General features: G+C 33.7%; 1 protein-coding gene and 1 pseudogene across 1 annotated transcript; both read left to right on the top strand.

Annotated features, from left to right (window-relative positions):
* The first annotated feature begins 36308 nt into the window (after positions 1-36308).
* On the top strand, positions 36309-40194 carry LOC100247995 (probable disease resistance protein At5g66900). The gene is made up of 5 exons (XM_002276711.5): positions 36309-37101; positions 37737-38173; positions 38265-38620; positions 38784-38995; positions 39084-40194. The coding sequence occupies exons 1-5, from the start codon at positions 36498-36500 to the stop codon at positions 39902-39904; spliced, it is 2430 nt and encodes an 809-aa protein (XP_002276747.1). The 5' UTR covers positions 36309-36497; the 3' UTR covers positions 39905-40194.
* Positions 40195-60355: 20161 nt separating this feature from the next.
* LOC100251461 (probable disease resistance protein At5g66900) lies at positions 60356-65734 on the top strand (annotated as a pseudogene).
* The last annotated feature ends 6355 nt before the right edge of the window (positions 65735-72089 follow it).

Below are 72089 nucleotides of genomic sequence, written 5' to 3'. Positions count from 1 at the left end.
GATCAACTCAAATCAAACATGGAGTGAAGTCACATCAACAATGAATGTAATGATGGAAATGATAAGGACCCAAAGCTCCTAGGAGAAGGTCACTCATCTCATTCTAAAAAAGATATGACAAAGTGAATACAAAGAAAAGAGGATCTCATAAAGCTCACATACGAACTCTCACCAACAATCATACTCAAGTGCTAAAGTAACAAACTCTCTTTAACAAGACGACCTTCTCAAACTAAGGATCTCTGAATCAGTGTCCATAGGATAGATAGTAGAAATGATGTGACTATCCTCCATGTAATGAACTAAGGAGGATCACCACTCAGGGTGGAGAGAATATGAAGCAAAACAAGTAGTAGATAGAATAAAGGAGAAGAGATGAAGAACATAACCAATGAGATATGATGGAATGCAATAGTGTGATGGTAGGAAAAATAATGAGAGAAAGATGTGCCCGTAGGCCTAAGGCTCACAAAACTCCTAAATGAAGCATGCATACACCAAAGGGCCCCTATCCCGGTGTAGAAATGTTAGCAAGGAAATAAGAAAGAAAGACTCTGATGCACATGCGAAGCTCAATGGGCTAGCAACGGTCTATACGTCAAAAGTGAATAACAAGGTATATGGCTAACCGAAATGATGACCACCCATCCTACGACCATGGTCTCAAACATAATACTTTTTCAGCTGATCTACATTAATTGGCTTCGAGAATCGGATTCCATCTAGATCCATCAACCATGCAGCACCTTCTGGGGTCAGCTCCCTGATGAAATAAGGTCCGCTCCAACTAGGTCTGAATTTCCTTCTAGGATCTCTAATCAACCCTTAATGACCCTTAAGTTCATTCCAAGATGTTGAACTGTCAGATACCCTCAACTGCCTGATACGCTGCTTAATACGATCCATGCATGCGTGAGTATCCTCAAGGATTGTGGTTTGTACTACTGCAGGTGGGAAAACCTCAGAATGACCATGTAATAGATAGGGTGGGGTCTGTGGCACTGTCGGACCAAGTAGTGGTGGTGGAGGTGGCAATGAATCATGAGGCGTCTCATCCTGAACTACGGGTTGTCTACTCTGTTAACTGTTTATCTCCTGTCTGAGACTAGCTAAGGCCTCCTTAATAGAAGCCACGACGGTTGTGAATTGGTCAATTGTGGCGGTCGTGAACTGGTCAATAGTGACAGTCTGCTGATCCATGCCTGATCTCTCACAAAATTGAACTAATATCCTCTCTATTCTGACCCAAAATGGTTAATGCACACTGAGAATGAAGAACTAATCATGAAGAGCATGAAACACGAGATATGGTATGCATAGGGAAAACATGGAAGAAATGCTAATCTGAATTGGAAGAAACAAGGCCAACATAAAGCGACAGGATGGTCCAATTGTAACTCAAACTCATATTGATATCTAAGCACTCTCAACTGGAAACCAAATGAGGAAGTACTGGATCTGAACTGTAACTAAAGAGGCTCTGAAGGCCCTCAGATGCACCCACGTGTAGGAAAGGAAATCCTAATTGAAGAATCTAAGGCTCAACCTACAAGGTCAAGGTGACTCTAAAAAGAAGAGGAGTGAACTTTAAAGGATCCTTAGCAGAAGTGATCATAACCTCCAGTGATACGCAACCCTCTATATGCCTCCGAAGAGACGAGGTGTTTCCATCCAAGGTGGTCATCACCTCCACACAGGCACTACCTTGCATCCCAGGGGGTTTTCCTATAGTGAAAGCTCTCGCAACTCTCAGCACTCAATTGTCAACTAAAGTGCACAGTGAGTGGTGTGGGTGCATCCGAAAAACCTATGAAGCTAAAGTAGAAAAAGAAACACATTGGTCACACAAATATCCATGAAACCTAGCTCTGGGTTATACAGGTCTTCAAAGATCGGACTCCAATCAGCATCAATGTGTTGGTCTCCTCCAGAATGCTCCCAAACATCGATATAGCTCGTCGCTAGACCCTACTCCTAACTACTAGCTTAATCAAAGAAACAAGTACACACAAGGCCTCACACTTGCCAATATGAGAATTGAAAGGAAAGAAATGACCGAAACCAGAGGGTTAGAGGTAAAGAGGATAAATGTGCGACCCACACAAACAAACAACATACAAACACACAGGAGAAGAGCGGTCAAGAAGAGTGCAAGTATATCATCCATGTCCACACACAAGTTAAACGAGAATATGACAATCAAAATGAATAGCAACAAGGATAGCATGCTCAAATATGATCAAGATAATATAAAAGCAAGATAATCAACACTAAGACAAATAAGAGATACAACAAAGTGAACATACATGTCAAAGTGAGCAAGATAATCATGGCTAGAGCAAAATCAATATGCTAAGACAAGCAAGCGGATCAATCAATATCATCACCATGTCAATGCCCCAAATGGATATAGCGATCAAGCATGGAAAATCATCGCATCAAAATCCTCAATGTGTTATGATCACTTAAGCATAGAGAAGCACAAAGGGAAGGTATCCATCAATCGACTAATCAAACGCCACATTTGCCTCATCTTAAGTTCAAGTTTGATCCTTTAAACTTTCCCAGCAAAGTTTCCATTTTGTGGACCCCGTATTTCGCTTGATGCGTTCCCATTCGATGGTGAAACTTGTTTTTTTTGGTTTGGTGAAAATTTGATTTTTAGAAAAAGACTTGGAGTCGCCACTTATTTTTATTTTATTTTTGAAGGAAAAAACAAAATAAGAAAGAAAAACCCTAAGTGTGACTCCTGAAGGAAAAAACAGGTCTATGAAAAATCGAGTCTGGGTTTAGGGATCAGGTTGCTTATTGGGAAGGTATGGTAAAGACCGTAACACCCCTCTAAGCCCTTAAAAATGGGTTTCTACTAAATAATGTGAAGTAATTGTGACAATTAACTAGGAGATCAATGGATATCAAAATGATCATGGATCAAAAACAAGTTATAATGACGAATAAATAAACAAAATGACAGTGAGAGCGTACCTTAGCAATAGATAATAAAACACTATCATGAAACAAGGTTAGCTCAAGTATAAAATTATCACATGCATATCAAAGAGCAAGATCAAACGATATTCATTAAGCATAGCAATTGACAATCAGAAGAGAAAACTCATATGTAGGGCCCCCACCAAAGCCCAATTGATTTTGCATTAATTAATCCCACAAATTCCATTGTTTTGGAATCATGAAAATCATTATTGCTTATTTAAAATCAAGAGAAACAACAAATTATTTGAAAATCGAAGAAAATTTGTACAAGTGCATAGCAAAATGAGAATGGTAGTAGGCTTATTAAAATCAGGATTTTTGGCAACCTAAAGCTCTAATAAAGGATGAAAGTTCTAGAATTAAAAAAATATTTGAAAACTAGAGTGGAATTAAAACTATTTGAAAGAAAACTAGAGTTTTGAAATTTATTTGAAAATTGAAGTTTCGAACATTATTTGAAAATTGGAGTCTTGAAAATTAAATTAAAGAATTGAAATTTTGGAAATTAAATTTGGAAGAAATTGAAATTTTGAAAATTATTTGAAAATTGAAGTTTTGAAAATTAACTTTAAGAAATGGAGTTTTGGAAATTAAATTTGAAAGAAATTGGAATTTTGAAAATTATTTGAAAATTGGAGTTTTGAAAATTAACTTTAAGAAATGGAGTTTTGGAAATTAAATTTGAAAATTTGAAATTTTGAAAATTATTTGAGAATTGAAGTTTTGAAAATTAAATTTAAGAATGAGAATTTTGGAAATTAAATTTGAAAGAAATTAGCATTTTGAAAATAATTTGAGAATTGGAGTTTTTAAAATTAAATTTAAGAATTGGAATTTCGGGAATTAAATTTGAAAGAAATTGGAAATTTGAAAATTATTTGAGAATTGTAGTTTTGAAAATTAAATTTAAGAATTGGAATTCTGGAAATTAAATTTGAAAGAAATTGGAATTTTGAAAATTATTTGAGAATTGGGGTTTTGAAAATTAAATTTAAGAATTAGAACTTTGGAAATTAAATTTGGAAGGAATTGGAATTTTGAAAATTATTTGAGAATTGGAGTTTTGAAAATTAAATTTGAGAGAAATTGGAAATTTGAAAATTATTTTAGAATTAGAGTTTTGAAAATTAAATTTAAGAATTGGAGTTTCGAAAATTATTTGAAAATGAAAATTTGAAAATTAAATTTAAGAATTGGAATTTTGAAAGTGATTTGAAAACAGAAGTTTTGAAAATTAAATTTTAAAATTTGAATTTCAGAAAATTATTTAAGAATAGAATTTTTAAAAAGATCATTTTTTTAACATAAAAAAAAATGAATTAGGAGGGTGACACATGGCTCGGGGAGTCGTATTTAGAAGGTGGTCATGCATGGCCAGCCACTTCAACGTATATTTTATATGCAATATCAAATTTAAATTAAGCTTGCGGGACCCTCATCTCGAATTTCATTTCTTCACGTGTTCATCCTTATTCTCAACTCTATTTGTTATCTCAAATACAACAGCAGCAAACCCATTTTCCATCAACCCACTTGCCATCACACACTATTTCTTGATCTTCAACATCGACCAAACCTTTCCCCTTCTTAGCAACTTGCTGCTTAACATACCCCACATCCTTGGACCTCTCAACATGGAAAGTATACTCTTCTCCATATGCAGTTCTAACATTGATGATTTGTAGATTAGAGAGCTTGAGAACAATATGAAAAACATTCCCATTTGAAACCCCATAGTCCTGGACAAAAGAATTGCTTCTTGCCAATTCTCTGTTTCCACAAACCAATTTCTGTTTCTTCACAACAAACCCTCTACAATTTTGGACCCTAAGTTTCACAACCTCAATTGAAATAAACCCCATTACACGCATTGGAATCATTGAACCCGAAAACGCTAGACAAATCAGAATTGATTTGCTTGAAAACAATCCGGGTTGGGAATGAAAATGGTTGTGAGAAAATATTGCCTTACTGTTAATTGGGCAAGTACAAGAGCCGCAGATAACATTGTTTTCACTAAAAAAATTAAAGAATTTGAAACTTTAAACCAATATTAAAACCTTAAACCTAAGAAATTCATCAATGAGTATCGACCCATGATTATATTGAAACGAAATTCCGATTGGTACACACCCATCGTTTTGAAACTAAAAATTAATAAAAATGGTACAAGAAGAAGAGCAAAAAAAACCAAGTAACGTTCAAGCCAAGAGATTCATGTATGAACCAACTGCTCATAAACAAATCATAGAAATGAATTAATAAACACAAAATCCATGAAGAAATTATTCTAAAAATTAAAAACAATAGGATTATTGAAATTAGGGCTTCAGAATCAAATGAAAAAATAATAATAATAAAGAAGAAAATAGGGTCCTTACCAAAGAGGAAGAACCAAAGAAAATGGTGGGGCGGATCAAAACTTAAATTGAGAGGCAAAAATAACAAAAAGTTAGATGAATTGGTGAGGAGTTGAGGAGGCTGAGGAGGTAGCTATTTTAGGAGAGCTGAGAATTTGGAAAGGAGAATGGAGAAAGACACGTGTTGGGGTGGATGGAAAGAAATGAGTGAATCTTCTTCTTCACTTCTCTCATGGCGGACAAGTCCCCTTATCCATGTCAAGTTGAAGTTGCCTTTTTAGCTTTAACTCAAGAACATCGTCAACCTGAAAGTGCTCCTCCAAGCTTTGTTTTCGTTTTCTCCAGAATCCTTTTCCCTTTCCAGCCTTTTTTCCTCTCCTATTTCTCATCCTCACTTGCTAAAAAAACTCTCTCACACGTCCCTCTCCCATCAATCCTTCAGGGCCCCTCTTTTTCTTTCTTTTTTTCCAGTTTCTCTTATTCTTAAAAAAAAACTTCCCCTCTTCTGTTTTTCTAGTTTCTTTATTTCTTTTGTCCTGTCTTTTTCTTGCCCTCCAAGCTCCCATCCATCCCACTGTTTCTTCCTTCCCCCGTAAGCTGCTACCCACTCCATTGCTCCTTGTTCAGGGAAGATGTCACCACTTTCAACCACCACTATGGTAAGTCACGTCTTTACCACACGTCCATGCAGCTTGCTCCTGGAAACCGTCCCCCACTTCAAATGAAAAGTTCAACTCTCCAACTCCTCCCGCGTGGTAAAAAATAAAAAGAAAAAAAAACCTTTGGTTTAAAAAAGAGTCTACATCGTTTTTTTAAATAGTTTTATTAAAAATATTTCAACAATTTATTAAAAACATTTATAAACAATTTATTAAATAAGATAACAAAAGAACAATATGATATAGATAATACAAATAAATTAATGATCAATAATAATAATAATACAAAAAAGGAAAGAACTGCCCACGACATATATAGACAACATCAACAACATTAATACACTGACAGAAAATCTAATGCAAATTAGCATATGAATAGAGAACTTGAAAGGAATATTTATGGATAAAATATTTACAGAAGTCAAAACTCGAATAAGAAAATATAAACGGAATGTTTATAGAAAAAAAAAAGGAATGGTCAACTACCAGGATATATACAATTAACAAATATACAACAAGTTGAAATTATGAAAAAAAAAATCTCCAAAAAAATGAAAATGAAACTAAAATAAAAAGGTGAGGAATGAGAACTCTACCCAAATGCAATTAATGCTTTCCATGGCTTTCAGTGAAGCTTCAATAGTACTCCAATGATACAAAACAATACACTCTCACCAAAAAAAAAAAAAAAAAAATAGAAACAAATTAAAGATAAGTGAGAGCCATCTCACACCCCTTTTTGCCTAGGGCTTTATACCTTTTATAAGCCTCTTGAGCATCCATTTTTCTTCAATGAAATTTAGCCTTCCACGTGTCATATATCCATGCTTAGCCAAAAAAATTGCCAACAATAAACCCATGCATAAAAAATAAGACAAACCCAAATCATAAACATGTAAGCCCAGAGTCCAAAGAGTAAATCAAGTCCAACCCAAATAAGTGAACCTCCAATTTGATAGGCCCAAATAATGCAATTCAAAATTTCAAAATCCAATAAACCTAAATCATTATCCAAAATGCAAAGGCCAAGTAATGTGAAATGAAGCCCAATAATAAATATATATGTAAACCTAGTAAATAAGAGTTGAATACCAAGGCCCAAAAGGCTTGAATGATACAATCCCAAAAACAAACACTATGCAAATCAACACAAAGAAGCTTACCCATGCCTCTAGAAATGAAGAAAAGTCTCCATGGGAGGTGGTGGTGATGGATTGTTAGAGAAGCGATGCTACGATAAAGGTGTGTGGTCAATAAAGGAGGCGTAGTTGTATCAATAGGGAGAGTTACAGAGAAGATGCCCTTTATATGATTGGTGAAGGTGGGTATGAGTTGCTCCTATAGATGGCGGTAGTATGGACAGAGAGGTAGTGGTGGCGGTGCGTGGCACGAAAATGGTTATGCTAGCATGGTGGATGTCTACTAAAGATAAAGGGTGAGAGAAGAAGTTGATGGTGTGGACCCATGGATATTCATGTGGATTAGAAAAAGAGATTGGTGAAGGAAATTAATGGATGTAGAAGAGAAATTGGAGGTCCATGAAGCAAGAGTAGATGTTGTTGTCATCATTACCAAAGTAGATGAATTAGGTGGTGGAAGTCCTCCTTGCTGTAGAATGGTGGATTCGCTGGAGACGCTATGGGTAGTGGTGTAATTGAACTAATAGAGAAGAAAAGTGAGAGAAGAGGGAAGATGGAAGAGTGAGATAGATGTTTAGATGTGAGAGAGAGACAAGTTATGATTGTAGTGGGTAAGAAGAAAGAGAGTATGTGAAGGGTGGAATGAAAGAGATGAGTTAATAGTTATGATGGCATGAATGAAAAGGTGGAGATGGTCATGAGAGAGAGATAAAGTGAGGAATGTGCCCCTCTTTGTTAGCATGAGTGTAATAAATATGAATGTTGGAGTGAAATGAAAGTGTAGATAATGAACGAAATGAAGTAAACTATGCTAAAGAGCAAGAAAGATCACGCAAATTTTCCTAGTAGAACACAAACTCATTTAAATCAAAAGAAAGGGAAACTAAAAACTTCTAAAAAGAAGTAACAAAAGGTCGGACAAGGAAATAAGACTCTTAAGGTGCCTCTAAAGTTACACTGTAGATCTGAGACTCCTTAAAAAAGGTCTCTAAAAGTAGTTCAAAGATTGATGCCAAAGTTGAGTAGCAGTTGGACCACCAAGGAGCACATGAACAACACATAAAAATGGAAATCTACATGTGCACTATACAAGGGCACAAGGCAAAGAGCACTAAGTAATACAATTGAAACACGACTATAAGCTTAAAAGACAGTGTCGTATGAAATGAGGGAAGAGAAACTTTAGAATAGTATGATAAAAATGTGAGTACAAATGCAATGAATAACTCTAAGTTACAAATGAATGAATGAACAACTTAGGGTTGTGAACATAACGAAATGAACAATTTAGGGCTATGATGTGATGAAAAGCTCGGGGTTATGGATGTAATGAATAACTAACGACTATGGTTTCTGAAAGCCAAAATTAGTTGAAAAAGAGATCAAAATTTGTGACTTTGGGTCAAACCACTCAAAGGTGACCAAAATGATGAAAAACTTACGTTTATGATAATTAGAGACGGTGGTTAATTTTGTTTTTTAATTTTATTCAATCAAAAACCCATATCCATATGTGGATTTGACCTTTAGATTCTATTAGGATTAAAACCCTAAAAGCAAGACATGATGTAACAAAGTTAAACTTAATTGTCCCATTACTATCATTTCAGTATATAGACATTGATTTGAGCATGCAACACATGTCTTTTACATTGTACATGACTTGTGTGCATTAGGATTTGTACAGAAGATATAGTGATAGGTTCCTTATAAGTAGATAAGTTATCCATAGTCGGTTCATGGATTTGGGCAATCTAATAAAGACTGTACTGCATCACCTCATAATTGGAGAGATGACTTGTCTTGGCCGTTGAGATAGGTTTCTTATGGTGAGTGCATTAGTGTATGTGATGCATACTAGGCAGGACCTACGATGAATCATGACGTAAGGCTATCAATTGTCATGATTCACCAAGCTACTATACTACATAGGCTCTTAATCTTAAGAGAATATTGAGCCTGTGGCAAAATCAACAAGAGGCTTTGGCCTATGGGTGAGGCCCTAAAGTGGTTATATATCCCTAAGGATTAAGTGACTATTGATGGAGACTGGTGGCAATATGTATTTTCAATAGAGGTACCGTGATATCTCATGGGATTGAGACAGTGTGTTCCCTTGGGTGATCCAAAGGACATGTGATTATGAAATTTGTGACCACAAAACTTCTGTAGTGGAATTTGAAATATGCTTCTTGGAGTTAGAGTATGTTAGTTGATCACATAATAAGTGAGATCTATAATTCAAGGATTTGGGATGTAATTTTGATAAGTGATAACACTACCTTGTTAGATAACTAACACCAATTCATGGGGAGGTTGCATGTAGTGGATAGTAGGTCATGGACCCAAGCACTTGGTGGCTCATGTAATATACATAGGGTATTAGAGTGTAGTTGACTCTCTGTAGTGAGATGTTGAATCAATTTCAGAATTTGTTTATGAGAGAGCCAATACTCCTATGGGTCCAAGTGGTCCCTACTCTGAGCTCATATTCCTTTATGGTATGGTTTATAAGGATTGAATGAGTTTTTAGTTCACTTTATAAAGGTGTTTTGGTAATTATACAAGGTTGTATAAGGATAAGTGAGTGGTATCTCTAGATTGAGATAATTGATTAATTAAGGCCTTATATGGTTAATTAATTAATGAACAATATTTTTGGGCTAGATTAAGTGACCCAAGCCTATGGTGGGCTTAAGTCACTTAAGCCCAATAGCAAGCCTATAAATACCCCTTTAGGGGTTAGCGTTTCCATGTTTTGCCATTTTCTCCTTATAGTTTAGAGAGAGAACCCTAACCTCTACCCTTAAGATCTCCACCATCTTAGTGCCTAGACACAAGGAAGAGTCATCGGGTGGAAGATCATGGTGTTTGCAAGATCCATTACGACTTTGAAATTATGTACATCGATTGGAATTGATTCGGGAACATTCAGATCAAAGATATGTGGCTTTATTTTCTAGATCTATGATTTCTATGGTATCAATATTATTTTTTTGAGTACCTGGTTTTCCACTGTGATAGATTTAAAGAGCTTAGGATAGATTTTCATGCACCCTATGGGATCTAGGACATAAGAATAGGGTGATCTAGGGTTCCAACAACTGGCATTAGAGCCCTAAGGTAGGCTTTAGCATGTTAAATTTGTTCTAGGGTGTGCTAACTTTGTTTTGTAGGGTTGTTTTGTTCATCCCATGACCTTACGGGATGAATGAATGAAATGTTTTTATTCATGCAATGAAATGTATCAATATATTTGGATTGATTAATTGTTATTGATTCAATTGAATGAATGAATATGAATAGATATCATCTATGCCTTTTAATTCTCTAGATGGGTTGTATCCAACCTAACACTTTAGAACTACTTGATTTTGGTAACTACATAAACTACCACGTATCCCTTTCTAAAGCTTAAAAAACATTATGCTAATTGCGTAGTTTGCGAAATTGGAATAAATCAAAGGGTAGGCCTAAAATTGGAAAAACTATAGCTTGAAAATTCTGACGTTGTTGCCATTTTCCCTAAACTTGTGGTCCTTAAGGTTTTCCAAGAATTCCAACTTGAAATTGGGGGTTGATTTGGTTGTTCTATGGAGTGAAGAAATTTTTGTTACCATGTGGGAAGAAATTCTCGTTTTGTGGGTTGTAGTAAGGTTGAGGTGGAGATTTTAAGGGAGAGTTTTGAGAGTTTTGTTGGTTTGTCTTGAAGGGTTTCTTTTTAGCAAATGCAACAAGATTAGCTTAAGCCATATTCACATTCAATTGTTCAACAATATTTTGCCTCTGTAGTATAAGATTAAAGCTTAAAAGAAGGCTATGAACCTCCTCTATGATTGGTTGATCAAATCTAGCATTGAAAGATGTTTCAAAGGGATTGTACTCAGCTCCCAAACCTTGAAATAGGTAAATCAATTGATCTCTATCTGAGACAGGTTCACCAATGGAAGCCAACTTATTTGCAATATTCTTAAGCTTAAGAACATATATGAGACCATCTTTCTTGATTGATTGAATTTCAGTGCAAAGCTCCAGGACACGAGAATGAGATGCTACAACATAGGTTCTCTCGAGAGTGTTTCAGATCTTCAAGGTTGTGGTGAGTTCGGTGATTCTATTGAGCATCCTTTTTGTGACTGAGGAATATAACCAACTTATAAGAAGTCAGTTGAGATGGTGCCACATCAGAAATTGGGGATTGACAATTTGTTGTTTTGGATCTATGAAGAGAGGAGGAGGAACATTGGTTTCATCTATGAAATCTTCAAACCCATTGGTGATTATAAAATTCAAAAGTTGATTTTTCCAGAGCAAGTGGTTGTCTTTGTCTAGCTTAATATTGAGAGGTTGATTGAGAGTTGGAAAGGTTTGTTGGAAACATGAAAGAGGAAACTAATTTTGAATCTGGAGGTGGATTTGATAAAGAAATGGTGGAGGATTAGAAACATGAATTGAGTGTTCTAGTTGTTGGTTAGGGTTTTGAGAGTTTTCTTGAGTAAAAGTAAGGGTTGAAGGAGAAGAATCCATCTGGATTGAAAGGGCTCTGATACCAAATCAAAATAGAAAGGTAAAGAAAAAAAAAATTAGAAAATGATGAACAAAGGAAATGTTGGAATGGCTCGTTTATAATAAACTATGTAAGGCTGCCTATTTAATATATACAGTGGAAAAGTTGTACACATGTTAATCTCTTGATAAAAAGATGTAGCTTTACAAACAAAAATTAAAAGAAAAAAAATTCTAATAAACAAATAGAAAGATGCAATAATAGAGAAGAAAACCAATTTATCATGTTGGCTTAATAGGGTGAGAGTGAAAAAGAAAGAGAAAGAGAGAGAGAGAGAAAAAAAAAAGACCGATTATGGTTGCATTAGGTAAGAAAAAAAGAGAGTGTGTGGGAGACAATATTTTTAGAACCAAACCGAACATTGAACCAGAAAAGTTACCAATTTATGATTCACTAATCGAATCGATAGTTGAATCGGTGACGTCATAAATATATATTTGATATATTATTAAAATCATTAAAAATTTTAAATAAAAATAATAAATTCTGCCTAAATTTAAACTCAAATAAGAAAATTTAAAAATTAATTTAAAATAAAAATAAATAACACAAAATATATAATTTAAAGATTCTAAACAAAATGTAGAAAATAAAAATGATTCAATGGATTCAATGAATATTAAAAATATGCAACAATGCAATAAAAAAAATTAAATATTAAATATTTAAAATAAAAATTTTAAATGCAACAGTGGAACTTGAAACTTTGCAACTCATTATGGAAGAGGATTGTCAGCCAAGTCGGTGTCTTAGTTAGCTCTGGCATGCTCCAAGTGGAGAGTAGCAAGGGGCAATGGCTGTTGGAGGTTGGAAGTGTGGGGTGGGGCTGTTGGAGGTTGGAGGTGTGGGGTGGGGCTATTGGAGGTTTGAGGGGTAGAAGTCTAAGGTTGTTGGGGGAATAAAAGGCTTTATAGTAAGCCAAAATGACATCGTTTTGATTTTTTTTAAAAAAATTGTTGAATCGTTTTATTCATGGGGAATCGGTCAATTCAGTCGGTTCATTAGTCCAATTGTGGGTTTCGATGATTTGGGGCTAGTCTAAAGCTTAGATAGTTCAAAGCACCAAATTGAACCAAAACGGTGACCGACCGGCGATCAAACTAGTCAACGGACAGACCGGTCAGATTGATCAAACCGACTTGTCCAATTCGGTTTTTAAAACCATGGTGGGAGGTAGAATGAAGGAGATGAGTTGACAACAATGCTATCGTGAATGGAGAGGTAGAGGTGGTAGTAAGAGAGTAAGGAAATGAAGATGGAGAGAGAAAGAGAGGGGACATGGGGATAGTGGTCACTAGGTTTTTTTAATTATTATTTAATTTCTAGGGGGTTTACAGATTCTTGTATGAACCATTTAATCTATATGAATTATTAATCTTACATATTAAAAAATTCTAAAAATTTAAAGTACTTTTTTTTTTAATATAATTAAAAATTAAATAATAAAGGTGTTGTTTGGTTTTTAAAAACAAAAAATAATAGTAACTTTGTCATAAAATTTAACAACTCTTTGATACTTTTTAAAGACAATAACTCGTAAAAACTATTTAAACAAATTAAAATATTAAAAAAATTGTGGCTTCAAATTTTTATTTTTATTTTTTACAAAAATGAAAAGTAATTTTTAAAAACTTAAAATAAATTTATATCTTTTATATAAAAGTTAACACTATTTAAAATTTTTTTTTTAAAAAAAAGGTGCAAAATGTGTCCAAATGGATATAATTTATTATAAAGAATAAAAATATTTTTATAATTAAATCATTAAACAAAATAATAAATAAATATGAAATAAAAATTTCAATTTATTTTATATTATAAACATATTATAACTAAAATTAAATAATTCAATTAATTAAGATTTAAAAAGATTAAAACTTGAAAGTTAAAGTTAAAGTAAATAAAATTGGATTGTGTAAATTTTTAGTATTTCTTATCCCAAACGTGGCACCATTGCTATGGAATGCCACTGGAAAAGCCAAGGTAAGAATGGGCTATGCTTTTCTATTCAATTATCTTAATGTTGTGAAAATAAAATTAAAATGCTTATATTTTCCCATTATCTTAAGAATGGGAAAATAAAATTTGCTAGAACTTTTCTCAACAAGGAAACTTTTCTTAGCAAGCAAACACAAAAAACTTTGAATAGATTGAACAAAGAATGTGAAACAAATTAAAATGCTTATATTTAACTTCTTTTTTTATTTTATGCACAATTAAATAAAAAACATAAATTTGTTCTCTTTCTTTTATAACTTTTTCAAATTTCTATCTTCCAAACTTCCTCAAAATCAAATATAATTTTAGCAAATTTTAGTTTTCAGCGAGTTATCACACTATGTTGGTTTCTTATGTTCGATGATACCACTCCTCATTTCCCCATTGAACATTTCCACTAAAGATCATAAAACTTTTGTTAGGGATGACAAAATGTAATACCATTTGTTAATTCAATTTCAACTTAATATATTTTTCATGTGTTTTGATTGAATAGATCCGTGTTTGTCAAATCCGTGTCCACTTGCGTCACGTATTTAATAAATAAATAATTTTTGGATCAACTTGCAAAACATGAATGTGACTTATTTAATCATTTTTGTTCATTAATAGTTTGATTCATTTAATTAAATAGTATAACCATAATATATTTAATTTATAATTTGATTAATTTAAAATCTTATTTTAAATGAATTGGTTAATTGAGTCATCTGATTATTAAATTAAATTTGATTATTAATTAAATTATATGATATATTCTCTATTTATTGATCAGATGATATTTGGATTCATATTTTTAATTTGATTATATTTATGTGTAATTTGGTTTATATAAAATTGAGAGAAAAAAAGCGAGTAGAATAACAAGATAAAAGCATAGAAAAAAGTACAATAAGTGAAATTCAATCCTAATTTCCAATTGGTTTTTTTTGGCTTATCTTTTCAGAAATGTTCAATGTGGAGTCTATCGACTCACGTCTGAAGGTTAGAAGTTGCTGTCGTACGTGGGATGAAAAATGGAATTTGAAAATTGCGAAATTCAATTTTATCATATGTGGAATTCGTGGGAGATCATTAAATCATGGCTGGAAAAACTTGGTGCAAGCCAAGTTATTCATGCAATAAAACTATATTTTGTATTATTGGGCCATTCCAATGGATATGTGGAGAGAAAAAAAATTATGAATAAAATAAAATAAATGAAACGTGGAGAGAAAAAAATTTATAAATAAAACAAAATAAAAGATATACTCTAAAATTGACAAATTTATATATTTATTTAAATTTATTTTTTTCCTTTTTTTAATGCATATTAAATAATTTCTCTTTTTATACTTTCAAGAAATAATTTAAATGGAAGAAGAAGAATATAATGAAAAAAAAAAAATGAAGAAAGCTTTATTAGAAAAAGTTGATGAAAATTTTTATAAAAATATTAATAAAAAGAGATCATTTTTAATTTTTTTTTTCCTTATGTTAGGTTTTTTGGTTATAGAAAAATGTAAGGAAAATAAAACTAGAAAGCTTTTATTTTTCTAGCTACTTTTAAGTTTTAATTCAATATTTATTTATTTTGTCCATAAAAAAAATTAATTGAAGTACTTTGACTTGTATTAAAAATAAATATTAAAATTATTTTCATCTTATAATAATTTTGTTTCACTAGAATAAAAAAAAATATTTCATAATTAAAAAAATTATTTATCTTTAACTCATACATAATCATAAATTTATTTACTTTTAATAATACTTAACTTGAATTTGATTTCATATTAATATAAAGTAAATTTATAAAATAAAAAATAAAACTTTATTTTTTAAAAACAATACAAATTCTTTCATCCAAACAAGTTTTTTTTTTTTTTTTTTTTTTTTTAAAAACTATTTTGTAAAACATCTTATGACCTGTTTGGGAACTATTTTTAAGAAAAATATAGAAAACACGTTGGACAATAAAAAAGTATTTTCTATTTTTATGAATAAAAAATAAGGTATTTCATATGACATCTTTTAATTGTTTTATATTATTTTCACTTATTTTTAAAAAACTATTTAAAAAAATAATTATACAAATATTTACAATATAAAAATCATTTTTAAAACATGTTTCGTCATCAATGCTTGTGGGGGATGACGTAAACATGCTTGTGTGTCTTCATTTCGTCATCAATGCTTGTGGGGGATGACGTGATCATGCTTGTGTGTCTTCATTTCGTCATCGCATGCGTGTGCGTGGCCCACAACAGGCTTATGTATCTTCATTTCGACCTTTGTCCTGTCCAGTGGATCCCTTTCCTTTTTGACTCCAAACACCGATCACCGCCTAGTGTATGCGGGAAAAGAATCCCAGAACGCGCAAGCATGCTGGACTTTTTATCCCACTGGTAACTTCAGTTAGATCAGAAAGTGAAAGGGACCCATAGAATTAGCAGAAACGCCCATAGCAGATGAGTGAAATTTTATCAAAAATTTATATTAACAGGCATATATAGGCACAGGCTTCCAATGTGCGATGTATCTAGGTAGGACATTGGGGAAGCCCAAGGCCATGGAGAACCAAAATCCCCCTCAACTTATCCACATGAGGTAAGTAGATCGAGATTGTAATATAAGAACTATTTGCTTGTGTAGTCTGGCCCTCTTTGTGTACTATATATTGAATATGTATGCTGCATGTGCCTATGTATATATGCGTGTGTATGCTGCAATCTAATGTTTATTTTGTTTCTGCAGTAGTGAGCAAGTAGGTGTACGAAGAGCGTAAATAATTTTTATTTTTATTTTTGGGAATTATTTTTTAATTTATTTTATTTTATTCTATTAGTCTTATATTTTTGGGAAGAGTCCTATTGAGAATTATTTATTTTATTTTATTGTATTCTATTAGTGTTATATTTTTGGATAGAGTCTTATTGAGATTATGCTAGTGGAGTCCCATTCCTTTTATAAGTAGAATCTCCTTCCACTTTGAGTCATATTATAATTACAAGTAGATTCTTATTAGGACTGTGTTAATGACCTATAAAAGCATGTCACCCCTCTATCTCTAAATATGAATACCAATTTTTTAGAGAGTTTTTCAGAGAGTCTTTTCATACATCTATCTAGAGGAGTTTATTCAAAACCCGAGTTGTACACATCTAGCTTACAAAGTGCACCCAAGGCGAGATCTGGTTGTTGAATCCTGGAGGTAGACCACTAATACCCTAGTGCATCGAGTTCGTCTACGAGGAGGGTGGATCTATTTCAAGGACAGTGTTTGTTACACCTCAGTCGATAAGCTTTTCCTTCTTATTCATTTTGTTCTTTGTTTGTGTCTTTTGGGCCAGTCTTTTGTTTCCATACCCTTAAATCCAACAATCTTGAAATAGATCCAAATAAAAGCTTCTCTCGTTCACACCCATCCTGACACATCTAAAATTGATCCCTTCAATGGGACATTCTTTAAGAGATGGCAGGAAAGAGTTTTCTTTGCAATTGATTTGGTGAACTTGGGACACATTTTGACTGACCCAAAACTAAAAGATGGTTCTCATCTGTTACCAACCTGGAAAACTGGTAAAACTCCTTATGAGTTGTGGAAGGGTTATGCACCTAATATAGCATACCTGAAAGTGTGGGGGTGTTTAGCTAAAGTTCTTCTCCCTGAACCTAAAAAATGAAAACTAGGTCCTAAAACCTTTGATGCAATGTTGGTAAGTTCAGGAGCACCCTTGAACTTGTGGGGGGAAGCTATCCTATTCACATGTCATATTCAAAATAGAATATCTTACAAGAAATTCCTAGGTTCTAAGTTTGAGATGAATTACCTAGGAGAGGCAAAGGTGATTCTAGAAATTAAAATAACTAGAACACCTAATGAGCTTAAACTTTCTCAAGAACACTATGTTGAAAAAATCCTAAGGAAGTTTGAACACTTTGATTGTAAACCAATGTCAACTCCTTATGATTCCAACTCACAACTGAAGAAAAATAGAGAACATAGTGTTGCTAAAATAGAGTATGCTCATATCATAGGGAGCCTAATGTACTTAATGAACTGTACCAGACCTGACATTACTTATGCAGTAGGTAGATTGAGTTAGTACACCTAAAGTCCTAATAAGGACCATTGGACTATTGTTCGTAGAGTCCTTAAGTATTTGAGAGGCACTATTAACTATGATTTGTGCTTTAGTGGATTTCCAAGTGTCCTTAAAGGATTTAGTGATGCAAATTGGATATCAGATTCGGGTAAGATGAAATCCACTAGTGGATATGTTTTCATCCTTGGTGGAAGTGTAGTTTCTTGGAAGTCTGCCAAGCAAACTTGCATTACTCGGTCTACTATGGAGACTGAGTTTATTACCTTAGAAAAGGCAAGTTTTGAGGTTGAGTGGCTTAGAAACCTCTTAGCAGATATCCCTACATGGACGAGACTAGCCTTGTTTGTGTCTATGCATTGTGATAGCCAAGCTACAATTGCTAAGGCTAAGGCTAAGAGTAAAATATTTAATGGAAAGAACAGGCATATACGCTTAAGGCATAATATTGTGCGACGACTACTTGAAATAAGGATTATATCCTTAAAATTTGTGAGGTCAAAGTTGAATTTGACCTATCCTTTGACCAAATCACTAAATAAGAAACTAGTGGAAGAAACATCGAGGGGGATGAGGCTTATCCCTATTACAGAAGTCAAGAGTGATGGTAACCCAACCTATTAGAATGGAAATTCCATGAAGTAGGTTCATATGGGTAATAACAAATCACTTGTTGACTTGAGGTGCTCTATCAACTCTATATGAGAGTCTATCCCTATGGTGTAGATAAAGCGTGTTCTGCATTGACTAAGGTTGAGTGTTTACTTTTAATGAATATCATATTCCTTATGGATGGTATGTTTAAATACAGAACATACTTGATGGATTCACCTATATGAGAGTGGAGGTGGGGTCGCTTCCTATGAGAAATTAGGTAGGTTCTCTAGAGCTCTCATGAATATCCAGGTAGGACGCATGACCTATTTGTGCCAACCCATTTTGTACAACTCTTAGTGAAGTTGAGAAAACCAATGTGGATAAAAGTCTCTTAAGTTACATCAAGAAACACTGGTTCATAGCCTTTAGGCACCAGTACTAATGCATTGGATTCTTTTTTCCTCCAAAAAAAAAAAAAAAAATTATGTTTACACTCTATGAGGGATTGTAGGAAGAGTGTAAATAATTTTTATTTTTATTTTTGGGAATTATTTTTTAATTCAATTTATTTTATTCTATTAGTCTTATATTTTTGGGAAGAGTCTTATTGAGATTTTTATTTTATTTTATTCTATTAGTGTTATATTTTTGGGAAGAGTCCTTTTAGGATTATGCTAATGGAGTCTCATTCCTTTTATAAATAAAATCTCCTTCCACTTTGAGTCATATTCTAATTACAAGTAGATTCCCATTAGAACTGTGTTAGTGGCCTATAAAAGTAGGTCACCCCTCTCTCTATATATGAATACCAATTTTTAAAGGGTTTTTTCAGAGAGTCTTTTCATACATCTATTTGTAGGAATTTATTCAAAAATTGAGCTATACACATCTCGCTTACAAAGTGCACCCAATGTGAGATTTGGTTTGAATCTTGGAGGTAGACCACTCGCACCCTAGTGCACCGAGTTCGTCTTCGAGGAGGGTGGATCTATTTCAAGGACAATGTTCGTCACTCCTCAGTCAATAAGTTTTTCTTTTTATTCATTATGTTCTTTGTTTGTGTCTTTTAGGCTAGTATTTTGTTTCCATACCCTTAAATCCAACAGTAGGCAATTGGATCAAACTTAGTAAGGTTTGGACATCTTTCATTTTGCCCTAAATAGGCTTGTTTGCCTTCAAATATAAACTCGAGGAGAATTCTCTATTCAAAGCAGATCATGTAGGTGTCTGTGGCTTGTTGGGGTTGTCTCTGATTGTCTACATTATAACCTTGGTGGTCTTGTCTCTGACGAAAACCCCAATATCTACCACAAGCCCTCTTCCGTTATTGATATGTCATGTTTGTTGGAGTTGTGGAGCTCTAACTTGTGGCATCCTCCTCTCCCTACTTTTCCTGTATGGTTGGGTTATTTTCTGCTTCTATGCATTATTTTTATGGGTGGCACCATGTAAACCATTAAGGAATCTCGGATGGCTCCCCCGCCTCCAAACACTCAACAACATTTGGATTCAGTTGATTTTATAGTGGAAGAGATGCCCGTGCTTCATCTAGCAGCATCGACTTTTGATATGCAGGAGTATTCCAATTCTACTTCCAGTCCCTCCTCTTCTGACAAAGATTTTGAAAACCTACAAATTTGGAAGTATGTTTGATGCATATTTTAACATATCTTATTTAAACATGCATGCATGTTTTTCTGTTTGTCTACTTGTAAAAAGGAATTCGGAATGTTAACAATAAGATCTACTTGGTGGTATAATAGGTAAACGATGATTATGAAGTAAATTGGTACAACCGGATCGAGTCATATTTCCATATTCGAGTCAAGTATTTTGATTAATTAATCGTGAAAAAATAGGATTCCCATAAATAATTTGGTTGTAGATGATTCGGAGAAGACACAAACTTAGAGATGAAATACTACTTATCTCGATAGCTATGTTTGGTTTTCGGAAAATTTATGGTAAAATCTAAGGGAAAGAAAATAGTAAGAAAGAGAAAGTAAAGTTAAAAAAAGAAAATAGATATAGAATTAACAAATAATTTTTATATGTTACTTTAAATTTATTTTACTTATTTTTTATTTTCATGGTAAAGATTAAATAATTAAAAAATATATATAATTTAAATTTTTTTAATTATATTTAATATTTTAATATTTTATCCAATAAAACCTAATATAAGAAAATATTTTTTTTTTAACATTTTTCTTTTATTTATTTTTAAATATTTCCAATAAATCACACATAACCTTTTTGTTGGAAGACACATCACTTAGAGGCAAGATTTCATTGAGGTCTGTAGGCAAAATGAGAATAGATGGTGGTATGGGTCAATATGAATGCAAAGGAGCCATGATCCTGGGAAAGAGAAGTTATCATAGACAAGTGAATGTCTTACCTCGAAGTAAAATGCTTACCTTCTAGATCTTTTGGACCAGTAATGGGCACAAACCAATCATTTTTTCAACTCATGTATCTAATGGAAATGGGAGCCACACATGGTTCAAAGTCGTGGTATCGGTCACTGACTCGAAGGATCCTAAGGTGTATCGGTCTCGGTGTATCGGTTTGGTATCGGATGATACATAAAATAAGCTAATTAGAAAATTAAAAAATTTAAAAAATATTATGTAAATCATCAGAAAAATATATACTATTAAATAAGCTCAAAAATTTAATAAAATAAAATTGTCTCACATTTAACATTATTTAAATAGTTATAAAAGTATCTGCTCAAAGTTATTTATGATAATGCAATAAAAGAAAATTATTTTATTTCAAATATAATAACAATTTTACTAACAACATACAATACAATAATGAATTCCATGTTGAATGACGAGGGAGTTCAAAATCATCATCATCAATCCTACGACGAGTATACAAATTGGGGTGACAATTCCTGTAGTGAGGATGTGGTTGAAAGAGTTGTTAATAACTCGAATATGTTGGTTGAGATGATTGGCTTGATGATCCATAATCAGGAAAATATGGTTTCAAAGGTTGTTTGGGATCAACACCATATTGATAGTATCCAAAACCTCGATAAGCAATGCTACTGCTACTAGAAGATTGATCATATCTATATGAATCATTAGCTCGTGTTCCAATATTTGAATATCCCTCTGGATGCATCATTGGAAATCAATCAACATCATTTCTACTAAAAGTATTGGAAGAGCTATCACGGTCTCTAAAGTTGTGATATGATCTATCATCTACCCCTCTGAAATACAACCTTGATCCTATAACCAAATTTTGTAAGTGCTCATCAATACGGTGATAATTTGATCTATGATAATCATGCCCATTAGAATAATCATCATCGTTGGGAAATGTGGTTAGTCTTTCCAAATGTTTTTATTGTTCCCATATTCCTGGTCGATATGACTTGTATCTTGTGTGGCATAGTAATTTTCACCTCCTTGTGCCCATGACATGCCAGGATCTACTTGACTAAAATAACCACCCCCAGTGCTATCATCTCCTCCAGTACCCTCACCAGTGCCACCAACTCCTCTACTGCCCCCACTAGTGCCACCACCTCACCTATTATCCCCATTATCACCATCATCACTACTAGAACTTGAAGAAATTGTTCTAGGAGCCTTACCTTTACGATAGGAATCAACATCTCTTTCTTGTTTAACATTACTTGTACGCCTATTAACTCTACGATTTGTGGCATCATCATCTTCATGAACTATTTATCTACTTTCTTCATTAGTGGGAAGACCTTTTTCCAGCCAATCCAAATTATCAGATGATGAAATAGGCTCCTCTCCTTCTTGTATTCAGTTATCTAATATCTAATAATCATTAAAGACATGATTCAGATCAATTGGATTGTATAAATCTTCATTGTTTCGCTCTTACATCAAATTCTTAACTCGAAGTCACATATTATAGTGCACATAAACTAACTTATGCAACTTTTTCATTGCCAAACGGTTGCACAACTTTGTGTGAATCAATGACTGTGTGCTCCAATTTCTTTCACAACCCGATGAAGAACAAGTTTGGCTTAAAATTTTAATAGGAATCTTTTGTAGATGTGGACCTTCGTCGCCATAGTTGTTCCACCATTCAGCTATAATAAAGAAAATGCACACTTATTAATCACTATGATATATTTAACAAAAAATGATGATAATTTCTTATTTGTAATAGACATAAATGAATTGAGTACTTGGAATAGATTGATTTGTTGCTTTCTTTGTAAGTGCACTTCCAAATTCTTTTTGGCCGTTAACACATAATTTCACCTACATCATTAACTTTTTTTTTTGTTAATGCACATTACATATACAAAATGTATTATATAAAGGTCACAAACTATTATTATACCTCGTTAATAGCTTTTGTTTGACTATCCAAATTTGGCTCTAATCTCTTGATAACCTCCTTTAATCCAATTTTAATTTCCAGATGGTTAGAGAAATACTTTGAATATTGGAACATTGAATTTAAAAAATATGCTGCCATAAGTTAAATAATGATCAGTTTATAATAATTTGTACTTGAAAAAATAATAAAAAATATATAAATAATTTTTTTATTACTTACAGCATGCAAATGTCTGTGCTTCTATCAATGACTTCCCAATACTTTTCCCATTACTTGATCGATGCCTTGATAGCCAATTTAGCTCTATCCATTGCTTCATAAATGATTGATAGTGTGGGATTTTTATCTTGATCAACCAATTTCAATACTTTGACGAGAGGTTCCATGATGGTTTGAACTTCCCCCGCCTTCTTCCAAAATCGATCAGTTAAGATAAGGTTGGATACCTTATCTCTTAAAATTTTTCTGCTCCTATCTTTATTGAATTCACGCCACTCATTTTTTGTGCACATTCTCTTCAAATCAACCTCATAACATACAAGAATCTCAAGTGAAATGAATTTAGTGGCAAAACAGGTTGTTTCTGGCCTTAATAGATCTCTATCCTTATTGAACACTTTAATCAAATTCACTACTTTCAAGCTATTATAAATAAATTTTGTGATCATCTTAGCTTAATCTAATGTCTCCTTAATCTGCTTCATGCTTGCAATATCTTCAAGCATTAAATCAATACAGTGGGCTACACAAGGAGACCAAAACAAATGCTTCCGCTTCTCCATCAACAACATACCGACTGCTTTAAAACTTGCCTCATTATTAGTGACTACTTGAACAATATTTTCCTCCCCAACCTCCTCTACAACTTTATCCATAAGGGAAAAGATGTAGTTTGTTGTCTTAGGTATGTTGGTAGTGTCAACTGAAGAATGGTATGTGATTGGAGCCAAAATATGTGCTCTAATGGCACATATTCGATATGATTTATGCACCAAAGGACATTCAAATCACCCAACTTGACCTAAATCAATGCTAAGGCCCTAGCCATGAGTTTAATTTGTACTTTGGAGACTTATCTCAGGTTCAAGGGAAGAAAATGGTGCAAATTGAATGACTTTAGATTTTGAAATATCAAGAAAGGGCTAAATGAGGAAATAAGTGAGTCAAGACTCATGGAACGTAAGAAAAGGCAAGACAAGGATATCATGAGTTTGAAAGATGAGAAATGACCATTATGGAGTAATAAAGAAGGCAAGAAAGCATGGGAAATGAGGCATGAAGCAAGATTCAGCTGCATGGAAATTTAGAACTCAAAAATCTGATGACATTATATACTCTGACTTTGAGGAAAAATTTAGAGCACTTTCTGGAGCCTATTATATACATAATTTATATCGTTTCGAAGATCGGGAAGTCAGAAGTCTAACGCTTTAAACGGTGTGCAAATCAGAGCTGAAACGAAGAAGTTATGGCTATTTGAAGACAACTGCACCAAGCTGGAGGGTCATTTCAAAATGATTTCGAAATTCAACTCATGAATTCGAAATGACACCAATTTCGAATTCACTCACTGCCAGTTTGATGTTCCGCCTCCTCTACCTTGGGAATTGCATCTAGAGCACTCCATCCGCCCTAGGTGGACCCCACACGACTAGAAATCACCATTTTATTATTTTTTAATCATTTTAGGAAATTATTTTGTAATAAGTGGCCAATGAGAGTGTGTCACATGTTAGGTAATTGAGGATATTATATAAACTCTCTCAATTCTAGGTTTTAGGGATCTTGGATTTTTTTTCTGGAGAGTTTGACATTGAAGGTGGAAGAAGACAAGAACTTTGGTTTGTTTTCTTTTTCTTCTTTATTGAATATATTGTTTTTAGTTTCTTTTGATTCAAATTATGGATTTTTACCCTATTATGGATTGTGAATGTAACATCACCCCCATGAGAGGCTAAGAGCCAACTTGGGGCTTGAAGCATGAAAACCTAAGGGCTAGGAAACCTATAGGGACAATGGGTAAATTATTATAACAATGAGATTAATTATTGGTTGGGTGACAATTTATCATTTTTTTTATCCTATCCTTGTGAGTTCGTTTAGGGAATGATACGGTAGGTTATTACTTGATACTAGTGATTCTTGGTAATTCTTGATCATTAGTTATCCTCGTCTTACCTACCATTATTTGCCCCTAAACAAAGCTATAAGAGTAGGAAATGTTAAAAAGCCAAATCTTAAATTGATAATCAATCTTATTCATTTGATGGTTTTAGGAATCTGTTTTAAAAAGGAAAAATAGGTTTCAGATGCAATTTTGAGTTATAGAACTCAACTTGATCGCGAGTGGCCAAGGATCCCAAAACCTTAAGATCATATTACTTAAAATACCCTTGTTTTCTCTAATTTCTATACCCTAGGTTGGATTGTGGAAAACCCCAAACTTGAATTAGTTGAATTTAAAATCAATATTCATTTTTTTCTTATTAATTTAATTTCTTTTACTTAGTTTCACATTATTCACATATTGTTTTTCATTTAAGGATTTAAACAAAAACAATTCATTTATTCTAGTATTGACAATTTTCATAAGCCAGTCCTTGAGAACAATACCCGGAATATTACAAAAGTCGTAGTGACTCTTTCTCTAGTTTTTCTTGACCAGAGTTACTACGTAAAAAGGCTAAGTATTTTGGTACAATAGAGAATTTCGATCAGTATGTCATACTTCTATTACAATAAATCATGAAATTGATGATAGGCTTGCTAGTCCTAGAACTCCAACCATCACACATGATTGTGCACCCATATATAGGTCATTTAGCCTTCAATGTTGTTATATGCAAGGATGAAAATATCGGTAATCACGGATATATCGGTACTTCGATTTTACGGATATATCGGATATATCGGAGATATATTGGGATATATCGGAGATATATCGGCAGATATTTTTGAAAAAAATATTGGTGCTTAAAATTGTTAAAAACTCATGAAAATGTAAAGAAAACCTCATAATAATATAATTAGAAGTATAATAGACATTTTAAAGTTATTTTATTGAAAATTTTGATATATACATAACATGATTTATCATATTTGATAATAATATTGTATGCATCGATAAAAATATGAATTTTATAAATGTACATTTATTATTAAATTACATATAATATTATGATATTTGATTACAATATGTCTAATTTTAAAATATATATTAATATTAAAATATGATCCATTTAATTCAATTGTATTAAACAATATAAAATAAATTATAATATATATATATATATATAATTTTTTAATATTTAATTAATTATTAATGATATTAAAAACATTATGAAGAAAATTATATAATTTTTATATTTTTGGTAATTAATTAAAAGAAAAATTTTCTTTTAATTATAAAATAATTATAATTAATTTGCTCTTTAAAATATTCATTTAACATTTTCTTTATATAAGGATTTTAAGTATATATATGTTTAATGCACTTTATATCATAAGGGTGAGTTAGCCCAGATGGCAAGAAGGCTGAACCCCAAACCTTTTGGTTTGGGGTTCAAATCCCCTCGGAAGCAAATTGTTTGGGGAGGTGCACTATAGAGGGGACACTGTAGCACATTTGACTTTCACTGTAGCGCGTTGACTCCGTTGACCCCGCGTTGACCTGGCGATATATCGAGGAAAATCGCCGATTTCTCGCCAAAATCGCCGATTTCTCGAGATTTATCCCGAAAAATCGTCTGGCCGATATTTCTGTAAGAAAAATCGTGTCGATACCCTTCGACACACGATATTTCGGCGATATATCGCCGAAATATCGCGACATTTTCCTCCTTGGTTATATGTAACTCAAGCTCTTGCACCTCCTCTTCCAAATATGTATTTCCAATTTGATATGTCGTGGGACCCTTGATGCCTAGACCTACTTCCGTTATGGTAGCAATCATTGATTGATAGTAAGGCCCACTGTCAGCTGCATTAAAGAGTATTGCATTAAAGAGAAAGTCACAATGAAAGTGCTATAGAATGAGGAATGAATAAATAGATAAATAAATATCCTAAGATGTCTAGAATGCCTAACCAATGAAAGATATTCTAAGTTGTCTAAAGTGCCTAACCAATGAAAGTATGTACCCGAGTATTATTTTCCATGGTTCATCTAAGGCTAGTGGATTTTCAAAATTCAAAGTATAATTTTATATTCCATCCACCAATGTCATGTTTTACAAACCCTGACTCAAATTTTCTAATAAATGAATGGTTTTTGAATATCCTGGGCTTTTAGGAAAATATAAAAATTACAAAATATAGAATTATTAATCATAATAAACCATGGAAAACATATAACGAATCCAAAAGAACATGTATGAAGTGAATAATTGCAATCCTATAGATATTTGCATGCATTTCAACTCAAGAACCCAAATTTGAGAATAATATCCAAAAAAAATTCAAACTACGGGTTAGGGCTTACCTTTGGATGTAATTATTCATCGTTGGAGGCTCCAAATTAATGGAAAATGACCTTAGAGGTTCTTAGAAGATCAAAGGCCTTGTAAAGAAAGAAGTCTGGAGAGAAATGGATGATGGGGGATCGGTTTTAACGGTTGTAGAGGATGAATTCGAAATTCACCAAGTGAGTTTAAAATGGACCTAGTGAATTCGAAATGGGCATGGTAATTTCAAATTCATTAAATTGAGTTCCAAATGGCAACTTATGATTCAAAATTTAGAGAATTTTCGAATTAAGTCATTGTGAAAGCTTGCTCTATGTGTTTCTTTATTAAATTGAGTTCGAAATTGCCACTCATGAATTCGAAATTCAAGGAATTTTTTAATTCAGCCACTGTGAAAGCTCTCATTATGTGTTTCTACCCCAATTTTGATGATTTTTAAATCTAGAAGCCCAAATACCCAACTTATTCTCTAATGCCTTTGATTTAACCAAAAGATATCATAGATTTAAAAATTGCATTGTGATGCATCAAAGTTGCAATGTTTAAAATTTGAATGATTAGACTTATTGAAAAATAAGATAATGCATATCATAGAGGCAGACATGTGATAGTTCTCATCAAACTGAAAGTCTAATTCTTGGTACCTTAGGCGTATCAACTCATTGTAAAGACACATAAGCATATCTTCTCTCATTCTCCTAAAGTACTTGAGTATATGCATAACATCCACCTAAAGCTCTAATATTGGATTGGACTAATATCTACTCATCATCCTTATAACAAAAAAAAAAAAAAAAAAAAATTTGGTCTAAAACATAGCATCACATAAATAAGGTAACCGTTGCAAAGGCATAAGGTGTTGTATTCATGTGATCTTTCTCTTCATATGTCTTATGTCACGAATCTTGAGAAAGGGGCCCTATAGTCCCTTAGTGGTCCATTGTCACTCATTTTGTACTATTTTTGAGCCACCTTTGGAGATTCATCATCAAAGGTTTTTTTTTGGATCCCAATTGGGACCTTAGTCGCACCTTAGCTTATATTACTTAGCTATATTCTTAGGATTAGATCACTTAGATACATTTTTAGGGTTAGATCACTTAGAAGCATTCTTAGATTTAGGTCACTTAGATGCATTTTTAGGTTTAGGTCATTTAGATGCATTTATGTTAATAGTCCTCTATATTTAGGTCGCACAATCTTTTGACCAAGAGCTCATGATCAAATTTGGATCAATCTACCAAGATCAATGTCACTTTTTTTTTTCACCTACAATTAGCCATTTTTAATTAATCTAGTCTTTTCAAGCCTATGCTATTTTGTTTCATCGAGAGCACATGAACGAATTATAGATCGATCCACCAAGATCTATGTATCTAGGCTTTTAGGGGAAAATTCCCATTTTGTATCCAACTATGTGTATTCATTCATGTAAGTGTATGAGGTGTAATTCCATCATTTTGTATATATATTTAAAAAAAAACAAAAACAAAAACAAAAACAAAAACAAAATAAAACAAAAAATTGAAAAACTTAAAATCCCAAAAAATAAAAATTTTCCCATTATAACCCTAGTTTCTCCTTGTTCTAGAGAAGAGAGCGTCTCTTTTTCTTTGTCGTCAGCTTGTGCTTTCGCCCTTGCTGCTAGCATTTTTTTCGCTGGGGTTTTCCTCTAGTTAAGTTCATTTTGGTGTTCTTTTCTAGCAAGCAATTTTTTTTTCGATTTCAACTGGAATTGTTTTATGAGGGTTCTAGTTCCAATGTTCATCCGATAATCCTTTTCGACAGTCTTTTCAACGAGGGTTCCTGTATGGGTATTGGAAATCTCAACCCCACTATGTTTTTCTACCTCCGTGTCTTCAGTGCGACTTTTTCGCTAAATTTCTTGGTTTAACTGTCTTCTCCGACAAAGATTCTCAACTTTGATAACACTTGCTACTTTGTCTATAGGTTTTTCACCTTTTGTTTTTTTTTTTTTTTTGTCGTTTCTATGTGATATTTTCTCATAGTATTGATGCTTTTGGTGGGATTTTTCATCTTTGATTTTGTTTTGGTTTTGGTTATTTTGGTTTTTGTATCTTTTACTTACAATTATGCCTCTAAAACATCATGGGACTAAAGTCCCTATTAGATGGTCAAGCTCTAGATTTCGAAATGGAGGTTGAGATGAGATTATGCCTGTTAATCCTCCTATTTAACCCCCCAATATCCTAGGGCTCCTACAAAAGCAACCATTAATGGCATTCTATTTAGTGCTCTCTTGGTTAAGATTTGTAGAGACTCATACACCAAGGTTTATCAACATAGGTCTCTTATTCTTGATAGACAACTTCATTTGGACTCATTTAAAGACATACCAATTTCAACATTATTTGCAGAACTTGATTGGATTCCTTTAGCAGGCTTCATTGGGATTTTTTGAGCTCCTATTGTCCTTAACATAACCTAGATGAGTCCTACCTCAAATCAAGTCTTTTTAGAATAGTTGTTAAGATCACTCCAAAGGTGGTAGCCAAAGTGTTAGGCATTCCGTTGGTTGATGCACCCTGTATGAGTGAATTGGAAGCCACTTTGGGGTTGTTGGATACAGTTTCAATTGATTTATGGGGAGATGTTTGAGGTAGTTAGGCTCAATAGTTCACATTTGAACATAACCTGGATGAGTCCTACCTCAAATCAAGTCTTTTCAGAATAGTTGTTAAGATCACTCCAAATGTGGTAGCCAAAGTGTTAATTAGGTCTTTCGTTGGTTGATGTACCCTCTATGAGTGAATTGGAAGTCACTTTGGGGTTGTTGGATACAGTTTCAGTTGATTTATGCGGAAATTTTTTAAGTTAGTTAGGCTCAATAGTTCACATTGTAGCATATCTCACTTTTCATGAGCATTGGCGACGTTTCTGACATATCAGTTTATTCATCCTCTCATCGAGTAGATATTTGTAGGAGGGGGTGCGTCCTCTTGTCCCAAATCCTTCATTAGGAACCCATCAACCTAGCCATTTGCATCATAAATGAAATGATACTTAGAAGAGATCCTTCTGTGTCTAAGAAATAGGTTATTCCTTATGGCATTTTGATCACAAAAATTTGCCAAATGGTTGGGGTGGAATTTCCTAAAAATTCATCTTTTCTCAAACTGATATGTTCCATTAATACCTCATTTTGGAGTCGAAGCAAGGGACAAATTGAGGGTGCCATCTATCCTAGGAAGAGAGTGTGTTGTCCTAGAGATAAAGACACAATTGGTGAAAGTATTCAACTTTAGTTGTAGGATTAGTTATCCCAGCTCAATTAAGTGCTAGGTTTGATGCATTGTATGGGAAAATTGTTGCATAGTCTATCTTGTTTTATGAGCAGCTTTCCCAACTTCAGACACATGGAAAAAAGTTTTTCTCTCATTAATGGACAAATGCTCTGCAAGATGGATTAGCTACAAGCTCTTAAAGATTTTGTCGATCAACATCTTCCCTAATCCTTTGTTCTTTATGACTTGCTAAACTGTTCATGTTTTGTTTTGGATTTTAGACATCTTTATGACTTGCTTACAGGTGATATTTTCTACTTTTTGTCTTCTTTTGGGATAAAAAGGAGGAGATGGTTTTGGACATCTTGGATTTTTTTATTTTTTTATTTTGAGATCTTGGATATTGATTTTTCGTTGGATATATTGGATGTTGGACACTAGACATTTGATATGATGATCATGATAAGTTTATTTTTGTATATCTTTAGATACTTGACATGATATTGAATGCATACTTGTTTTCCTTGGACATATTTGATCATTATGAATGGATATAGTTGTTAGGATTAAGCCCTTAAAAGCATGACATGATGTAATAAATTTGAAATTTATTATTTATTTAATGATACTCTAGTTTTAATTTTATTTATCCTTATTCCATGCATTACACTTTATGAGCATTCTTGTCTACATCTTTTTCTTTGTATGTGAATTGGGTGTATTAAGAGTTGCATGGAAGATCCAAGTCATGGGTTCCTTGTAAATAGATGACTTGTTCATAGTCGATTCATGGGTTTAGGCAACCCACTAGATGTTGTAGTGCACGACCTCCTAATAGGAAGGATGACTGGTCTTGGCTATTAGGATGAGTTTCTCATGGTGAGTGCACTAGTGTATATAGTTACACATTAGACAAAACCTACGGTGAGTCATGACCTAAGGCTATCAAGTAGTTATGAACTCACCAAGTTGTTTCATTGTGTTGTCTTTCAACCTTGAGAGAATATTGAGTTTGTGCTAAAGTTAGTAGTGGATTTGACTTATGGATGAGATCGTTAGTTGGTCATGTATTTCCTGTGGATTAGGTCACTGTTGATGGAAGTTGGTAGAAATAGGTATTCTTAATAGAGACACCATGATATTTCATGGGAAGGAGACAATTAGTTCTGTTGGGTGATCCTAAGGAGGTGTGTTCATGGAAACTATGACCATAGTAATTCCTTAAGTGAAACTTAAGGAAACATAAGCTCTTTGAGAGCTAAGACATGTTAATTGAATACACAATTGGAGAATCTGTAACTCAAGGATAGTAGAGGTAGTCTTAAAAGGTTGCTAGTTTTCAACTTGTTAGACTATAAATACCAGTTCATGAGAAGACTGAATACAATGGATAGTAGGTCACGGACCCAAGCACGTAGTGTCTCGTTGTTATTTACATAGGATTCTAAAGATCAGTTGATTCTTTGTAGTGGGATGTTGAATCAACTTTAAAATTAGATTAAGAGGAAGCCAATACTCCTATGGGTCCCATTAGCCCCTGCTCTAAGCTCATATACCTTGTTGGCATATATTATTATGGTCGAATTGACTCTAGGTTCGCTTTTGTGCATAAGGGTGTTTTGGTAAATATGTTAGGTTGCATAAGGGTAAGTGAACAAGGTCTTTAGATTGGGTTAATTAATTAATTAGTTGGCTTTATTGGGTTTATTAATCAATTAGGACCCATTTTGGGCTGGATTAAATGACCCAAGCCCATGTGGGCTCAAATCACTTAGGCGCAGTTAGGAATCCTATAAATACCCCATTGGGAATAGGGTTTCCATCATTTTTGTCTTCCACCATCTAGAGAAAAAGAGAGCCATAACCTCCACCCTCCTTTCTTCCCCACTAGAAGTGTGCCAAGAACAAGGTTGAGTCGTTGGGTGGAAGATTGTGGGTTTATGAGACTTCCAACAACTTCAAGGTTGTCTTCAACATTTGGAATTTAAGGTTTGGGAACATCCAAACCTAAAGGTTAGTACTTTAACCCTAAAAGATTTTTTTTTTTTTTTTAAATTTGGTATTGCTTCAATTGCTTAGATCTAAGATGCTAACAATAGTTCTATGTCTAAATGTGGGTATTCTTGTGAGAATTCATTTGAAATTTCTGGAGATATTTGGAAATATTGTGTACATTTAATTGTTTCTTACAAGTGCTAATAATGGTTTTCTAGAGATTTAATTGTAGGTTTTGTAGTACCTAAGGTGTGGTTTTGAGTAAGTGAGTGGCTTTGTATGAGAGTTGGGTAAGGCTTACTTGCTTGTGCTCATTCGTGTTGTATAGGGTTTTGTCCCAGAATTTTCAAAGAGGGAGATTGTGAGTGTTGTAACTAGGTTGACAATTCCAGACAAAATACTTAAGTGTCTACTAGCTATGGTTCTCTAAATCCATTATCAGACTACTTACCAAATGAAGATCAAGACATTGGATTTGCTAAAAGACCAAGGTAAGTAGTTGAGTTTGTGTTGAATGAATTTGAATAAACCTTATTTTCAAAATGTTGATTGTCTTGAATCATTTTAAAAGAGTTAGGGAAGCATGGGAAAAATAGTTTTTGTTAAAAGTGTTTCTGACCATTGGATTAAGGGTTTCATCCCCCTTTAAAAATAAAATTTCCTACTTATGAAAAACAAAGAGCAACTATCGTGCCTTGGGCTTTTGGTTCTCTTTCCTTTTTGAGGTTGTTTTCTTTCCAAGAAAATTTCATACAAGTCTTCAAGCCAATCTTTTAATGAATTTTTTGAAAAGAAAAATAGGTTGAGTTCATTGAACATTCATCTCTCAATCATTTGGATTTGGGTGAGAACCCATTTTCTTCTTGATGGAGTTTCAAGGAGAATGTCGAGATCAAGCTTGCGAAGGACTCCAAACATGTTCCTAAAGATGAGGGCGTGATGGTGAGGTGAGAAGGTGCTTATCAAGTAGTCTGTGAGGGATTAGAGATCTTGAGTTATACCATCCTTGTACACCATGATTGATTCTCATAGTAGAATTTTTTATTGGTTGTAGGCCCATGGTTTTTGACCTCCTTGGAGGTTTTCCACATTAATTTTAGTGTTGTCTCATTGTCTCTCATGCCCCTCTTCATTTCATTTTCAGTTTCTAGCTATCTTTGATAATTTGAGTATATAATACTTGGTTGAATGTTGAGATGAAATAGATATGAGTTGCCTTTGGGTATTGAATGCTTTTGTGAATATTGTTCATTGGTATATTTGAGATATTATACTATTGGTTTTAATTAGAAATTGATTTAAGGAATTGTGTTAGAGAGTGTTGGAACATGTGCTTGTGGCTAACATTTTAATCTTGTTGGGGAGTGTTGTTGCATTTATAGTTGAATGTGATGCTTACTTTGTATTTGAAAGTGTTTGTAAATAAAAGGAAAAATTGTAAAAAAAACTTTAAGGTTAGATAACTTGTGTTAGGAGACCTTTTAAATTGGTCAATAACACCTATTCACCTCCCTCCATGTTGGTGCTCTTTTTTTTTTTCACATTTTCTCACCTTTATTTAAAAAAAAATGAAAAGAAAAATCTTTTAACATTTTTACTCATCTTTTCTTTAATATTTTTATTCAACATTTTCCACAATGTCCAAACATAAGAAAATGATTTAAATATTAAAAATTATAAGTAAAAATGATTTCCTTACTATATTTTCCTTGTATAAAAAATTAAAAAATATTTTTCTTAGATCTAATTTAGAAACATTTTTATTTTTTTATTTTTAAAAATAGAGAATAGTAATAAATTTTATATAAAAAATAAAAACTCCTACATAAAAAGGATTCGTTTACTTTATGTACTTAAAAATTAATTTAAAATTTGAGGCATTGAAAATTTTCAAATCTCCAATTTTTTAAAACAGTTTTTAAAAGCTATTACTTTTTAATAAAAGTTCTTAAGAGTTTTTATATTTTATACAAAAATAACTAAAAGCCTATTTAGCAACGTGATTTAAAATAGTGTTTGTTTTTTATAGCAAAAAAAGAAAAAAAAATGTTTTTAAATATTTATGGGCCCATTCTAAGTTGCTCTTTAAAAACAATTTAAAAAAAAGAGTGAAATGGAGAACAATAGTTTATTTTTTTCTTAATTATGCCTATTTTATAAATCTCCTGTATCTTAATTCACCTTATTTACTATTTTTTCTATGCACACAACTATACTTTCTAAATTTTCTCATTAAGTAAATAGATTCTAAATCAAGTGAAGCTTAGTGTTTTAAATTCTTTAATAAATATTTCATTTTTAAAAATAATTTGAAATAAAAAATCTGACCACTTAATTGCAAACGAAATAAAAATTAGTCTAAAGTAATCTATAAATCAAATATTAAATATGTACATGTAAAGTATGGAGTCAATTAAGACTCATAGATAAATGTTTTACTGTTCAAACAAAAATATGCAATTCTAACTCAGGTGTTGTTTGTTTGTTTTAATTAATTCTAAATAGAAATTAAAACTAAATATTGTTTAATAATATTAAGTATTAAGTTTTTTTTAATATTATATTTCTATTAAGTACTAAGAAGTAATTAAAAAAAACCAATTAGTTTCTTTTAGTATTAAAAAAAAGTAAAATATTTTTGTATTTTCTATTCAATAAAAAAATTTAAGAAATAAGTAATAAGTTAACAAAAAGTGAAAAAACAAATGAACTCAAATTTGAAAGCAAGTTGTTTTTAGTAAAAAGTCCAAAAATAAAATAAAATAAAAAGTGTGCAATGGGGTGGTTTTACTTAACCCAAGCTTGACTTAGTTCAAGCAATGGCCAAAGACTAGCTGTTAATATCCTTCCTAGCCTTCTTATTTAGACTTTGATGTTATGAACTAACTCTTGTCTTATATATATATATATATTCACATGTATAAGACCCAAGAAATTATATTACATCCAAATTAATAAGAAATTAACAAAATTGCTATCTAAACTTAATACATCAACAATTTGTACTTATCTATCAAACAATGAATTTTAAATTAATTATTTATCTTTTAGTGTGAATTACTTATGATAAATCATTTTTCATTCTCATTGTATAGATCATATATTTTTAATTAAAGTATATGTAAATTAATAAATAATTTAATTATTTCTAGATAAGGAAAGAATATTGAAAAAAAATTATGGAAAAGACCATGAGATGTTAACTTCATAACTAAATATACTTTTAATTTGATATTTATATTATTTTACCGTTACTAGAATACTAATAATTAATGTTAAATTTTATTGCATCGCACAAGTATTGCATGTAGTGGATAGCTTAGTATGGAATATTTGGGCGTATTTAATTTAGCTAATGCTTCTCACATGATTTTTTTTTTTTTTTTTATCTACTTTTTGAAGAAACAATTAACATTAAGTTAACATCTTTAGAAATAACTGTCTAATTTAATGGCTATTATAAATATAATTTGAGTAAGTTTAAGAGTGTGTTTGATAGTAATTTTATAAAATATTTTTTATATTTTTAACACTTAAATGATAAAAATTTTTAAGTTTAAAAAAAATATTAGAAGCATTTTCTAAAATTACTCTCAAACTTGCTCACTATGAATTAGGTGTAATCGTGTTGACATCATCGTGTCAATTAAAGAGTTGTATGTTTATTAAACCGAATAAACGTATCGTCTTTGTAATAACTGCATCGTCCAGGAATCTTTGGCATGAATAAATATTGTTTAAATACTGGAATTGGATTGACTTTCAGTCTCCGACTACGAATGTAGGTAGAAGCTTCCTCTGCCGGAGTCGCATTCCTTGGTCTTTAAGTCTTTGACGACGACGAATGTAAGTAGAAGCTTCCTCTGCGTCTTAAAACCGGTGCCTTTAGTTACAGCTGAGAATAAATAACTGACCATCTCCAGATCTGTTTGCGTGCCCAGCAAACCCAGGAAAAGGAAAGAAAATTTTGATTTTGAATCTTTCTGGTTGAGGGTGTCTTGTTTTTAGGAGAGCTAAAACTCCATTTCTGCTGAGTCGAATTCTCGATATGGAATTTCTTGGAGAAGCCGTTCTGGAAAAAGTCATTGGAGAATTGATAAAACCCATTTTCGATGTAGGAAAGAAGGCAGCTTCGTTCGATGAGATCTTAAAACAAGTCAGATCCATTCTGAAACTCATAGAGCCGATCGTTCATGAGATCAGAAAGAGGGATCATCCAAAGCAGGAGAGCGAGAAGCAGCTAATACAACTGTATGAAGAAGGCGATAAGCTTATTCAAAAATACTATAGGGCCCATTGGTCGATCAATAAATGGAAATACAAAGGTAAGATTACTGCCTTTTACCAGTCGCTTATTTTCCTCTTCAAGTTCCGTATGCCTCTGGAACAATTTAATACCATCAGGGAGATTTTGGCCCTTCTTCAATCTCAATTGAAATATGGAACTGGTGAGGTGTCTGGTCAAATTGGATATTTGGGTTCGGGAGATTGCTATGCCCCTGAACCCCCTGATTTTACGGTGGGACTGGATGTGCCCCTGAGACAAGTGAAAGAGCTGCTGGTCAAAGAATCTGTGGTTGTGGTGTCGGCTCCTGGAGGATGTGGGAAGACCACACTCGTTCAAAAACTTTGCCAAGACGCGGATGTTAAAGGTATCCAATTGTGTCTTTTTTTCTGTGTCCCTAATTTGGGGGAGGATCCTCCTCCAGTAGGAAATGGTACTTTTTTCCTTACCCGTCCAACCATAGTCTCATTTTTTGGATTTTTGATACTTATCACAGCTTAAAAAAATAATTGGTAAAATATCTTGTTTTCCATCTAGTTTAAGAAAATTTAATTTAAAAAAATTATTTTCTAGTAACCAAAATTATATCTTGAAGAGACAATTTTAATTTAGAAAACTATCTTGAAGATCGATTTATTTGAAATAAATTTGAGGTTTTTTCTAACTAAAATCTCTCTTCATGGAGAGAGTCGAGACGTTTTGCCAAGAAAACAATTTTATTAATTTTCTTTTGTCTTTCTCATTTTCTCCATTTTCTTTCCCTCAAACTTCTTTGGGAACCAAAACGTAAGGTTAATGAGCTATCCATAAGGTGGTATAAACAAACCAAGTTGGGGTACTGATATGAAATTATCAAGCAAAATTCATTTTTAGGCCGAGGATGTCTCATGAAAAATTACATAGAACTGATTACTTTGTTTAATTTTGCTACTTCTGTATGCCATATCGCGAATCTCCAAATAATCTTCGATTGGCTCCATTCTTACATGTTGTTTTGAACAGGAAAATTTAAGGACAACATCTTCTTTGTCACCGTATCTAAGGCGCCCAACATCAAACTCATGGTACGGGAACTATTTGAACATAATCATCGCCCGGTGCCAGAGTTTCAAACTGATCAACATGCGATCAAAGAGTTGAAACGACTGCTGACAGAACAAGCAGAAAAAGCTCCTGTACTGTTGGTCCTCGATGATGTTTGGGGTAGCCCTGATATTAGGGTTGAACCTGAATTCCCTCTTCAGGAGTTTAAAAAGTTTGAAATACCGGAATTCAGGATTCTGGTTACATCAAGATACAAATTTCCAGGCTTTGGCTCTGCCTACAAACTGAACTTGTTGCATGGTGAAGAAGCCATGAAACTTTTTCGGCACTTAGCATTCCCCACAGATGGGGATTTCACGCTGGATGAAGATTTTGATGAAGATCTTGTGAAGGAGGTGATTTCTCAATCATTTGAGTGAAGGTTATAAAACTACTTCTTTTACTTTCAAGGTATAACTGATTTATTTGGTGGAGTTGGATTTGCAGATTGTGAAAAGATGCGGTGGATTCCCTCTGGCCCTCCAAGTTGTAGCCCGATCACTCTGTGGGCTACCTGTAGAGATCTGGAAAAGCAGACTGCTGGAATGGTCGGAAGGTCAATCCATTTTGGAATCTGGGGCAGGTCTTCTTGATTGCCTCCAAAGTAGCTTAGCTTCCTTGAAGGATAAGCTGAAGGAGTGCTTTATGGACCTGGGCTCATTTCCTGAGGATAAAAAAATACCTGTCACGGCTCTTATAGATATGTGGGCAGAATTGTACAAACCCGATAAAAATGGCGTGCATGCTATTTCCAGACTTATTGAACTCTCCTTACAGAGTCTGCTTAATCTGGTAGTCACAAGGTATGGGGGTGACTACCTTTTTCTCATTTGTCTTCTTATATATTGGTTTGTTCACTATTCACTGCAATTTTTACTATTCATATCCTACACTGATTCTATAATATTTAGTCACAAATTCTGTCACAACCTTTCCCTGAGCAATCAATTTCTGCCCGTTCCTCAGGAAAGGCGCAACAGAGGTTGAAGGCTGCTATGACGACGCCTTTGTCTTGCAACATGATCTTCTGAGAGAACTGGCCATTCGTCAGAGCAGCCAGGAGCCCATGGAAGAGAGGAAAAGACTAATCTTGGATTTCAGTGGAAACGAGCTCCCTGATTGGTGGACAGAAGAAAAACAACCCTGCATCAGGGCTCGCCTTCTGTCTATCTCCACAGGTTTGCTCTCTTAGAATGCACCTACCAATTTGCTATATATTCTTTTTTTTCTCCCCATCCCCTCACATGTTGTAGGGTACTTGTGTAGACGAAATGTTCTCCTCAAGCTGGTGCGACATGCAAGTGCCTGAAGTGGAGGTCCTGATACTCAACTTTCAGACAAGGGAAAACAACTACACACTACCAGAGTTCATGAAGCGAATGGATAAGTTGAAGGTCTTGGTATTAACAAATTATGGTTTCTCCATTCCTGAGCTGACTAATTTTTCAGTCCTCGGTTCTTTATCCAGTCTAAAGAGAATCAGGTTAGAGCGGGTTTCAATCCCAGCCCTCTGCAACACCATGGTAGAGTTAAAGAATTTGGAGAAAATAACCTTGGTTATGTGTAAGATCAATCAGGCTTTTAACAGTAGTGCCATCCAGATGCCTGTTATGTTGCCTAATCTTAAGGAAATAAATATTGATTCCTGCAATGACTTGGTGGGGTTACCTGAGTGGCTCTGTGATTTAGTACAGCTAAGGAAGCTCAGCATCTCCAACTGCCATAAGCCATCTACACTGCCAGAAGGGATGGGGAGGCTGGGAAATCTGGAGGTGCTGAGGCTTCATGCTTGCACAAAACTATTGGGCTTGCCAGACTCAATCGGAGGCCTCCACAAGTTGACTGTTCTTGATATTACTGGTTGTCTTCGGATGACGAAACTGCCAAAACAAATGGGTAAGTTGTGTAGCTTGAGAAAGCTCTACATGAGAAGGTGCTCAGGTTTGAGAGAGCTGCCACCATCAATCATGGATCTGAAGCAGTTGGAGAAAGTAATCTGTGACACAGAGACAGCCGAGCTGTGGGAAGAGCACCATTTCACCAATTTGAAGATTGACGACACAGTTGACTTAGATTGGCTTCGTTGAAATTCTGGTTCCTGAGCAAACTTCTCTTCACAGGAATGCTGAAATGCCTCTGATATTGCCAATTTGTTTTCCGGTTAAAAAAGCCATGTGCCCTTCAAGACAGTGAAGCAGTTTTTTATTTATTTTCTTTTTCTGGTACAAAGTGGTGTGGACAAATAAGGGAAGCAATGTTGTACATCAGGTCTCTTTGAGTGCACATTTGTGTAACTACTTTGTAGAAACCAAAAGAGATTCTGTTTGATCTTTTTGAGCATTTAATGGTTCAACTCCTTTGGGAATATTTTCACAAATAGTTTTTGATAACAACTCTTAAAAATAATTAATAGGTTTAAAAAAAAAAAAAATTTTTAGTGAAAGTGATGTATATAATATAAATATTAAAAAATGTTTTATATATTTCTAATTATTTGCTTAGAATATATATATATTTTAAATATTAAAAACACATCAAATTTGTTTTACATTTGGGGTTATTATACCTTGGAGATTAACAAATAATGCCCAGTAATATTAGTAGAAGAATAAACTAATAATTTTTAGTAGCAATTTAATACTTAAAAGTAAAAATTAAATAATAAAACCTAAATATCAAAAATTAAATTTGTCAAGTGGAGTGGGTGGAAAAGGGTCAACCAGTTATTAACGGTCAACGTCAGCGTTTGTTGGACAAACAATTGTTAGCTTCTCAAGTATACCAAAGTCAATGGAGAGGAAATCAAAATCTTCCTAAATTTTCCATGAAGAAAACGCGTCTGCAGATTAGCCACCGACCAAAACACGATAGGAAGGAAGAGGGGGAAAGTAAATCGTTGACTTGGAATCTCATGTGTTGTTGACTCAAATCTTAGTGACTTTGGGTTAGGAATAATCATGTCATAATTATGTCCATTCATGTAACTCTTTTGTAATTTGAAGGTTAAACTTATTTCATTATTTGTATTTTTATTAAATATTAAATATTAATAAGGTGAGGTTCATGTTGAGATTATATTTTGATTGTTTTAAAAAATTATTTTTAACTATTTAAATTAAAGTTAAATATTTAAGTTTTTTCTATTCATCCAAAAGATTTTCAAAATAAGAAATAAGTGAAAAATAAATTATCTAAAATTTGACAGTAAATTGCATTCAATATTAAATTTTTTTAAAAAAAATCAAACATCACTTTAGTTGTATTAAAATAATTTTGTGGATCTATATTTTTTTTACATATATTCTCCCACTCAATGAAAAACTAATTTTTGAAAAATTGGAGTCTCACTTCTTTTAGTTATTTAATTTATTAGAAAAATAATTTCTGCAATTTTAATTTATATATATATATATAAAGATTTTCATCCCATTCTTATTAAAGAAAACATTTATTTTATAAACTCTATTTATAAAATTATTTCCAATTCCAATCTATTTATGGAAAGGGAGTCTTATTTAATTTCATTAAAAGCATATTTTCAAAATGAGTTTAACTTTATTTTAAGAATAGGTTCTTCAATTTTATTAAAAAGAGTTTTAAACTTTATTCAATAATTTTCAAAGAAAATCAAATTTATTAGAAGAGGTTATTATTATTTTTAGAGAAAAATTTAAAGAAAAAAAAATGCAGAAGGGATTTTATTACCTCTTCAATTAAAAGGGTTTTTGTAATTTTATCTTCAAAGATTTTTTTTTCTTTTTTTTCTTTTTTTTTACAAAAATCAAGATTTTGCAATTTTTTTTTATTTAAAATACTCCAAAATTTTTAATATTTTTTCTTAAAAAAGGCATTTTTGGTTGGTTTATTAAAAATTATAATTAGGACAGGTAAAAATAAAATAAAATTAGGACTATTATTTAGAAATAAATATACTTTTATTTTAAAACATTTTGGACTCTTTTTTAAAAATATTTTCCAGATTGTTTTTTTAAATAAAATAAAAATAAAATTATGGACTTCTTTCATTTTTATTAAAATTTTTTTTTTTGGATTTTTTAAATATTTTTTTTAAACATGATTTTCAGACTGTTTTATTTAATAAAAATGATTTCTAAACCTTTTATTTATTGAAAAAAAATCCAAACTGATTATTTAATAATAAAAAAAGATTTATGAATCCTCTTATTTTTCAAAACTGATTTTAGGATGGTTTACTTAATAATAATAAAAAAAAGGTTTCTAGTTCCTCTTATTTAATAAAAAAAATCTAGACTCTTTATTTAATAGAAAAACATTTTAAAATTGTTTTTTTTTTATTTTAAAAAGGGTTCTAGGACCATTTATTTAAAAATCAATTTATAGATTTTTTATTAAAAAAATCGTTTATGGACCTTGCATTTCGCTCAATGCGTTCCCACTCGATGACAAAACTCGTTTTTTTATTGGTTTGGTGAAAATGTGATTTTTAGAAAAAGACTTGGAGTCGCCACTTATTTTTGTTTTATTTTTAAAGGGAAAAACAAAATAAAAAAGAAAAACCTTAAGTGATATCTGAAAGAAAAACATGTTTGTGAAAAACTAAGTCTATGTTCGGGGGTCAGATTGCCTATTTGAAAGGTACGGTAAAGACCATAGCATCCCTCTTAGCCCCTAAAAACGGGTTTTTACTAAATAAGGTGAAACAAACGTGACAATTAACTAGGAGATCAATGGATACCAAAATGATCATGGATCAAAAGCAAACCATAATAACGAATAAATAAACAAAATGAGAGTGAGAGTGTACCTTAGCAGCAGGTAATAAAGCGCTATCATGAAAAAAGGTTAGTTCAAGTATAAAATTATCACATGCATATCAAAGAGAAAGATCAAGCGATATTCATTAAGTATACCAGTTGACAATCAGAAGAGAAAACTCATATGTAGGGCCCCCACCAAAACCCAATTGATTTTGCATAAACTAATCCCATAAATTCCATTGTTTTAGAATCTTGAAAATCATTCTTGCTTATTTAAAATCAAGAGAAACAACAAATTATTTGAAAATCGAAGAAAATTTGTACAAGTGCATACCAAAATGAGAATGGCAACAAGCTTATTAAAATAAGGATTTTTGGTGACCTAAAACCCTAATAAAGGATGAAAAGTTGTAGAATTAAAAAAATATTTGAAAACTGGAGTGGAATTAAAACTATTTGAAAGTAAACTAGAGTTTTGAAATTTATTTGGAAATTGAAGTCTCAAAAATTATTTGAAAATTGGAATATTGAAAATTAAATTTAAGAATGGGAATTTTAGAAATTAAATTTGAAAGAAATTGGAATTTTGAAAATTATTTGAGAATTAGAGTTTTGAAAATAGTTTTGAGAATTGAAGTTTTGAAAATTAACTTTAAGAAATAGAGTTTGGAAATTAAATTTGAAAGAAATTGAAATTTTGAAAATTATTTGAGAATTGGAGTTTTGAAAATAGTTTTGAGAATTGGAGTTTTGAAAATTAAATTTAAGAATGGGAATTTTGGATATTAAATTTGAAAGAAATTAGCATTTTGAAAATTATTTGAGACTTGGAGTTTTTAAAATTAAATTTAAGAATTGGAATTTTGGGAATTAAATTTGAAAGAAATTGGAATTTTGAAAATTATTTGAGAATTGGAGTTTTGAAAATTATTTGAGAATTGGAGTTTTGAAAATTAAATTTAAGAATTGGAATTTTGGAAATTAAATTTGAAAGAAATTTGAATTTTGAAAATTATTTGAGAATTGGAGTTTTGAAAATTAAATTTAAGAATTAAAATTTTGGAAATTAAATTTGGAAGGAATTGGAATTTTGAAAATTATTTGAGAATTGGAGTTTTGAAAATTAAATTTAGGAATTGGAGTTTTGGAAATTAAATTTGAGAGAAATTGGAGTTTTGAAAATTAATTGAGAATTGGAGTTTTGAAAATTAGTTTTAAGAATTGGAATTTTGGAAATTAAATTTGAAAGAAATTGGAATTTTGAAAATTATTTGAGAATTAGAGTTTTGAAAATTAAATTTAAGAATTGAAGTTTCGGAAAATTATTTGAAAATGAAAATTTGAAAATTAAATTTAAGAATTGGAATTTTGAAAAATTATTTGAAAACAGAAGTTTTGAAAATTAAAATTTAAAATTTGAATTTCGAAAAATTATTTGAGAATGGAATTTTTAAAAGATCAAATTTTTTTAAAAGATCAATTTTTATTTTAACATAAAAAAAATGAATTAGGAGGGTGACACGTGGCCTGAGGAGTCGTATTTGGAAGGTGGCCATGCTTGGCCAGCCACTTCAACGTATATTTTACATGCAATATCAAATTTAAATTAAGCTTACGGGACCCTCATCCCAAATTTCATTTCTCCACGTGTTCATCCTTATTCTCAACTCTATTTGTTATCTCAAATACAACAACAACAAATCCATTTTCCATCAACCCACTTGCCATCACACACAATTTCTTGATCTTCAACATTGACCAAACCTTTCCCCTTCTTAGCAACCTGCTGCTTAACATACCCCACATCCTTGGACCTCTCAACATGGAAAGTAAACTCTTCTCCATATGCAGTCCTAACATTGATGATTTGCAATTCAGAGAGCTTGAGAACCAAATGAAAAACATTCCCATCTGAAACCCCATAGTCCCGGACAAGAGAATTGTTCCTTGCCAATTCTTTGTCCCCACAAACCAATTTCTATTTCTTCACAACAAACCCTCTACAATTTTAGACTCTAAGTTTCACAGCCTCAATTGAAATAGATCCCATTACACGCATTGGAATATTTGAACCCGAAAACGCTAGATAAATCAGAATTGATTCGCTTGAAAATAATCTGGGTTGGGTGTGAAAATGGTTGTGAGAAAATATTGCCTTACTGTTAATTGAGGCAAGTACAATAGCCACAGACGACATTGTTTTCACTAAAAAATTAAAGAATATGAAGCTTTAAACAAATATTAAAACCTTAAACCCAAGAAATTCATCAACGAGTGTCAACCCATGATTATACTGAAACGAAATTCCGATTGGTGCACACCCATCGTTTTGAAACTAAGAATTAATTAAAATTGTACAAGAAAAAAAATAAAAAAACAAAAAAACCAAGTAACGTTCAAGCCAAGAGATTCATGTATGAACCAACTGCTCATAAACAAACCATAGAAATGAATTAATAAGCATAAAACCCATGAAATTATTATGAAAATTAAAGAAATTGGATTATTGAAATCAGGGCTTCAAAATCAAATGAAAAAAAAAAAATAATAATAAAGAAGAAAATAGGGTCTTTACCAAAGAGGAAGAACCAAAGAAAATGGTGGGGCATATCAGAGCTTAAATTGAGAGGCAAAAATAACAAAAAGTTGGAAGAATTGGCGAGGAGTTGAGGAGGCTGAGGAAGCAGCTATTTTAGGAAAGTTGAGAATTTGGAAAGGAGAATGGAGAAAGACGCGTGTTGGGGTGGGTGGAAAGGAATGAGTGAATCTCCTTCTTCACTTCTCTCATGGCGACAAGTCCCCTTATCCATGTCAACTTGAAGTCGCCCTTTCAGCTTTAACTCAAGAACATCGTCAACCTGAAAGTGCTCCTCCAAGCTTTGTTTTCGCTTTTTCTAGAATCCTTTTCCCTTTCCAATCTTTTCTCTTCTCCCAGCTCTTACCCTCACCTGCTTAAAAAGCCTCTCTCACACGTCTCTCTCCCATCAATCCTTCAGACCCCCTTTTTTTCTTTCTTTTTTCCAGTTTCTCTTCTTCTCCCAAAAAAGCGTCATATCTCCTCTATTTTTTTAGCTTCTTTTTTTCTTCTATCCTACTTCTTTCTTGCCTTCCAAGCTTCCACCCATTCCATTGTTTCTTCCTTCCCCCGTAAGCTGCTACCCACTCCACTGCTCCTTGTTCAAGGGAGATGTCACCACTTTCAACCACCACTATGGCAAGTCACGTCTTTCCCACACGTCCATGCAGCTTGCTCCTGGAAACAGTCCCCCACTTCAAATGAAACGTTTAACTCTCCAACTCCTCCCGCGTGGTAAAAAATAAAAAGAAAAAAAACCTTTGTTTTAAAAAAGGGTTTACAAATATGCCTCTCTTCGGTAGGGTTCACGAGTGTAAGGAATATGAACACTTAGAGTGAAAAGAAAGTGTGAATAGTGAGTGGAATGAAGTGAACTCTACTGAAGAACAAATGAGACTCCCAAAGGGACACTAGTAAAACACGAACTCACTTAGGCCAGCAGATGAACAAAATGGCTCAAATCCTAAGAGGAAAACATCTCTCAAAGTGCCTCTACAGCTACACTAAGGACCCAGACTCCCTCTAAGACGTCTCCAAAAGCGACTCGAAGATCAATGTCAAAGATGAGTAACGGTCGAACCACCTTGGAGTACAGGAAAGAATGTGTCCAAAAGGAACGACTATATGTGTACACATGAGAAAACTAAGCGTAGGATGCCCAATAATATGACCAAAATATGTGTCGTGAACTCAAAAGACTAGGTCATGTGCAGTGGAAGGGGGAAGTATAGAAGAACATGGTGAAGAAATGATAAGTACAAGGTAACGAGGTGAGGAAAATGAGGACGAATGCAAAATCGTGAAGACAAGATGTGTAATGCTAGTGAATATGAATGTCAAGAGCTATGACTCTGAATGATAAGGCTGAGGAAAAATGACTCTGAACATCAAAATGAGGGAAGATGGTGACTCTAAATACCTGAATGAGTATGCATAACAACTCTAAACGCTAAAAGCAAAAAAAGATGGTGGAATGAATAAATAGATAAATAAATATCCTAAGATGTCTAGAATGCCTAACCAATGAAAGATATTCTAAGTTGTCTAAAGTGCCTAACCAATGAAGGTATGTACTCGAGTATTATTTTCCATGGTTCATCTAAGGCTAGTGGATTTTCAAAATTCAAAGTATAATTTTATATTCCATCCACCAATGTCATGTTTTACAAACCCTAACTCAAATTTTCTAATGAATGAATGGTTTTTGAATATCCTGGGTTTTTAGGAAAATATAAAAATTACAAAATATAGAATTATTAATCACAAAGAACCATGGAAAGCATATAACGAATCCAAAAGAACATGTATGAAGTGAATAATTGCAATCCTATAGATATTTGCATGCATTTCAACTCAAGAACCTAAATTTGAGAATAATATCCAAAAAAATTCAAACTAAGGGTTAGGGCTTACCTTTGGATGTAATTATTCATCGTTGGAGGCTCTAAATTAATGGAAAATGACCTTAGAGGTTCTTAGAAGATCAAAGGCCTAGTAAAAAAAGAAGTTTGGAGAGAAATGGATGATGGGGGATCGGTTTTAACGGTTGTAGAGGATGAATTCGAAATTCACCAAGTGAGTTTAAAATGGACCTAGTGAATTCGAAATGGGCATGGTAATTTCAAATTCATTAAATTGAGTTCAAAATGGCAACTTATGAGTTCAAAATTTAGAGAATTTTCGAATTAAGTCACTGTGAAAGCTTGCTTTATGTGTTTCTTTATTAAATTGAGTTCGAAATTGCCACTCATGAGTTTGAAATTCAAGGAATTTTTTAATTCAGCCACTGTGAAAGCTCTCATTATGTGTTTCTACCCCAATTTTGATGATTTTTAAATCTAGAAGCCCAAATACCCAACTTATTCTCTAATGCCTTTGATTTAACCAAAAGATATCATATATTTAAAAATTGCATTGTGATGCATCAAAGTTGCAATGTTTAAAATTTGAATGATTAGACTTATTGAAAAATAAGATAATGCACATCATAGAGGTAGACATGTGATAGTTCTCATCAAACTGAAAGTCTAATTCTTGGTACCTTAGGAGTATCAACTCATTGTAAAGACACATAAGCATATCTTCTCTCATTCTCCTAAAATACTTGAGTATATGCATAACATCCACCTAAAGCTCTAATATTGGATTGGACTGATATCTACTCATCATCCTTATAACAAAAAAAAAAATATTTGGTCTAAAACATAGCATCAGATAAATAAGGTAACCGTTGCAAAGGCATAAGGTGTTGCATTCATGTGATCTTTCTCCTCATATATCTTATGTCACTAATCTTGAGAAAGGGACCCTATAGTCTTCTCTTAGTGGTCCATTGTCACTCATTTTGTACTATTTTTGAGCCACCTTTGGAGATTCATCATCAAGGGATTTTTTTTGGATCCCAATTGGGACCTTAGTCACACCTTAGCTTATATTACTTAGCTATATTCTTAGGATTAGATCACTTAGATGCATTTTTAGGGTTAGATCACTTAGAAGCATTCTTAGATTTAGGTCACTTAGATGCATTTTTAGGTTTAGGTCATTTAGATGCATTTATATTAATAAGTCCTCTATATTTAGGTTGCACAATCTTTTGACCAAGAGCTCATGATCAAATTTGGATCAATCTACCAAGATCAATGTCACTTTTTTTTTTCACATACAATTAGCCATTTTTAATTAATATAGTCTTTTCAAGCCTATGCTATTTTGTTTCATCGAGAGCACATGAACGAATTATAGATCGATCCACCAAGATCTATGTCTTTAGGCTTTTAGGGGAAAATTCCCATTTTGTATCCAACTATGTGTATTTATTCATGTAAGTGTATGAGGTGTAATTCCATCATTTTGTATATATATTTAAAAAAAAAAAAAAAACAAAAACAAAATAAAACAAAAAATTGAAAAAATTAAAATCCCCAAAAATCAAAATTTTCCCATTATAACCCTAGTTTCTCCTTGTTCTAGAGAAAATAGCGTCTCTTTTTCTTTGTCGTTAGCTATTGCTTTCGCCCTTGCTGCTAGCATTTTTTTCGCTGGGGTTTTCCTCTAGTCAAGTTCATTTCGGTGTTCTTTTCTAGCAAACATTTTTTTTTTCGATTTCAACTGGAATTGTTCTATGAGGGTTCTAGTTCCAATGTTCATCCGATAATCCTTTTCAACAATATTTTCAACGAGGGTTCTTGTATGGGTATTGGAAATCTCAACCCCACTATGTTTTTCTATGTTTGGGTCTTCTTCGTGTCTTCAGTGCGACTTTTTTGCTAAATTTCTTGGTTCAACAGTCTTCTCCGACAAAGGTTCTCAACTTTGATAACACTTGTTACTTTGTCTATAGGTTTTTCATCTTTTGTTAATTTTATTTTTTTGTCGTTTCTATGTGATATTTTCTCACAATATTGATGCTTTTGGTGGGATTTTTCATCTTTGATTTTGTTTTGGTTTTTGTATCTTTTACTTACAATTATGCCTCTAAAACATCGTGGGACTAAAGTCCCTATTAGATGGTCAAGCTCTAGATCCCGAAATGGAGGTTGAGATTAGATTATGCATTTTAATCCTCCTATTCAACCTCCCAATATCCTAGGGCTCCTACAAAAGTAACCATTGATGGCATTCCATTTAGTGCTCTCTTGGCTAAGATTTGTAGAGACTCATACACCAAGGTTTATTAGCACAGGTCTCTTATTCTTGATAGACAACTTCATTTGGACTCATTTAAAGACATACCAATGCCAACATTATTTGCAGAACTTGATTGGATTCCTCTAGCAAGCTTCATTGGGATTTTCTGAGCTCCTATTGTCCTTAACATAACCTAGATGAGTCCTACCTCAAATCATGTCTTTTTAGAATAGTTGTTAAGATCACTCCAAAGGTGGTAGCCAAAGTGTTAGGCATTCCCTTGGTTGATGCACCCTCTATGAGTGAATTGGAAGCCACTTTGGGGTTGTTGGATATAGTTTCAGTTGATTTATGGGGAGATGTTTGAGGTAGTTAGGCTCAATAGTTCACATTTGAACATAACCTGGATGAGGTCCTACATCAAATCAAGTCTTTTCAGAATAGTTGTTAAGATCACTCCAAATGTGGTAGCCAAAGTGTTAATTAGGCATTCTGTTGGTTGATGCACCCTCTATGAGTGAATTGGAAGTCACTTTGGGGTTGTTGGATACAGTTTCAGTTGATTTATGTGGAGATTTTTGAGGTTAGTTAGGCTCAATAGTTCACATTGGTAGCATATCTCAGTTTTCATGAGCGTTGGCGACGTTTCTGACATATCAGTTTATTCATCCTCTCATCGAGTCGATATTTGTCAGGAAGGGGTGCGTCTTCTTGTCCCAAATCCTTCATTAGGAACCCATCAACCTAGCCATTTGCATCATAAATGAAATGATACTTAGAAGAGATCCTTCCATGTCTAAGAAATAGGTTATTCCTTATGGCATTTTGGTCACAAAAATTTTCCAAATGGTTGGGGTGGAATTTCCTAAAAATTCATCTTTTCTCAAACAGATATGTTCCATTAATACCTCATTTTGGAGTCGAAGCAAGGGACAAATTGAGGGTGCCATATATCTTAGGAAGAGAGTGTGTTGTCCTAGAGATAAAGACACAATTGGTGAAAGTATTCAACTTTAGTTGTAGGATTAGTTATCCCAGCTCAATTAAGTGCTATGTTTGATGCATTGGATGGGAAAATTGTTACATAGTCTATCTTGTTTTCTGAGCAGCTTTCCCAACTTCAGACACATGGAAAAAAGTTTTTCTCTCATTGATGGACAAATGCTCTGCAACATGGATTAGCTACAAGCTCTTGAAGATTTTATCAATCAACATCTTCCCTAATCATTTGTTCTTGATGACTTGCTAAATTGTTCATGTTTTGTTTTGGATTTTAGACATCTTTATGACTTGCTTATAGGTGATATTTTCTACTTTTTGTCTTCTTTTGGGACAAAAAGGAGGAGATGGTTTTGGAGATCTTGGATTTTTTTTTTTTTGGAGATCTTGGATATTGATTTTTTGTTGGATATATTGGATGTTGGACACTAGACTTTTGATATGATGATCATGATAAGTTTATTTTTGTATATCTTTAGATACTTGACATGATATTGAATGCATACTTGTTTTCCTTGGACATATTTGATCATTCTGAATGGATATAGTTGTTAGGATTAAGCCCTTAAAAGCATGAGATGATGTAATAAATTTGGAATTTATTATTTATTTAATGATACTCTAGTTTTAATTTTATTTATCTTTATTCCATGCATTACACTTTATGAGCATTCTTGTCTACATCTTTTGCTTTGTATGTGAATTGGGTATATTGGGAGTTGCATGGAAGATCCAAATCATGGGTTTTTTTGTAAATAGATGACTTGTTCATAGTCAATTTATGGGTTTAGGCAACCCATTAGATGTTGTAGTGCACGACCTCCTAATTGGAAGGATGACTAGTCTTGGCTATCAGAATGGATTTCTCATGGTGAGTGCACTAGTGTATACAGTTACACATTAGACAAAACCTACGGTGAGTCATGACCTAAGGCTATCAAGTAGTTATGAACTCACCAAGTTGTTTCATTGTGTCGTCTTTCAACCTTGAGAGAATATTGAGCTTGTGCTAAAGTTAGTAGTGGATTTGACCTACGGATGAGATCATTAGTTGGTCATGTATTTCCTGTGGATTAGGTCACTGTTGATGGAAGTTGGTAGAAATAGGTATTCTTAATAGAGACACCATGATATTTCATGGGAATGAGACAATTAGTTCTCTTGGGTGATCCTAAGGAGGTGTGTTCATGGAAACTATGGTCATAGTAATTCCTTAAGTGAAACTTAAGGAAACATAGGCTCTTTGAGAGCTAAGACAGTTAATTGAATACACAATTGGAGAATCTATAACTCAAGGATAGTAGAGGTAGTCTTAAAAGGTTGTTAGTTTTCAACTTGTTAGACTATAAACACCAGTTCATGAGAAGACTGAATACAATGGATAGTAGGTCACAGACCCAAGCACGTAGTGTCTCATTGTTATTTACATAGGATACTAAAGATCAGTTGATTCTTTGTAGTGGGATGTTGAATCAACTTCAAAATTAGATTAAGAGGAAGCCAGTACTCCTATGGGTCCCATTAGCCCCTGGTCTAAGCTCATATACCTTGTTGGCATAGATTATGAGGGTCGAATTGACTTTAGGTTCGCTTTTGTGCATAAGGGCGTTTTGGTAAATATGTTAGGTTGCACAAGGGTAAGTGAACAAGGTCTTTAGATTGGGTTAATTGATTAATTAGTTGGCTTTATTGGGTTTATTAATCAATTAGGACCCATTTTGGGCTGGATTAAATGACCCAAGCCCATGTGGGCTCAAATCACTTTGGCTCAGTTAGGAATCCTATAAATACCCCATTGCGGTTAGGGTTTCCATCATTTTTGTCTTCCACCATCTAGAGAAAAAGAGTGCCATAACCTCCACCCTCCTTTCTTCCCCACTAGAAGTGTGCTAAGAATAAGGTTGAGTCATTGGGTGGAAGATTGTGGGTTTATGAGACTTCCAACAACTTCAAGGTTGTCTTCAACATTTGGAATTTAAGGTTTGGGAACATCCAAACCTAAAGGTTAGTACTTTAACCCTAAAAGATATTTTTTTTAAAAAAAATTTGGTATTGCTTCAATTGCTTAGATCTAAGATGCTAACAATAGCTCTATGTTTGAATGTGGGTATTCTTATGAGAATTCATTTGAAATTTCTGGAGATATTTGGAAATATTGTGTACATTTAATTGTTTCTTACAAGTGCTAACAATGGTTTTCTAGAGATTTAATTGCAGGTTTTGTAGTAACTAAGGTATGGTTTTGAGTAAGTGAGTGGCTTTGTATGAGAGTTGGGTAGGGCTTACTTGCTTGTGCTCATTCGTGTTGTATAGGGTTTTGTCCCAGAATTTCCAAAGAGGGAGATTGTGAGTGTTGTAACTAGGTTGACAATTCCAGACAAAATACCTAAGTGTCTACTAGCTATGGTTCTCTAAATCCGTTGTTGTACTACTTACCAAATGAATATCAAGACATTGGATTTGCTAAAAGACCAAGGTAAGTAGTTGAGTTTGTGTTGAATGAATTTGAATAAACCTTATTTTCAAAATGTTGATCGTCTTGAATCATTTTAAAAGAGTTGGGGAAGCATGGGAAAAGTAGTTTTTGCTAAAAGTTTTTCCGACCATTGGATTAAGGGTTTCATCCCCCTTTAAAAATAAAATTTCCTACTTATGAAAAACAGAGAGCAACTATCGTGCCTTGGGCTTTTGGTTCCCTTTCCTTTTTGAGGTTGTTTTCTTTCCAAGAAAATTTCATACAAGTCTTCAAGCCAATCTTTTAATGAATTTTCTGAAAAGAAAAATAAGTTGAGTTCATTGAACATTCATCTCTCAATCATTTGGATTTGGGTGAGAACCCATTTTCTTCTTGATGGAGTTTCAAGGAGAAGGTCGAGATCAAGCTTGCGAAGGACTCCAAACATGTTCCTAAAGATGAGGGCGTGATGGTGAGGTGAGAAGGTGCTTGTCAAGTAGTCTGTGAGGGATTAGAGATCTTGAGTTATACCATCCTTGTACACCATGATTGATTTTCATAATGGAATTTTTATTGGTTGTAGGCCCATGGTTTTTGACCTCCTTGGAGGTTTTCCAAGTTAATTTTAGTGTTGTCTCATTGTCTCTCATGCCCCTCTTCATTTCATTTTCAGTTTCTAGCTATCTTTGATAATTTGAGTATATAATACTTGGTTGAATGTTGAGATGAAATAGATATGAGTTGCCTTTGGGTATTGAATGCTTTTGTGAATATTGTTCATTGGTATATTTGAGATATTATACTACTGGTTTTAATTAGAAATTGATTTAAGGAATTGTGTTAGAGAGTGTTGGAACATGTGCTTGTGACTAACCATTTAATCTTGTTGGGGAGTGTTGTTGCATTCATAGTTGAATGTGATGCTTACTTTGTATTTGAAAGTCTTTGTAAATAAAAGAAAAAATTGTAAAAAAACTTTAAGGTTAGATAACTTGTGTTAGGAGACCTTTTAAATTGGTCAATAACACCTATTCACCTCCCTCCATGTTGGTACTCTTTTTTTTTTTTTTTTTCAAATTTTCTCACCTTTATTTTAAAAAAAATGTAAAGAAAAATCTTTTAACATTTTTACTCATCTTTTCTTTAATATGTTTATTCAACATTTTCCACAATGTCCAAACATAAGAAAATGATTTAAATATTAAAAATTATTAGTAAAAATGATTTCCTTACTATATTTTCCTTGTATTCAAATATTAAAAAATATTTTTCTTAGTTCTAATTTAGAAACTTTATTATTTTTTTATTTTTAAAAATAGAGAATAGTTATAAATTTTATATAAAAAATAAAAACTCCTACATAAAAAGGATTCGTTTACTTTATGTACTTAAAAATTAATTTAAAATTTGAGGCATTGAAAATTTTCAAATCTCCAATTTTTTAAAACAGTTTTTAAAAGCTATTACTTTTTAATAAAAGTTCTTAAGAGTTTTTATATTTTATACAAAAATAACTAAAAGCCTATTTAGCAACGTGATTTAAAATAGTTTTTGTTTTTGATAGCAAAAAAAGAAAAAAAAATTGTTTTTAAATATTTATGGGCCCATTCTAAGTTGCTCTTTAAAAACAATTTTTAAAAAAGAGTGGAATGGAGAACAATAGTTTTTTTTTTCTTCTTAATTATACCTATTTTATAAATCTCTTGTATCTTAATTCGCCTTATTTACTATTTTTTCTATGCACACAACTATAGTTTCTAAATTTTCTCATTAAGTAAATAGATTCTAAATCAAGTGAAGCTTAGTGTTTTAAATTCTTTAATAAATATTTTAGTTTTAAAAATAATTTGAAATAAAAAATCTGACCACTTAATTGCAAACGAAATAAAAATTAGTCTAAAGTAATCTATAAATCAAATATTAAATATGTACATGTAAAGTGTGGAGTCAATTAAGACTCATAGATAAATGTTTTACTGTTCAAACAAAAATATGCAATCCTAGTGTTGTTTGTTTGTTTTAATTAATTCTAAATAGAAATTAAAAATTAAATATTTTTTAATAGTATTAAATATTAAGTTTTTTTTAATATTATATTTCTATTAAGTACTAAGAAGTAATTAAAAAAAACCAATTGGTTTCTTTTAGTATTAAAAAAAAGTAAAATATTTTTGTATTTTCTATTCAATCAAAAAAAATTTAAGAAATAAGTAATAAGTTAACAAAAAGTGAAAAAACAAATGAACTCAAATTTGATAGCAAGTTGTTTTTAGTAAAAAGTTTAAAAATAAAATAAAATAAAAAGTGAGCAATGGGGGGGTGGTTTTACTTAACCCAAGCTTGACTTAGTTCAAGCAATGGCCAAAGACTAGCTGTTAATATCCTTCCTAGCCTTCTTAGTTAGACTTTGATGTTATGAACTAACTCTTGTCTTATATATATATATATCACATGTATAAGACCCAAGAAATTATATTACATCTAAATTAATAAGAAATTAACAAAATTGCTATCTAAACCTAATACATCAAGAATTTGTACTTATCTATCAAACAACTAATTTTAAATTAATTATTTATCTTTTAGTGTGGATTACTTATGATAAATCATTTTCAAAATCATTTTTCATTCTCATTGTATAGATCATATTTTTTTTAATTAAAGTATATGTAAATTAATAAATAATTTAATTATTTCTAGATAAGGAAAGAATATTGAAAAAAAAATTATGGAAAAGACCATGAGATGAGATGTTAACTTCATAACTAAATATACTTTTAATTTGATATTTATATTATTTTACCGTTACTAGAATACTAATAATGTTAAATTTTATTGCATCGCACAAGTATTGCATGTAGTGGATAGCCTAGTATGGAATATTTGGGCATATTTAATTTAGCTAATGTTTCTCACCCGATGTTTTTTTTTTTATCTACTTTTTGAAGAAACAATTAACATTAAGTTAACATTTTTAGAAATAATTGTCTAATTTAATGGCTATTATAAATATAATTTGAGTAAGTTTAAGTGTAGTAATTTTAGAAAACGTTTTTATACTTTTAACATTTAAATGATAAAATTTTTTAAGTTTTAAAAAATATTAGAAAGGCTTTCTAAAATTACTCTCAAACTTGCTCTCTATGAATTAGGTGTAATTGTGTTGACATCATCGTGTCAATTAAAGAGTTGTATGTTTATTAAACCGAATAAACGTATCCTATTGTGTCGTCTTGGTAAAAACTGCATCGTCCAGGAATCTTTGGCATGAGTAATCTTCAAATTGATAAATGGTAGTTTTTTCCATTCATACTTTCATTCGTTCATGTACAGAGTATATATAGAGGGTAATCACCATTCTAAGAATGGGAAGGAATAATACAAGGAAAGAATGATATAAGGAAATAACAACTAATATCCTAATATCTCAACTTTCCTAATATCTCAATATTCCTAATATCTCAATATTCTTAATATCTCAACTTTCCTAATATTTAAACATTCCTAATATCTCAACACTAAATAATATAAGGAAAGAATGATATTCGGAAAGCATTCCTAATATCTCAACACTCCCCCTCAAGTTGGTGCATAGATGTCACACATGCCCAACTTGTCTAAAAATTTTGAGAACACTTGACTTGAGACAGCTTTGGTGAGGATATTGGCCAATTGATATTTTGATCGAATCTTAGGCAATTCCACAATCTTATCATCCAACTTTTCCTTAATGAAGAATTTATCCACCTCGACATGCTTTGTACGATCATGTTGTACTGGATTATGAGCAATGTCACATGCGGCTTTATTGTCACAAAACAATCGGATTGGTTGCCTAGATAGGTAACCTAAATCCTGTAAGAGAAGTCTTAGCCATAATGCCTCACAAAGTCCTAGAGCCATACCTCTAAATTCTGCTTCTACACTTGAACGAGCGATGACATTCTGCTTCTTACTTTTCCATGTCACAAGATTACCACCTACAAAGGTAAAGTAACCAGATGTAGATCGCCTATCATCCACTGCACCGGCCCAATCAGCATCAGTATATACTTCTATACTCTAATGATTAACATTTTTAGCAAACAAAATTCCCTTCCTAGGAGCATTCTTCAAATACCTCAAAATACGCATAACTGCATTCATATGTTGCTCTCCAGGATTATGCATGTATTGACTCACTACACTCAATGCATAAGCAAGATCTGGTCTTGTATGAGCTAAGTACATTAATCTCCCCACAAGTCTCTGGTATCTTCCCTTATCGGTTGATACTTTATTAAGCTCAACACACAATTTCAGACCTTCTTCTATTGGTGTATTAACAGGTTGACATCCCGACATTCCAGTCTCCTGTAAAAGATCTAAGGCATACTTTCTTTGAGACAGAAAAATTCCTTCACTTGATCGAGAAACTTCAATCCCAAGAAAGTATTTCAGATGACCTAGATCTTTCATTTCGAATTCTCTAGATAGATAATTTTGCAGAGCTTTTCTTTCTTCAGGATCATTTCCTGTAACTACCATGTCATCCACATATACGATGAGTGCGGTAATCTTACCATGTTGCTTTTTCAGGAACAAAGTGTGATATGAATTACTTTGACGATAGCCAAAAGCTCTCATTGACTTTGTGAACCTTCCAAACCATGCTCTCGGGGATTGCTTCAACCCATACAATGACTTTTTCAATTTGCACATCTTTTGACATTGCTTTTCTGACACCATGCATCTTGGTGGAAGATCCATATAGACTTCTTCAAATAACTCGCCATGCAAAAAGACATTTTTCACATCGAACTGTTGTAATGGCCAATCTAGGTTTGCAGCTAAAGACAGTAATACTCGAACTGTGTTGATCTTAGCTACAGGTGCAAATGTCTTTGTGTAGTCAATTCCATAAGTTTGAGTGTACCCTTTTGCTACTAGGCTTGGTTTAAATCATTCAATACTACCATCTGCCTTGTACTTCACAGTATAGATCCAACGACACCCAACTGGCTTCTTTCTTGGTGGACATTCTACGAGTTCCCATGTTTCATTCTTCTGCAATGATTTCATCTCTTCATTCATAGCTGCTTTCCACCTTGGGTCAGCTAAGGCTTCCTGCACACTGTTAGGAATAGCTACAGTAGATAATTGATTTACAAATGACTTATTTGATTCAGACAAATGATGGTTAGACACATAGTTGCTCATGGGATATTTAACTTTGGTAGACAATTCAGGTTCATATGTGGGTTTAGGAATACCTCTATTATGTCGGTGTGGTAACCGTTTCATGAATGGATCAGGTTCCAAATTAAGAACACCTTCAACAGACGACGATTGGTTTGGTATTTCAGTGAAGACATCTTCAGACCCAAATTTTTGACCACTCATATCCAACTCACCCGCTTCTTGGTTCATTAGTTCAAATTGTCTAGATTCATTCTCCTCAGAGATATGATAATCATAATCGAGAGTCTGAATTTCCTTATGGTACTCTCCCTGAAGTTCAGACTCAGATGAAAAATACATCGAATCTTCATGAAACACCACATCCATTGTAATATACATTTGTTGAGTTGGAGGATGGTAGCATCGATATCCCTTTTTGTGCAATGCATATCCAACAAACACACATTGCAATGCATGGGAAGTTAACTTGGTGCGTTGGTGTTTGTGTAGATGCACAAATGCCACACAACCAAAAACACGAGGAGGTAGATTTGGGATAGTTGGGGCAACTACGACATTAGTAAGAGCTTGGAGAGGTGTTTGGAAGTTAATTGAGCTGGAAGGTACCCGATTGATCAAGTATGCGGCAGATGTGATTGCTTCTCCCCAATAAGATATCGGTGTTTTTGCTGCTATCAAGGAAGCACGAACAACCTCTAATAAGTGCCGATTTTTCCGTTCAGCGACTCCATTTTGCTAGGGTGTATTGGAACAAGTAGTCTGATGAATGATGCCATGTCCTTCCAAATACTTTTGAAGATCAGAACTTTGATATTCTCCACCATTATCACTACGCAGAACCCGAACCTTTGCATTGTACTGAGTTTCAATCATTTTATGAAAATTTTGAAACAACAAGTTCACTTCATCTTTGGTCTTCATCAAGCATAACCATGTCATTTTGGTACAATCATCAATAAAAGTAACAAACCAACGTGAGCCACTCAAAGTTGGGACTTTGGATGGGCCCCAAACATCAGAATGTATAACCATAAAAGGAAACGGACTTTTGTTCAAAATTAACGGAAACGAAACACGATGGCTTTTAGCCAATTCACAAATATCACAACGGAAACCAGAAATATCACTCTTTGCAAACAAACTAGGAAACAATTTTTTTAAATAACCAAAGGAAGCATGTCCCAGACGTTGATGCCACGACCAAATTTCAGACTTTTTCTTCTCCCCCTCAGATCCATCTGCCATCAAGGCTTGTTGCAACTTATTTGAATCCTTGGACTGCAAGTCCAAGTAATAGAGTTTTCCCCGCTTAATACCACAACCAATCGTCTTTCTTGTTTGGATGTCCTTAATCACATAAAATTCAGGCCAAAAAATGACAATACAAGATAAGGTTGCGGTGACTTGAGAAATTGACAAAAGATTGTAATCTAAAGATGGAACAACTAAAACAGAATCCAAATTCAAAGTATCAGTAAGAGTTAAGGATCCTTCCCCAATGACTGAGGTTGTGTTATCATTGGTTGTGGAAACAATTTTTTGTGAGGAAGGTCTAAGGGGTGAAACCTGTCTAGAATCAAAAGTCATATGATCTGTAGCACCAGAATCAATTATCCATGCACTATTAATAACAGGTGTAAAAGTGTTTAAAAACTTACCACCATGATCTATAGCGGCTACCAATGTAGAGGCTTTCTCAGCAACATTAACCTCTGTTTTTATTTCGGCAATAGGTGCAATCGAGGTTTTCTTGGAATCCTTCTTGCGTTGATCACGATTATTATCATTAATAACAAAGTGTTGATAGCCTAAACATGATCTAAAGGTCCATGGTTCAAACCCTCGGTTCCTCATTGTTTTCCTGGTCATACTAAGAGTCATTGCTTTGAAATTGTGGGATATCCAGATTGGTGGGATCAATCTTATTGCAGTGAGTGCATTTGAAGGTTGACTTATCAATATTAGGGCTTGTCTTAGGATGGATGATCGCTGTCGGACTACCATAGCGACAAAATATCCAGGATTTCAGTTCCATGGCTCTAATACCATCTTCAAATTGATAAATGGTAGTTTTTTCCATTCATACTTTCATTTGTTCATGTACAGAGTATATATAGAGGGTAATCACCATTCTAAGAATGGGAAGGAATAATACAAGGAAAGAATGATATAAGAAAATAACAACTAATATTCTAATATCTCAACTTTCCTAATATCTCAATATTCCTAATATCTCAATATTCTTAATATTTCAACTTTCCTAATATTTAAACATTCCTAATATCTCAACACTAAATAATATAAGGAAAGAATGATATTCGGAAAGCATTCCTAATATCTCAACATAAATATTGTTTAAATACTGGAATTGGATTGACTTTCAGTCTCCCACTACGAATGTAGGTAGAAGCTTCCTCTGTCGGAGTCGCATTACTTGGTCTTTAAGTCTTTGACGACGATGAATGTAAGTAGAAGCTTCCTCTGCATCTTAAACCGGTGCCTTTAGTTACAGCTGAGAATATATAACTGACCATCTCTAGATCTGTTTGCGTGCCCATCAAACCTAGGAAAAGGAAAGAAAATTTTGATTTTGAATCTTTCTGGTTGAGGGTGTCTTGTTTTTTGGAGAGCTAAAACCCCATTTCTGCTGAGTCGAATTCTCGATAGGGAAATTGTTGGAGAAGCCGTTCTGGGAGAAGTCATTGGAGAATTGATAAAACCCATTTTCGATGTAGGAAAGAAGGCAGCTTCGTTCGATAAGATCTTAAAACAAGTCAGATACATTCTGAAACTCATAAAGCCGATCGTTCATCAGATCAGAAAGAGGGATCGTCCAAAGTAGGAGAGCAAGAAGCAGCTAATACAACTGTATGAAGAAGGCGAGAAGCTTATTCAAAAATACTCTAGGGCCCATTGGCTGATCAATAAATGGAAATACGAAGGTAAGTTTAATGCCTTTTACAAGTCGCTTCTTCTCTTCTTCTAGTTCGGTATGCCGCTGGAACAATTTACGGCCAACATGGAGAGTTTGGCCCTTCGTCAATCTCAATTGAAATCTGGAACTGGTGAGGTGTCTGGTCAAATTGGATTTTTGGGTTCGGGAGGTTGCTATGCCCGTAAACCCCCTGATTTTACGGTGGGACTGGATGTGCCCCTGAGAGAAGTGAAAGAGCTGCTGTTTAAAGAATCTGTGGTTGTGGTGTCGACTCTTAGAGGATGTGGGAAGACCACGCTTGTTCAAAAACTCTGCCAAGACCCGGATGTTAAAGGTATCCAATCATGTCTTTTTCCTCTGTCCCTAATTTGGGGGAGGGTCCTCCTCCAGAAAGAAAAGGTACTTGAACCTTGGTTTTTGGATTTTTGATACTTACCACAGCTTGAAAAAAATAATTGGTAAAATATCGTGCTCAATTTTGATTAGTTACCTTCTTACATGTTGATTGAATAGGAAAATTTAAGGACAACATCTTCTTTGTCATCGTATCTAAGGTGCCCAACATCAAACTCATGGTACGGAAACTATTTGAAAATAATCATAGTCGGGTGCCAGAGTTTCAAACTGATTAAGATGCGATCATCCAGTTGGAACAACTGTCACGACCCAAATTTCGGGCGACCCAAAATTTGGCTCGTGACCCCAAGTCAAAGGTTTGACCCTAAGGGTTTCTCTTATTCCACGTTGGCAGTCAACTAAAACACTTTGAAATTTTATTTTATTTTATTTTTTTTCACATATAAGTCCCACTAGGTTCTGACCAACTAACAATATTTCAAACCTTATTCAAACACATCAAGATTTAATAAACATCATTGCATTCCAAAATAAAATTTCATAAAAATTCCCTTAATCAAATTAAGGTCTTATTACATTATCCATAATTCACTTATTACAAGGTCTCAATACCACCAACACAATAAAAAAAAAAAAAACACATTCCACTAAACCGCTCCAAGGGCATCCTGAAGTCCTCCCTGTCCCACTTGTGGATCCTCAGGAATGATATCTGCATCTAAAAAGATATAAAAAGGAAGGGGTGAGCATTTCCACATTGCTCAGTAGGGTGCCTAACACCCAAAGGGTTAATGGGGGATTACTATATTTCAATAACCCAAACACAACAGTTTACCAATATAAATCAAGTCACACAATTTAACATATAACATTATACTCAATCCCACAACATCCAATCATTAAATGAATGCATATGAATGTGTGACACACAGTCATACAATGCATTATCGTTCTAGGGCTTTCACCGAAGGATACGCGTCCGCACCCAAATATACTCTCCATTCAGAGTCTTCCCGAGGTAAACTTTTGGGTCTTTCACCCTAAGGATCTCTCTCCCTTCTTAATTCGTCTCACACGGGCTTTCACTTTTCATCCCTATTTTATTTTTTTCCATTTCATACACTTTTCACAAATTTTTTTTCTTTTCATACAACCATGATGCAAGTGAATGCCACAAACTCCAAAATTCCTCAATAACTTCTACAATTCCAATAATTCCAATAATTCCAACATTCTCAATAACCCAATAAAATAAAATTTTCACCTTAAAATTTCCAAAAATACACCAACAAATTTTCAGAAATTCACACATCAATATACTTGAATTTATATCGCAATTTCATAATTTTTCAATAATTTTAATAATTCCCAATATTTGAAAATAACTAATTTTCCACAATAAAATTACCGTAAATATTCCAATCAATTTTCAAAAATTCATAAATCACTAGATTTGAATTCTTGCCCTAATTCCGGAATTTTCCTATATTTCTAATAATTTTTAACAACCTAAAACGATCAATTATCAATTACAAAGAATTCCGGAAATTACAAAAAAATCCAGAAAAATCCCAAATCATTCCAGAAAATTCACACAACATCAAAATTATCTACTTAACTCATAATTATCAGATTTATAAATTTTTTTCCAATGAAAAATACATTAAATTTGAGTTTTAGGGTTAGTTTTCCCCTACCACAAACATTAGAAGTTGACCGTTAAAAATGAAATCAGCCACCGTAGACTTGTTCCTCTAGTCGAATAGAGCACTTCCTCCGAATTTGGGCTGAAGCGGAGGTCGTTTGGCTGTCCAAACGGCCGGTCAAAGATCCGGCGAGTGACCAACCGTTTTTTTTTTACAAAAATTTCACCGGCCACTTAAGCCCAAAACCAAAGGCCTAATTCCATTTTATTTCATTTTAACAATCCATACTACCTTTACATGGCCCAAGTTTAATAGCCCATTGAATATTTTCATTTCATTTCTTTTATTTTACTTTTCTTTTGTTTATTCTATTTGTTTTATTTGATTTGCAATTCATTTTTTTTAACAAACAAATTTATTTACTAACCCCAATCCAAAACTAATTTTCTCAATTTTATCATTCATCAATTTAATTTAATTTTTTCTTAATTAATTCTTTTTTTTTTTTCGTTTTTCGTTTCCGGAAGTTTTCAATTTCTAAAATCTTAAGAAATTTTCTACCCTAAAGCTGATATGACATAAAATTTCAACTCATCTAATTGACCGACACAATAAAATGAAATTCACCGATCTTAAATTGACATGTGTTCTCCAAACACTTTTCTTTTTGACTTTTCAACCATCACACAAAATAAGACTTTTCAAACTAAAAATGCTAACGTGTCATAAAATACCCGGTCATTACAACAACTGCTAAAAAAACAAGCAGAAGCTCCTGTACTGTTGGTCCTCTATGATGTTTGGGGTGGCCCTGATATTAGGGTTGAACCTGAATTCCCTCTTTAGAAGTTTGAGTTTAAAATACCGGAATGCAGGATTCTGGTTACATCAAGATACAAATTTCCAGGCTTTGGCTGTGCCTACAAACTGGACTTGTTGCATGGTGAAGAAGCCATGAAATTGTTTCGGCACTCAGCATTCCCCACAGATGGGGATTTCACGCTGGATGAAGATTTTGATGAAGATCTTGTGAATGAGGTGATTTCTCAATCATTTGAGTGAAGGTTAAAAACTACTTCTTTTACTTTCAAGGTATAACTGATTTATTTGGTGGAGTTGAATTTGCAGATTGTGAAAAGATGCGGTGGATTCCCTCTGGCCCTCCAAGTTGTAGGCCGATCATTCGGTAAGATACCCGATCAAAGGATCTGGGACAGCACGCTGCTGGAATGGTCGGAAGGTCAATCCGTTTTGGAATCTGGGGAAGGTCTTCTTGATTGCCTCCAAAGTAGCTTAGCTTCCTTGAATGATAAGCTGAAGGAGTGCTTTATGGACCTGGGCTCATTTCCTGAGGATAAAAAAATACCAGTCACGGCTCTTATAGATATGTGGGCAGAATTGTACAAACTCGATAAAAATGGCGTGCATGCTAGTTCTAGACTTATTAAACTCTCCTTACAGAATCTGGTTAAGCTGGTAGTCACAAGGTATGGGGGTGACTACCTTTTTCTCATTTGTCTTCTTATATATTGGTTTGTTCACTATTCACTACAATTTTTACTATTCATATCCTACACTGATTCTATAATATTTAGTCTTCTAGATTAATCAAAATTTTATTACAGTTAATGACACCCTTATAGCTTCTTTGAATGTTTAATAGTTGAACTTGATACACTATTCACAAATTCTATCACAACCTTTCCCTGAGCAATTTCTGCCCGCTCCTCAGGAAAGGCGCAACAGAGGTTGAAGGCTGCTATGACGACGCCTTTGTCTTGCAACATGATCTTCTGAGAGAACTAGCCATTCGTCAGAGCAGCCAGGAGCCCATGGAAGAGAGGAAAAGACTAATCTTGGACTTAAGTGGATACAAGCTCCTTGATTGGTGGACAGAAGAAAAACAACCCTGCATCAAGGCTCGCCTTCTGTCTATCTCCACAGGTTTGCTTTCTCGTAGAATGCACCTACCAATTTGCTATATATTATTTATTCTCCCTATCCCCTCACATGTTATAGGGTACTTGTGTAGACGAAATGTTCTCCTCAAGCTGGTGCGATATGCAAGCGCCTGAAGTGGAGGTCCTGATGCTCAACTTTCAGACAAGGGAAAGCAACTACACACTACCAGAGTTCATGAAGCGAATGGATAAGTTGAAGGTCTTGGTATTAACAAGTTATGGTTCTCCATTCCTGAGCTGACTAATTTTTCAGTCCTTGGTTCTTTATCCAGTTTAAAGAGAATCAGGTTAGAGCGGGTTCCAATCCCAACCCTCTGCAACACCACGGTAGAGTTAAAGAATTTGGAGAAAATAACCTTGGTTATGTGTAAGATCAATCAGGCTTTTAACTACAGTGCCATCCAGATGCCTGTTATGTTGCTTAATCTTAAGGAAATAAATATTGATTCCTACAATGACTTGGTGGGGTTACCTGAGTGGCTCTGTGATTTAGTACAGCTAAGGAAGCTCAGCATCTCCAACTGCCATAAGCCATCTACACTGCCAGAAGGGATGGGGAGGCTGGGAAATCTGGAGGTGCTGAGGCTTCATGCCTACACAAAACTAGTGGGATTGCCAGACTCAATTGCAAGCCTCCACAACTTGACTTTTCTTGATATAAGTGGTTGTTTTCGAATGAGGGAACTGCCAAAACAAATGGGTGAGTTGTGCAGATTGAGAAAGCTCTACATGAAAAGGTGCTCAAGATTGAGAGAGTTGCCACCGTCAATCATGCGTATCAAGCAGTTGAAAGTAATCTGTGACACAGAAAAGGCCCATCTGTGGGAAGATCACAATTTCACCAATTTGATGATTGACGAGACAACTGACTTAGATTGGCTTGTTTGAAATTCTGGTTCCTGAGCAAACTTCTCTTCACAGGAATGCTGAAATGCCTCTGATATGTCATTAAGTTTTATTGCCAATTTGTTTTCCGGTTAAAAAAGCCATGTGCCCTAGCAGACAATGAAGCAGATTTTTTTTTTTTTTTTTTACTTTTTATTTTTTTTCCGGTACAAAGTGGTGTGGACAAATAAGGGAAGCAATGTTGTACATCAGGTCTTTGAGTGCACATTTGTGTAACAGCTTTGTAGAAACCAAAAGAGATTCTGTTTGATCTTTTTGAGCATTTAATATGGTTCAAGTCCTTTGGGGAATATTTTCAAAATAGTTTTTGATAACAGCTCTTAAATATAGTTAACCGGTTGTCATTAGCAAAATTGAATTTGACAACTCCAATATGAAAAATAGTATTAAGATTCTCTTAACTGTGAGGAATAAGATTCTGTTAGTTTGTTAAACAATTGTAAGAGGATGAGCTGGAATTAGTTATAGGTTAGCTACAGATTAGTTTCAGATTAGTTATAGCATTCTTTGTTTCCAACCTCCTATATCTAGAGCTTTCCTACACATATTTCAAATAATGAATGAGAACGATATAGAGCATTCTTTTGCTCTTGCTCGCCATACTCTGTTTTGTCTTCTTTCATCATTGATGACTCGAGGAAGCACTATCACTCAGGCTACCACCAGTGTCCCTAACTCATTGCCATCTATGGAAGATTCAACCAATCCTTATTTCCTCCACAATTCAGATCATCCTGGTATTGTTCTCGTTTCCCATCATCTCACTGGTGCTAACTATATTACTTGGAGTAGAGCCATGGTTATGGCACTCACTACCAAGAATAAAATCAGTTTTATTGATGGGAGTATCCCTTGCCCTGAATCTAATGATCTTCTTTTTGGTACGTGGATTCGCTTCAACAACATGGTAATTTCTTAGATTCTCAATTCTGTTCATAAGGACATAGCCGATATTAGAGAATTGATTACAATAGATTTTCTTTCTATTTTCAAATTCTTGTAATTAGTTGTAACTTCCTATTTTCTATTGTAATTCCCTAATTCTAGGATTGTTTCCTATTTTTGTGTTTTAGGCTAATTCTAGGATTGTTTCCTATTTTTGTTGTAATTCCCTAATTCTAGGTTTGTTTCCTATTTTTGTGTTTTAGGTTTTGTGTATATATATTCTTTCTTAATCAATGGAAAAGTCAAGTCATTGTTTCACAATAATTCTCTCTCTACTTCAACATGGTATCAAGAGCCTAATCTTTTTGGGCGTATTTTTTTTTTCCTTCTAAATGGCTTTCGGTGCATTCTTCTCTTCCACCAACGATCCTATCACCATCCAAAACTCCCAAGATCCTCAACATTCCCTCCTTACAATTAATCTCTCCAATATCACCAAATTGTTATCCACCAATTATCTCACATGGAGCCTTCAAATCCAATCTCTTCTTGAAGGTTATGATCTTCATCACTTCATTGATGACACTCATACTCCACCACCACCCATCGTCACCGTCACTGGTGTTGCATCCCTAATCCGGCATACACAACCTGGAAGCGTCAAGATTGTCTCAGCTTTAGCACTCTCCTTGGTGCTATCTCTATTTCACTACAACCGCTTATTGCCTGCACCACCACTTCCCTTGATGCATGGCAAACCTTAGCCAATACCTATGCCAAACCATCTTGTGGTCATGTTAAACAATTGAAGGAACAATTAAAGTGGTGTACCAAGGGCTCAAAATCAATTAGTGAATATATGCAGGCGATAAAAACTCGTGCCGATGAATTTGCCATTTTGGGGAAGCCAATTGATGATGAGGATCTTATTGATCAGGATCTTGAAGGACTAAGTGATGAGTACAAATCCATCATTGATGCAATTAATGCCCGTGACACGTCAATTTCTTTTGCTGAGATCCATGAGAAACTTCTCAACAAAGAAGCATCTTTTCAGACCGCTCAACCATCTCCTCTATCACTACCATCAACAACAAATCCTATAGCCTTTCGGAATCGTCCAAATTGGCGTCCACCAATCACCACTCCATAACAATCAGGCCTTACCACTGCGTTTTCTCCTCATGATCAACGCCAAGCCAAACCTTATTTGGGTCGTTGTCAAGCATGCGGTATTTAAAGACACACTGCCAAGCGATGCCCGATGTTTCGGCTTGTCACTAATCAATAATCCCCAACACCTTATCCTCAAGGCACTCAGGGATATCGTCCCGCCACGTCCTGGCAACCATGAGCCAATCATGTTGTTCTTGGCAACAACACTACTCCTACTTGGCTGCTGGATAGTGGAACATCTCACCACGTTACGTTTGACTTGTGCAATCTCTCTCTTCATAGCCCATATCAAGGATCTGATGATATTATGATCGACGATGGATCGACCCTTCCCATCACACATACCGGTTCTACCACGATACCTACCTCCTCTCGCACCTTTACAAAATGTCCTTTATGTCCCTTCCATGCAAAATAACTTAATTTCAATTTATCAATTTTGCACTAATAACCATGTTTCTGTTGAATTCTCACCCTCTGCTTTTCAGGTGAAGGATCTAAACATGGGGGCAATCCTTTTGATGGGTGAACCTAAGGATGGCGTATATGAGTGGCCGACTACATTCCCTTATGTTACCTCTTCACCGTTGCTTGCATTTTCCAATGTCAAGACCACTTCGTCCTAGTGGCACTCTGGACTAGGTCATCCATCATTTACTATTATGAAAAATATTGTCTCTAAGTTTTCTTTACCATTGTCTAGTCTGTTATCCTCTTCTACACATTGTAATGCTTGTTCATGTAATAAAAGTCATAAAATTCCATTTTCTTTTTCTACCTTAACCTCATCGCATCCACTCAAACTTCTCTTTTTTGATGAATGGACCTCTCTTGTTTCTTATGTTGATGGTTTTTAGTACTATGTTATTTTTGTTGATCATTATACATGGTATATTTGGTATTATCCCCTTAAACGGAAATCCCATGTGTATGATGTCTTTGTGCGCTTCAAGGCATTAGTCGAAAACCAATTTAAACACCAAATTGTTACAGTTTATTCAGATAATGGTGGCGAATATCAAGCCCTTGATAATTTTCTCTCCACCAATGGTATATCCCATCTTACTACACCACCACATACACCTGAACACAATGGTATTTCCGAACGACGTCATCGACATATTATTGAAACTAGTCTATCTCTTCTCACTCATGCATCAATGCCTCTAATTTTTTGGACTTATGCCTTTGCCACTGTTGTATATCTCATCAACCGTATGCCCACACCTACACTACATCTCTCATCTCCTTTTGACAAACTCTTTGAGTCTCCATCCAACTACACTAAACTTCAGGTGTTCGGTTGCTTATGTTATCCATGGCTTTGTCCTTATTCTCAACATAAACTTGACTCTCGTTCCACTCTTTGTGTTTTTCTTGGTTACTTTTCAACACAAAGTGCCCATATCTGTCTTGATATGTCCACCTCTACAACTTATATTTCTCGTCATGTCAAATTTCTTGAAAACACTTTTCCTTTTACCACTCACCAATCCCATCTAGTTCGTCCCAACCCAGAGCTCATTTCCAACTGGCTTCCACCTGTCCAAACTCTAACCATTTCAAATGGCTCACTCAATACGCCTCCATAAAGGGATTCCTCGTGTCAACATCCATCCCAAAATGCCCAACTAGTCTACCGCCCCTCCTCACTAATCGACCGTATACCAGCAAAACCACACAATTCTAAGACCTCTTCTACTTCAACCACATCTCCATCCACCCATCAAAATACCCATCCCATGACCATTAGAGCCAAAAACAACATCCACAAACAACCAAAATGAATCTCACTGTTGTCTTTTCTCAACCATTAGACCTTGAGCTTCATACTGTTAACCAAGCCCTAATCAATCCTAAATGGAGACAAGCCATGAATGATGAATTTGATGCTCTTGTTCAGAATGAAACTTGGGAGCTTGTTCCATCTACTTCTATGTAGAATCTTGTTGGATGTAAGTGGGTTTTTCGTATTAAACGACTTCTTGATGGCTCTATTGACAGGTACAAAGCCAAATTAATTGCCAAAGGTTTTCATCAATGACCTGCCGTGGATTATCATGACACCTTTAGTCCGGTTGTCAAGCTGACAACAATACGACTTGTTCTAAGTCTCGCAGCTAGTAAAGGTTGGCAATTGCGACAGTTGGATGTTGATAATGCCTTTCTTCAAGGCCATCTTTTCGAAGATGTCTACATGGCCTAGCGTCCGGGATTTGTTGATAGAGACAATCCAACACATGTATGCAAATTAAAGAAGGTTGTATATGGACTTAAGCAAGCCCCACGGGCTTGGTATCTTGAACTTCACCAATTCCTCATTGAGTCTAGGTTCACAAACTCTCATGCAGATACTTCTCTATTCATTCTCCACTCAGGTGACATTACTATATATCTACTTGTTTATTTGGATGACATTATTATCACAGGTACCAACACCAATATGACCTCTTGGCACAAAGATTCAATCAAGGATCTTGGCGCTTTGTCCTACTTTCTCGACATTGAGGTTCTTACCACTCTATTTGGTGTGTTGCTTACTCAAAGGCACTACATCTCTGACCTTCTTGCCCAAACAAAAATGTCTGGTGCAAGACCTGTTGCTACACCACTTGTTACATATAGAAATCTCACACTTCATTCAAGTATAGCTCTGACTAACTGCACAGAATATAGAACCCTTATTGGCAATCTACAGTATCTTTGTCTCACTCACCCAGACATATTATATGCTATTAACAAGCTATCCCAATTCATGCATCGCCTGACGTCTGAACATTGGAATGCTACGAAACTACTGCTTCGATATCTGTGTGGGACATTGACTCATGGATTATTTCTTTATAAGGCAAATACATTTTCTCTTCATGCCTTCTCAGATGCAGATTGGGCTGGCAACAAAGACAACTATACCTCTATGATTGCCTATATTGTCTATCTTGGTTGTCATCCAATTTCATGGTCATCTAAGAAACAACGTACAGTTGCTCGATCATCCACAAAGGCCGAGTATCGATAAGTTACCGCTACTACTTCAGAAATCAATTGGATTTGTTCATTTCTCACAGAGCTTAGCGTCACTCTACCTACACCGCCTGTTATCTATTGTGACAATGTTGGTGCCACCTATCTTTGTTCTAATCCAGTTTTTCATTCGAGCATGAAATATGTGGCAATTGACTATCACTTTATTCGGGATCAAGTTCAATCAGGTGCTCTTCGTGTTACCCATTTTTCCTTAACAAATCAATTTGCCGACGCTCTTACTAAACCGCTTTCATGAAGCCACTTCCAAGAATTACTGGTCAAGATCGGCATTTCCTTCGGAGCTTCATCTTGAGAGGGCATATTAGAGAATTCATTACAATAGATTTTCTTTCTATTTTCAAATTCTTGTAATTAGTTGTAATGTCCTATTTTATGTTCTAATTCCCTAATTCTAGGATTGTTTCCTATTTTTGTGTTTTGGGCTAATTCTAAGATTGTTTCCTATTTTTGTTGTGATTCCTTAATTCTACGTTTGTTTCCTATTTTTGTGTTTTAGGTTTTGTGTATATATATTCATTCTTAATTAATGGAAAAGTTAAGTCATTGTTTCTCAATAATTCTCTCTCTACTTCAATAGCCTTTTGTATTTTGATACCGCTGTGGGAATTTGAAATGATCTTCGAGATAGATTTCGTCAAAGTAATGGTCCAAGAATTTTTCAAATAAAAAAACAGCTTATAGCTTTAAATCAAGGATCCTTGGATGTGAGTACTTACTATACCCGACTGAAAATTCTTTGGGATGAGCTTAAGGGTTTCCAGCCCCTTCTAGAATGTGCTTGTGGTACTATGAAGACTTGGATGGAATTTTAGCAGTAGGAATATGTGATGCAATTTCTGATGGGCCTTAATGAATCTTTTGTTCAAACACGTTCTTAGATCTTAATGATGGAACCTCTTCCTCCAATTACTAAAGTTTTCTCACTGATTATACAAGATGAACGACAACGCTCCATTAATTATAGGCTCTATACTCCGCCTGATTCAGTAGCTGCAAATGATTCCAATTCCACCGTTACAATTTCAGCTACCAAATTGAATTCCAAGCCTAAGAAGGATCGACCCACTTGCTCTCATTGTGGAATTTTAGGTCACACAGTTGATAAGTGTTATAAATTTTATGGATATCCACCTGGATATAAATTCAAATCCAAGAATCCTCATGCTAAAGCTCAAGCAAATCAAACTAGTTCTAGCACCACTGAAGCCTTTGCTACAACTGATTCACCACTTGTTCCACTAACTCTAGCTCAATATCAATAGCTCATTGCTCTTTTGA

This window comes from Vitis vinifera, chromosome 10, assembly GCF_030704535.1.
Source record: "Vitis vinifera cultivar Pinot Noir 40024 chromosome 10, ASM3070453v1".
In the NCBI taxonomy this organism is placed as follows: domain Eukaryota; kingdom Viridiplantae; phylum Streptophyta; class Magnoliopsida; order Vitales; family Vitaceae; genus Vitis; species Vitis vinifera.
This window is presented reverse-complemented; position numbering and strand designations above follow the sequence as displayed.

What these genes read in the sequence shown, in the direction of transcription:
- LOC100247995 (XM_002276711.5), top strand. Translation starts at nt 36,498, where the DNA reads ATGGAATTTCTTGGAGAAGCCGTTCTGGAAAAAGTCATTGGAGAATTG. An exon ending in CTTAATCTGGTAGTCACAAG is followed by an intron (nt 38,621 to 38,783) that starts GTATGGGGGTGA and finishes CCCGTTCCTCAG; the next exon opens with GAAAGGCGCAACAGAGGTTG. An exon ending in CCTTCTGTCTATCTCCACAG is followed by an intron (nt 38,996 to 39,083) that starts GTTTGCTCTCTT and finishes GTACTTGTGTAG; the next exon opens with ACGAAATGTTCTCCTCAAGC.